Genomic DNA, 72089 nt, shown 5'->3' with positions numbered 1-72089 from the left:
TCGCATTACAAAGAACTGGAAAATTAAAATAATACATATGACAAATGCTATTCATAATTATAGAATAAATATAGTCCAATATCAATTGTAGTAACTCAAAAAAGAATAAAACATCAAACCAGAAGCAATATAAGTTCTTAAACCTATTAATTTATTATGGATGCTAACTACTCCATGTCAGATAAATATTTATCTATTCACCCATAAATTTTAAGATACTTCTGAAGTATGGAAACATGGAAAACTTATTGAACATGCTGACAAGCTTTCCATATTAGTGCACACTTCATATGTTCAGTCCTGAACATGAGGAAGGTGTTGAGAGTACTATGTTGATAAGAGATATGACCTAGGCATTGCTTATAGCTAGCTATAAGGCATTAAGGCTTATAAAGTGAGGATTGTTCAAACATAATGTTTGTTACAGATTTTTTTGAAAGCTATTTAACTTTTATGAATTTTCATTTATTTGTTACAATATACAAAAATATGGTGTTCCTGCTTCCTGCAAAAATGTTGTGTCGGGAGGAGGGAGGTACAGAATATATTAGAACCTACGACCTTAGCCTTGACGCCAACTTAAAGACATCCCCAAAACCAAATTGCAACTCGTGACAAAATTAATATCAATGGGATGGCAAACCTTAACCATCACAACATACTTAAATTTTCCAAAACATACTAACCTGTTTTATCTTATCTTCTCTCTCTAATTTTCAAATCATCAGGTTGTTCTGCAATGTATAAATAGAAACAGATTCATATCAAATCAATGCAGCAAAGCTAAGAGAAAGTGATATAGAAAGAGTCCTAAAGATGAATAGTAGATGAAGATTCATACATTTGAGCATAAAGTAAAATGCAACATAAAATGGCACAATAATAAAAAAGATGAATACTGTCCGTTGCTTACTAGAACTTAAATACAACACCCATTAAATAAGCACATACACAGCAGAAAATGTTGAGCCATCACATTAAAGTAAAACATACTCTGCAAGAAATCATGGTCGATAGATCTGTTGGTTTGTGAGATGACCACATAGGCTCACATAGAAACCAGAGATTTTTTTCTCAATATCCCATAGTAGAATAAGACTGACTATCTGAGTGTTACTAGGTTATAAACAAACTCCCTCCATAATTGTCATCAACAGCTTCCTACATAATTTAAACCAGAGTTAATTCAATATGTATTGATGAAAAGATAAGGAGCCCTTATCCGCCTGCCTGTCTTTTGTAATTTTTTTGTGCTCACATTGACCAATTGTTCTTTAATTAGAAAAGATACATTTATTTTATTTCCAAAAGAGTAAGTCCTGCACTAAAAAAGACTATAACTAAGACTACCAAATACCATTTCCGTTAAAAGATATATTTTTCCAAGTACAAACCACCAGACCATCACTAGACTTCATCCTATTAAAACATTTTAAGAGCTACCATACACCCCTCCTGATTTCCACCCTATTTTCATGATGTCTTGTTTGGTTGATAAGGTATACCTGAAGGTATGGAAATACATTATTATACACTTGTAGGAAAAATTGTGATGCTGCTGCAAACCTGAAAACAAATTATGAGTCACCTCAAAGTTTGTCACAAGATAGTAATACAAAAAAAGAAAAAAAATTAACTTCACAGTCACCATTTTGATATATCCTTTAATATGTAACAGTATCATCAGTCAAAGTTGAAATACTCTCTCTCTCTCTCTGGTTCCATATTTATATATAAAATATTGGTGTTTTCTTTTGTCCAAATTATAAGAATAAGTCACAAATTTTGAAATGTACAAACTGCTAAAATTACTTGGATGCCATTTAAATATTTACTACAAACACATCTTTTCCCCATAAAAGTGGGTGTCAAAACATATAATGCAAGGGTTATAGCATTGGTCTTGATGATTCTTTTCTTCTTCTATATAGAACCAGAGTTACAATCATACAATTCTCAGAAGTTACAAAAACAGAAAATTAACTTTGCTGGATACACGCCTAAAGATGAACCTACAGAGTACAAACACATGTATTATTAATAAAGTAACCTCGTTTTTAATCCACTCTAGGTCCACTTTAGCATAATCTACATTATCACTATAAGACAACACTTAATCTAAAAGTGTATGTTATACACACACACACACAAACACACATATACAACTTTCGCCATATTGTTCTATCCAGAAACAGGCTTTTATCCAAATAGTTAATCTCAAGATCTTTCTTAATAACATCTCTTATAGTCTTTCTAGGTCTTCCTATTCCTCTAGTTGTTTAATTTCTCTCCATCTTATCTACTCTCCTTATCACCGAATCTATAGGTCTTCTCTCTACATGCTCAAACCACCTAAGTCTATTTTCCACCATCTTCCCTACTATAGGTGCTACCCCTACACTATCTTATATTTTCATTTCAAATCCTATTATGTCTAGTCTCACCACACATCCAACGCAACACCCTCATCTCTACTACACACATATGTACACACGCACACAAAAAATTATGGTGGGAGATACAAAGGAAGAAAGCACATAATACCATCTGAAAACAATGGGCCCTTCAATAGCGTACAATCCTAACTTGCAATATTAAGATACCTTTTCAAAAGCCGAAAACAAATATAAATCTCCTCAATATCTTTTCCTATCTTCACTTTGATATATTGCTTCAGTAGCTCACATGTGATGTTAACAGAGTCATCGGAAATGTGATGGACTAGATTTAGCTGGTGGAATTCAGATATAATCTGGTGTAAAACTGATGATAAGGTGCTAGTCAACCCAGATTTATAATAAATTTCAGCAAGTTTCTTTAATACTAAGCAACTGCTGATTTTGAACTCCTCCACCCATTTTGGAGGATTCCCAGCCCAAAGACATTCATTCAGAGCATGATTTGATCTAAGATTCTCAGAATCGTTGACACCTGTTGACACCTGATAGTTTTCACTAGGAGGGACCACAGCAACATTGGAGCAAATCTCTTGTTTCCTGTGTGCAGGAAGCTGCAGAACAATGTCTGCTTTCAAATCTTCGGGCAATTCTTGTAATACAGAGCCGTCAAGTTGACTTAAAGAAGCAGGCAATAAATCATCTTTTTCAAAACTTGATTTGTGAGTGACGTTAAAAGAGGGTTCAGACACTGAATCAGGTACAACTTCACCTCCTTCTGCCTCATGTTGCATTGCCTGGCAGTAAACCATGATAAATGTTGCTAAACAAAATATTCTTAGACAAGTAGCACGATAAAATAATACCAAATAAAAGAAAACAGGACTTAAACTATTTTATTTTAATGAATTAAGTCTGTAACTTCGAGTTACAAGGTCAATGAATTGGGTGGGGGAAGGGACATAGGAGTTGGAATTTAATAAAAACACAAAATTACCTCGATCTCAGATAATGGCTTTTTTTGAAGAATCGGCTCGACATCCAAAAGCTCCTCTTTCTTTTTTATTGCTGCCGGAGAAAATTTTGAAAGCATGTGAGCAGATTTGAGTTGAGCATCGGTCCAGAGTAGCTAGGCTAATGAAATATAGAAATGCTTACCTTCTTTTTCCAAAAGAGAGTTTCGTAAAGCGCTAGAATTCTCACTTATACCTTTCCCTTTAGTAATATAATCAGCTAACTTCCCTCCATAAACTTTATTGAATTCTGAAAATAATTCTGGGGGAAGATTTCTCATAACTTCCATATCAAGGATATCCAAAGGAGGTGTTGTTAAACTCACGTCAGCTCTAGCTTGGTTATCTTGTATGTTATTTTCCATTGGAACTGAAGACCCTGGCAAATTTCCATATTCATGAACCGAAGGGCCATCCGCGTTCTTCTTGTCAAGACCTGAAGAAAGAGAAACCACCAGAAGTCATTTTTATTAATTTAATCATTAATAAAATCCTAAAATGAAAAAACAACTATTACCTGTAGGATGTTTCCGTTTATCCATACTTGCAGGTCCTGAAGTGAGCCATGATTTCAAATTATATTTTTCTGCACCTTCGTGAAATAAATAATATTAGACAATCACAGAAAGTATTGAAATTTATTAAAAGAAAGAAAGTAAGAGAATATGAGACATATGCTGAAACCGTGTGTCTCAATAGTGTCACGGAGATTCTATTATATAGGCACTAAACAGTTACATGCATTGATGAGAAAGGAATACAAAGGAACATGCTAGAATATCCTAAAGTATACTTGCAAACTATTCCTATATTATTTTAATAATATTTAAATATTAACGAAAACAATAAAACCATAGTTCAAAACCAAGGAAAGCAGAAAATTTGTTTGGAAGGAAAGATAAGTAGCAAATCTCAGCTTACAAAAAGATGTTCTCATTCAGTTCAGTACGTCACCTATAAGCTTAGTAGCATGCACAATAAAAAAAGTATCTTATTATAGCACAGCCGGGTTAAACTTCATTGAAAATAATACAGGTACCTTGCTTAGATGTCTCGCTGCTTTCAAGTCTGGAAACATGCAAGCCAATACCTCGGATCTGCTTGACATCTACGTGAAATCGCCAAAAGGAGAAGATTATGGTTAGATTTCCAATTAACTTGAGATATATGGATCCCCCACTACAAGTACTTAGCTGAAACACTATATATCAATGTTTAAGAAATCAAAACAATAATCAAATCCTGTGTAGCTGTCTTTGCAACTTGATATTGCACCTTTATTTGACAAAATAATTTTGGTTAAAAGGAAAAAGAAAGTGACCTTTTTTCCTGTTTTGAACTAGTTCGTCAATTAAAAAAACCAAACACTTGACTAGTTCATCAACTCTCCTATTGAACCATTGGGTCCTGTCTGGTTTATTAAACTAAGTCTTGCAATACAATGACAAATAAAATACCATTACAACAACAACTAAGCCTTATCCCACTAGGTGGAGACGGCTACATGGACCAACTTTCTCCATAATGTTCTATCAAGAACCATGCTTCTATCCAGAGCTAGTGATCATAATGATGACCTAATACTATGAAATGTTAGTCTATTGCCAACAATAGCTAGTACTCCATATGCAAACATTTAATTAGAATTGAATAAGATGAGCAATATCCAATCCTGAATGGATGAAACCACTCACATTACGTGTATAATGAAACAAGAATAAACCCAATCCAAACCATGTTAATCATAAATGCATAAGAATTAAAAAAATGTACAACTTTCCTAATCATCCATCATCCTTACATAGTATGTGTAAGTTCTCTAGTTTTGAGATTGACATTAATTTTAGTAAAACAAATAAAGCAGGTTTAGTAGATAGGTTGAATTAACTTGTTGACAGGAACAAATTGAGCAAGAAGTCCTATCTCATGTTAAGACATGTTATGTTGAACTATTTCAACATCTCGAATGACATGTCGTATGAGATGTCACGACATCGTACCTGAGTTGAAGTAGATAAGTTAAACCAGTTATGATTTAACAATCACAAATTTATCTAGAGATATGATGCAATCATATAAGGCGTTATATGTTTAAAAGTTCAGAAGAATCAATCAAAATATTTGAACAATATACAGCTTTGAATAGTTTATCAAAATTTACCAAGAGCATTTTTATTACCACCAAATGAAACAGTTGCTTCTTTAACATTTTTGCTAAAGAAAGCAAATGCTGCAAAGGACTCAAGAATCTAAGGATATACCAAGACTATTCAGTTATGGAGTCATTAAAATGGTAAAAATTAAAAGTTAAGATACCAACGTAAAAACTTCCAAAAAGCTGTTTTACTTCAATAATCTAAGGATATACGAAGACTATTCAGTTATGGAGTCATTAAAATGGTAAAATTAAAAGTTAAGATACCTATGTAAAAATTTCCAAAAAGCTGTTTCGCTATCCTTTGGAGTACTTCCACATTATCAGTGGCAACAGGAATCTACAATGATTCAAACACAATCAGTATTTCAAATAATTAGAAAAACTTTTTGGAGACAATATATCAGTTTAAGCATACATGAAAAATACTGGATGTTTTCAATATTTACCGTTTCTGAGTGACTCAAATTTTCACAGTCTCCACAGCCCATAAACTTCACAGGTTCATCGGCATCTTTTTTTCTCTTTTTGATCTAAAACATATACCAAAACAAATATAAAAATTTCAATTTTTTTGACTTAGAATTTAGAAGAAACATATTATGATGATAATGAATGACAGTTCAAGAAATAAAAAAGAATATGAAAAGTGACTCATGAGCCAAAACAGAAAGATGATATCTTAACAATTTTAAAATAAAAATCTATCAAGCTATACGTAAATCAATACCTTGAGAGAGAATGTGCGCCCTTGCATGCCAGAACTTTGCAATCTTAATGAAACCTCCTTGCAAAGGTTTGTGAGGAAGTTCTCACACTGGAAAAACTTTTTAGTCAAAATTTTGGTTGATTTAATTTTGTAATTCTCCAAGGCAAAAATAAAAATAAGATGTTTAGAAGAGTACTGACATCTTTCATATCTTTGAACCTCACACCCCAATTTACATCAGCCCCAATAGACTTACATTCCTGCGTGTGTACATGACATTGTTTTTACGGAATGCCTTTAAACATAAGTTTAACAAAAAAGAACAATTAACCTTTAAAGGAGGAAACAAGGATAAAACACCACAATTTAGTTGGAAGATTGAGAGCAACATACTAGCCAGTTGCACGATGATTTTAAATCATGTTATGGAGCATACAGTTACCAATTTTGATTTCAGACTGAGAATATTGAGATTTCTCATATTAACCTGACAATTTATATCCTTTAATCCTAGTTCACTTTAAAAATTGTTAGTCAGTGAACAAACAAGGACTGCAATAGATCAATGAAAAGGGGTAACTTACACAACAAATTGGCACGATGTACAATGGAAGAAAATAGGTGGATTAAGGAGTGTGTGTGTGTCCAAAATATTTTGAATATTCCAAGTCCAAATTACAAGAAACCGAGTTGGGATTTTAAAGATAAAATATCAAGCCAAAATTATGGCCTTTTTCCCTACCTGAAAATCTCCAACCAACCGGTTATCAATTCCTCTGCTATAATTCCACAGCATTTCTCCAGTTTTCATTCCATAGTCCTTCTGCAGTGAGACCTGCAGATGCAAAGAGAGCAAGAACTGATACACAATAGAATTATCCAAATGTTTTTCAACTAATGCCCAAAAGAAGATGAACTAGAATTTGAGCTAATTGAAACTAAAAAAAAGGTATTAGGTTCCTGAAATGAGTAGTTCGTTTCACTAAAAAACGAGAGTCGGATCCTTTTAAAGTTTCTCCACACATGAGAAGCATTATATTTCCTATCCTTTGTTGTGCAGCTTCAACCTACCCTTTGTTGTGCAGCTTCAACCTACCTCTTTTCCCTTATTTGCTTCATTTTCTCAGTCCCACCCAGTCATCCTTTTCAGGTTGAGGTGAAATTTTTATAGCCTCCCCTATTTTCTTTCTTTTTTGAACTTAATTCATGGAGTTCAGAGTGGTGCCCAACTGCCCACGGCTCATAAATTTGAGAATAGGTTTTTTCATATTTTAGATTCAATTTTTTTAAAAAAATTTTCAATATAAAATTAGAGTTTCTTAGATGATATAGTCTTACTTAGAGAGTCGAAGGAGAATTTAAATGAGAGGTTGGAGATTTGGCGACTAAAATGGAGAAGAGCTTTAGGGGTTTTATGTGACACAAAGTACCGCTTAAGCTGAAGGAAAAATTTTATCGAACTGCAGTAAAACCTACGATGTTGTATGGGACAGAATATTGGCCAGTTAAAAATCAACACGAGAATAAAGTAAGTGTAGCAGAGATGAGGATGTTGCGTTAGATGTGTGACTAGACAGGATAAAATTAAAAATGACAATATTAGAGAGAGTGTTGGGGTAGCACGTATAGTAGAATAGATGGTGGAAAAGGTGGTTTGGGCGTGTAGAGAAAAGACTTGTAGATTCTGTGGTAAGAAGAGTAGATCAAATTGAGAGAAGTCAAACAACTAGGGAAAGAGAAAGACCTAGAAAAATTATAAGAGAAGTTATTAAGAAAAATCTCGAGATTAACGCTTTTAGTTAGAAGCATGGTCCTGAATAGAACATTATAGAAAATATTAATTCATGTAGCCGACCACACTTAATGGGATAATTCTCGGTTGTTGCTATATTGTTAATAGCCTTAAAACCTTTTGCAGCTGGTTAGAAGTAACTTGGTTGTTTCTTCATAGTTGTGAGTGAATAATCACTAGCTGTGGCATGATTTAATTATTTTACCGAACTCGGGAGTCTTCATGTTGCAACCAAGTTTTTTGGCATTGAGTAAGGTCCTAAATTTATTGGAATCATTACTTACTTTGAGGTAGGCCTCCTTTATTTTTGTGGTCATTATTTTTGAACTTTATACATTTTGCCGCTATAAGGAGGCTTATGTCAAATTTATTTGGATTGTAATGAATGTGTATTAATGCTAGATTCAAAATGAAATTTGAGTATCAGAAGAAAAAAAATTCATTAAAAAAATAAGTGAGTGAATAGTAAAACCTTGGAAATCATCATCAATTGGCCGCATGTTTGAACAGTCTGCTTCTTCAATTTTTCCTGTAAAACATGCCCCACTCCAGGAAGTGCATTAATTGGGAGTTGACGTAAATGATCTTCAACCTGGAAAAGTTAAACTATATAAGAGAGCAAGGCAAAAATATTGACATATTCCATGCATCAACTATTATATCAAATTACATAATTTGTAGGAAATGATTGTAGACTTGCATGTCCAAGTTTAGTATAAAAGCTAGAAACCACAAGCAGAAACATGAGATCAGTACCCCCAATGTTTTCGTTAATTATCTAAAGATTAAGAATTTGATATGTAAGTTTCTTTAAATATATTATTGTTATCAAAGACCGGCAGCATAAACTGAAAACACGCCGCATAAACCACCATAAACTATAAGAAGTCTTGTCCAATGTCCACACTCCATAGTAAATAATGTCAAACATGGAATTACAACTTTTGAGGCAAATTCGAAGCATCGTGGTCTGGAGTAATAGAATTTCTTGGACACGCAAAGATTCAAAAGAACTGAAAATAACTATATCTTCCACATCTAGCATAAAACTATCTCAAAGAATTTCTAATAAAAAAAATTCATACAATAAGGAATAATCCACAATGGTAAATACAAAATTAAAATAGAAACAATTAGCATTAACACCTACAACGATAATGACAACCAAGCTTTTATCCCATTAAGTAGGGTCAGCTACATGGATAATATTCTGTAATATATCATATCTCTATTCAACTCACTAATCTCTAGGCCTTTCTTAGTAGTTTCTCTAATGATTTTTCTTGGCCTTCTACCTCAGGCCTCAGCCTCTAGTGATTTGACTACCCTCCATCTAATCTACACTCTTAACTACATAATTTCATCCACATGTCCATATTACATAAGCCAAGTTTCCACTTTCCACTATTTTTTCTACAATAGGTACTACCCCAACTCACTCTCTAATGATGTCGCTCCTAATCTTATCTCGTCTAGTCTTACTATATATCCAACACAATATTCTCATCTTTGCTAGCTTTTTTTTTTAACGTCCAACACTCCTTCCCATACAACAATCTGTAAATATCCAAAGATAATCAAAAGCTTTCAGCATATAATTCATGGAACAGACACTCTTCAGGCCACATAAAATAAAGAAACGTACAAAGAAAAGAAATAAGACCTTAACATCACTTATATGACACCTCCATCACATCAAAAAGACAAATTGAATACTACGAAAAAGAACGTAATTTCTGAATGATAAAGTATGCAATTATGAGCATATAGAGGTGTTCCATATATTTCCAGTCAATCCACGTAGCTGGCATAATTGACAATCATTTAGAAACAGACTAGTTAGTAGTAGTCGTTAGTTATAGATCTGTGATTACAAGCTTCAGCAGATATAAATAAAGTTGTACTCAGAAGATGAATCAATCAATAACAGATTCAATCTCACATTCTCTTACCAAAACAAAATCCTCACACATTTTCTCTCTCCTGTAGATTTAGTAATGGATAACAGAAAACTCCAAAACATACCCTTTCTAGAGTTATATGATATTGACCGTTTGGTTTAGCAGTTCTGGTAGCAATACGGGCCATAAGCATGTTTCCAGCTATGCCAACACTGGCTGTACATCCAGTGGTCTCATAGATCTCTTTCCTAATTGATGATGCTAAAAGTTCAGGATCTTCAACCTTTGAGTGGGTGACATCTAAATATGCTTCATCACAGCTCACAGCCTGTATAAAGTAGCAGTTACAGTACTGAGGATACACCAACTGAGAATTTATGAACCTTTAAATGTCCAACCATAAAAAACCTGCACTTTGTTGCAATGTCGATGCAATATACTATAAAATTGATCAGCTACCTGCACATTTGTCAAAGGTGTCTTTGTAAAAATCATTTATAAGGGGGTGAAAATGTTATAAAAAGATATGAAATTGTACTCTTCTGTATTCTTCTTTGTAAGTAACCAATTACATACACCCTTATGTAACTTACTTCCTCATAAGCTTCAAAGTTGTATGGAACGATAACAAGGTGGGGACAAAGAGCCCTGGCATCTCGAACAAACATGCCAGCCTTAATACCTAACAATGACAAAAGGAATATGTTACATAGCAAAAAAGTTAATCAAATAATGTAGCTTATTGAGCCATATTATCATTCTATAATTTGGCATATAACCAACCATAACTACGAGCTGGGTAGTTTGCAGAGGAAATCTCAGAAGTTCCCTTAGAGTTATCCGAGTGGCAGACTGCTACAGGCTTGTCCAACAATTCAGGGTGGTTCCTGATAACCACTGCGACAAAAAAGCAATCCTAGGGAAGGACACATGCATGACACAACATACATAAACTTAATATTCGTTCTTAAAAATCAAATCTGATAAGCACGGAATGAAAATTAGTTGACAATAATTAGTTGCATGCAAAATCCATGTACGTAAAGCCTACCATGTCAACATGGATAACAACTGAATTCCCAGAAGTACTAGAGGCATTGATATTAGAAATTTCATTGTTGAACCCAGAAGACGAGATAGGAAAGCGCTTCCGATACCGATTTCTCCATGTTCCAATGAAGTGTAGCCGTGAGTTCTGCATATATCAAAACTCAGCTAAGATATTACAAAATTATGGCAACACTAATGAAGATTAACAATTTGCAGCCTTTTTATGATTCAGTCAGAGAGGAAAATCATGTCAAAGTAAAACAAGGCGCAAGTCAATATCATAACAGTATATCATTGATATGTTTGCATCCTTAAAAGAGTGTTAATATTCTCCATCCCCCTCCCTAAGCCAAACCAGGATTTTTATTTTAAATCTTTACTTTCTTTTTTACTGCTGATATGGGATGGCAAACAAAACCAAATGCACCAGGTGTGTTTAAACTAGTAATGACTCCATCCACCTTATCTTTGCAGAATACTATAAGAGGATTGAGATGAAGAATACAGCAACCATATTAAAAGAAAATAAAGACAACAAACAAGAATGACGCCGTCTTGACAAGCAATATGAAAATTCAAACTTGTATCAACTTCACTACCTTGAAATAATTTTCCACAAAATTAGGATCTGAAAGAGTTGAATGACACTGTTTAGAAGGCCTGATGGAGGCAGAACTTGGAAATCCGTTTACATTCTGGTCATCTGCACAAAGACTTCTAACAGATGTAGAAGGTTCTTGACAATTAGGTTCAAGTTCACCTTGGAAGTTTTTCTCATCATTAGCGGCACCATTGCTTCCTCCTGCTAGATCTTCGTCATCATATTTAACTCCAACTCTAGCCAGATGCTCTTCCATCACAACTGCATCAGTATTCTCCAGGACAGTATCGTCAGCTTCAATACTGGTTTCCCTTCTAGATTCAACCGCCTCCCCAACTTTGGGTGAATGTCTATCCTCTGATTTGCCAACACTAGCAAGTGAATCTTCAATGTCTGGCTCTACTTGACAAAGGGTGTTAGTAAAAGTATCCTCTGATTTGCCAACACTAGCAAGTGAATCTTCAACGTCTGTCTCTACTTGACAAAGGGAGTTAATAAAAGTATCCTCCAAATTTTTTCTACTTCTCGATGAGAAGAATGTGGACAGTTTTGGTTGTTTATTTGAAGAAAGCTGTTCAAGTTGATAAGGCATCCCTATCAAAGCAAAATTTAGCATCTCTCAAAACAATGACTAGTAAAGAAAAATAAAATTTTGTCTTATCTCACAAAAATCAATGAAGTAAATAATATAATCATGAAAAAGCAGGATCCGAGAGTAACAAAAGACAAATGCGCATGAAATGCAAACTCTTACATGTCAAGAGTTTATTAGACGCGACAGAATCTAAAATCCAAGTAGGTTTTACCACCGGAAGCCCTGCACTGAAAGATCTGCAATCGAACATACAATAATTAAATTTAAGCAGTACATAAGAGTAGGACTCGAACCTGAATTTCTTTAAAAGGAAAGTAACTCAAACCTGAGGTTCTTAATTTTACTGTTAGGAAGATTGCTGCAGATGATATGTGTTACACGATGCCTTGAGAAATAATTCTCAAATCTTCCACCATACTTTATCATGTAGCTTCGCAGTTCCTAAAACACGATAATTATTAATGTTATTTCATCCTTATATTGAAATTAGTCATGAAAAATGAAAGTGGAAATAGGATTAACCTGACTGGAAGGAACGGTGAAACCGTCAACAAAAATCGAAACTCCGGCAAATATAGGCTTCCCGGAGGTAGAGCCGCTAAACAAAGACGTGGAAGCATCGGCGTTAAACTGATTGTGTAGTTTCCGATTCTTCTCTGTCATATAACTGAAACGATAATTTGAATTTAAGATTAAGAAAAAACTGGAGAGTGAAATATTTGGAAATTGAGATGGAATGAGAAATTGACCTGCCGAAATCGGAGGAGGGAGGTTTTCGGGAATTGGATCCCCAGGCGACGCCTAAGGTTTTCTGGTTGGTGGTTGTGGCGGTGGTCTTCTGCTTCTTCCTCTTGCTGTTGTTGCTGTTATCATTGGATCGATTGGAAGAAACTCGTTTGGAATTGGGGGCTAAGGAGGAGCGAAATGAATTCAAACTCATTGTGATAATATGAGAATGGAGGGAAGTGTCGGCAACAAGATCAGAATGAGATCGCTGCTTTTACTTTCAAACGAGGCGGTTAAAAACTTTTTGAAACACCTACAAATCCGAAAAGGAAAAAGAAAAAAAAAGCAACAATGGGCTTTCAGCCTAACACACAACATATACAAGGGCCTAACACACAACATATACAAGGAAGACACCCTAATAATTATGATCACACTTTAAAAAAATAAAAAAATAAAAGGACCTTTGATTTCAGAGATATATTTCCGAACGCATTTCAACTCATAATTTATATTGATTTTGAGTCACGCTATAAACATTTGTCTGAAATGAATTCAGAAATATATCTCTGTAAACTATACGGAGATGTATTTCTGGATTATATTAAACCAAAAATATTCTTAAAAACATAAAGATGCAGAATAAAAAATAAAATTAACATTGATAAGATAAAAAAAAAATATATTACACAGTTAATTGTTAACATAAATCGAATATTACAATTCAACATTCAGGTGGAAGTTCCAACATCTTCATAATATTTTCGATCGATCCTGTAATCGTCACATCCAACTCGATCGAAACTTTTGTTTCGTAACGGAAAAATATATTCCACATAAAACTTACATTTGCACTCGTCTTCAGCTCAAATTTGTTGAATCCAATCTTCTCTTCATTGTCAATCGAGGATGAACGGTGCTCGAGCTTCACAATTTTTCAATTGTCAGAGTGTGGTAGGAGATTATGCAGTAAGAATTTCAAATCTACAAGAGGGGTGTACTCAATAAAGTTAAATTAAGTTGAGGGTTTCTCCCCTTTTAAATAGACATATGTAATATGTCAATTGATGTTCATTCAGGTGTAATGTGATTTAGTAAGAAATATTGGAATGAGAGCCTCATATGTATAGTAGTTATATACCAATATAGACCTTAGAAATTATTTTTTGTACCTGGAGATGTTCCGGAGATTCATTTATGGTACCACCCTATTTTGTTATTCTGAAGATGTATTTTCAGAACCACACAACACATAATGAAACACTATTTCATACAGAAACAAAACTTGTTTGAGAATGAAAAATGAAGAAAATTATGTAGCTTAAAAATGGGAAAATCTTTGAAAATGTATATATTTTACATCATTAATATTAATACAAGATTACAGACAAAACATGTCTAACCACATAAATACATTGTTGAATAAAAACTAAAATGAATCAAAATATGTGTCGCTGACTAAATCTTTATCTATGGGTGGTATAGTTATTTGACTTTTGTTTATTTGATTCTCTTTCAATCTTGCTCAACTTGATGAACTCTTGCATCCTTTAAATAAACTTGAACAAAGTATCGCGGTTTTGAAATCCACCAAATACACATAATACGATCATTTAGGTTTTTGATGTAGGATAGTGCGTAGGGGAAAAAATGTTTGCGAGAAAATGTATTTTTTCAGATCAAATGTGGGGGGTGACATGTATAATCAAAGGGGTGGCATGTTAAATTGTCCATACAATATATACAAGGGCCTAACACACAACATATACAAGGACGACACCCTAATAATTGTGATCACACTTTCAAAAAAAAATTAAAAGGACCCTTGATTTCAGAGATATATCTCTGAACGTATTTCAACTCATATAATTTATATTGATTTTGAGTCACGCTCTAAACATTTATCTGAAATGAATTCGGAAATGTATCTCTGTAAACCGTACGGAGATGTATTTCTGGATCATATTAAACCAAAAACATTCTCAAAAACAGAAAGATGCAGAATGAAAAATAAAATTAACATTGATAAGATAAAAAGCCTGAGAGGAACAATGAGAAATTTTCACCTTCCAAGGCTTTACAAAAGACATATGAGTCTCTGAGATCAGAGCGGTTACCAAAAAATAAAAATCCTTAAAATTCTTCAAACTTTCAAGGTAAATGTCAAATACTTTGATCGATTGATTAAGTGAGAGCATACACTTTCCCCCGTTCATGTTGGAAGAAGTCTGATTTATGGAAAAGACGTTGAATACAAAAATTTAAGAAGGTTATTTTTCTTGATACTAGGACCTATATTGGAATACTTTGACAAATTATCAAACTGTTGGGTGTAGCTAGGATGATAAATTTTAAGTTACTAAAAGGAAGCTTGAAATTTAATATGGAGAACAAACATTCGTAAAATGGAATTGAACATAAATCAAATGCGATGCAAATTCTATGATCTATCAACATGGGAGACCGACCAATCACAAGATTGCCCCATATATGTGCAGGGGCCCTCCAAATGATCAACACTATTGAAGTATGAGATCAGCCTATTGATTATGCATTCACTCAATGATAATGAGTAGTTTCGCTAGGAATTACCAAGCATGGCGCTCCTTCATGACCATATCTTTCTAGTTGTCATTAAAAAGATAATTTTTGTCATGAGTATGGAAATACGTTTGAAAGTTAATATGATCTCTAAGCTCCTTGTCACTAGGATCCTGACCATTTACTTACCTAAAGGATCTGATGAAACATTGATTCATTCGTACATTTTGGGCAACCTTAATGAGTTCCATATCTACACGAGACAATGAAGGAGGAAGTGGACTAGCATATACATCCCTAACAATGGATATGTCATGATTCATCTCTTTATCCTATGTAGAGGAATCGTCTGTACCTCTGATAGAATGAAGACTAAAGGGTTCACTGCCATGTTTCACTAAACGACAAGACCCTTAGTTATCCTTAAGTACGATAAGGTTCGTAATAGGTAATAGGAATCATCGCTACTTAGTATATTTATTACATTCACACATAAGTTTACTAGGTTGACCATAACTATAACAATGAAAGAAGAACAATGAACTGTAAACAGGAAAGAGAAAGATGGTACCCGAAGAGCCTAAAATAGAGATAACCGTTAAAGAAAATAACTCAAAAGATGCGTTGAACCAAAAATTCTATAGTCCAAAGAAGGAAAATGAATGATGAAATGGATTTTGCCAAAGTTCATAGAGGAAAATCAAAATGTGTATAAGAAAAGGAAGTTGTAGTTTGTGTAAAAGGGAAAAAAGAATTTTGAAATGCTAAGTGATCCTTATATAGAGAAGCGAGGCACATAAATGAATATCTCAATATGAAAGAAAATGGAGAGGCAAAAAATAAAAAATTACATTTCGACTCAGGAATACAACGACACTTGAGAGCACTTGAAGATCTTAGGAAAAGGCGCCACTCCCTGGTTTATAAACCTAGGGTCGCATGTCAAATAAATCATGCGAAACGTCTTAATAATGAGACTCGCATTTAATGCATTTGTTCCCTAGGTTATTCAAGTTGACTTCCAAACCTCTTCTACTTCTCCAAGCAATAACCCCATAACAAGTAACCCGATCCAATTCTCTAAAAGCTTCTCGCTACCATGCCATAAGTATCCTTAGGGAAAACTGTTATACGCTGGCCAAATGCCCAATAAGAGAAAACTCACATTTAATCCATATATGGAACAACCAACCAACTCTAAAGGATCTCACGTGAAGAAAAGTCCAATTCAAATCCTAACCTACTCATATATTACTCCTCATTCTTTCACTCTCTTAGGCGTAGGAGTGCTTGCCTTGCAAGGTAGCTCCCTCTCCACGCATCAGGAACTCAAGTCAACCGTAGTGAAACATTATCCTATCGTTTCACCGATTGCGTCTAGTTTTGATCATAATAGGACCCATAAATTTATCTTACATATTAATATTTTTGATATTTAATGTTTTTGCAACTTAATATATTACTTTATATATTTTTTTAAAATTATTAATGTGAAACTAAATTAAATTTTTAAATAATATATTTTTAAATGAATGTCAAAGAAATATAATTATGAAATTAAAATTATAATAACATATTTGAATGTAAAATTAATAATAAAGAGATAAATCGTAGAAGAAAATTTAAAAATTAAAAATAAAGAAATGGAGTTGTGTAGTTATAATTCAACATAATCAACAAAAAGTAAAAAAAAATGCGTTCTTAAAATCACAATGGTGTAGATCAACATAAACCATCACAACCTCCAACAAAGGTGGGAAGGAAATGCTTTGAGTCTCCATGGTGGAGAGATTTGATGGTGCTAGGTGTAGCGGGGAAAATCTGATATCAAAGCCATAGGATGACTCGAATCAATATTTCAGTGAAAGTCGCCACCGCGCTTTATTGTTTCCAAAGGAAAAGGGAAAAGAACGAAAAAACCCAAAGTTTGTTTTTTTAAAACAAAAAGAAGAGATCTTAGGTACGGGTGTTGCTTATACAAGGGAAAGGTTTTAAGCACCCCTCATATCTGTGGTACTCCACAGGAACCTTTTTGAAAATCTGTGTCGTGTGTGCTAAAAAAGGGTTTGTTTTATTTTTAAAATAAGCTCGGAAAGACGTTAAGTCTTGTGCCTACATACCTCCTTGGTGCAATGGAGAAGTCAGAGCTAATGTAGTTCCGCTTAAAGGGAAAACGTTTTTTTTTTAAAACGAATAAACACTTTATCATCGTCGGAGAGAAATACTCAGCCATTAATCTTAAGCATGAGAACAAACAAGTTCTTTGCATTGCAAATGAAAGAAGGGCTCCAACTCGGATAAAATCGACGAGTATGCCACTAGCTCTCTCACGCGGAAAAGATCTCATTATATCAATCAATTTCAAAATCGTAGGGTATAACCACTCGTTTCGACAATTAACGGTGTCTAAACTTTTGAAGAAAAGCCACTAAGGGCGAAAGATATTTTTTGAGAAAAGGTTTTGAAAAGGTTGCAAACATAAGAATGTTTTAGAAAAAGGGAGAAGATTTTGAAAATTAAAGAAGGGGAGGAGATGAAGAGGCTATCCTATTGCGTAAAATAAAAGCTAAGGAAAGAAACAGTCTAACCGAAATAAGAAGCCAATACTTGACATTGTGAGTCAAGGTAGATTTCCTTTCCTTTGGAATATCAATACTAAACCAACACATTATCACTTGGGGATCCAGATGAATTTATTATCTTAGCACCATTTTGCATTAAGCACATTGAAAATTCTGACGAAAATCGGGCAGAGTAACGGCTGTTTTCGGGTAAAATCCTTATCTCAATGCCTTGGAATTAACCATCAAGGGCTTTCAAGGAAATACCTGCACATACAAACAGACAACAATCCAATGCCAGACAGACAGAATAACAGCAGAGTAATAACAGAATAAGAGTCCAGAGGCACTAGGTCCATAAGTCCGAATCTCCAAAATGCTAGGGATAGTAACCAATAGTCCAAAGAGAGCCTTATGTGTTTTTTAGATTTTTGTTGTTTATTAGTGTTTTAGCATAAAAGTAAAGTATGGTCCAAGTGGACAAAAGGAAAATAGCGGAAGCATAAACATATGCCCAAGTGGACAAAGAGAAAATAGCGGAATTATAAACGTCCAAATGGACAAAGAGAAAATGGCGGAATGTAAATATGATGAAATGATAAAATAAAGCGATAAAGCGAGAAATATAAAGAGCGGTATAATAAATGGCGGAAATTAAAGTTAGTTGTTAGATGTTAAAGATAACCATCTTGAAACTTGTCAAGTATGTTATCAAAGTTAGTAATGAAGATCGATGGTGAGTGAATGATGTACTCGGATTTAAGGTCAATGGAAACTTATCAGAAGCTTGATAAAATCATAGCGACTACACGATAAATTTCCATAAGTCATAAATCAACCACATACAATTCTCTTCCATATTTGATCTTTTATAGAGTCGGGACAAATGTAGGAGAACTCTCCATGTATCAAGATCATCAATAAAAAAAATAAGAAGGAGAAGAAGAAATGATCTAGCCTTTATCAAGAATCCATAGAATTCTCAAGATATCAAGACTTTCATCGATCAAAAGAAAGATAAGATGAAAAAAGATAAGAATGAAAACAAATTGATCTCGTCTTTATCAAGAATCCATAGAATTCTCAAGATATTAAGACTTTCATCGATCAAAAGAAAGATAAGATGAAAAAAGATAAGAATGAAAACAAATTGATCTAGTCTTCATCAAGAATCCATAGAATTCTCAAGATGTCAAGACTTTCATCGATCAAAAGAAAGATAAGATGAAAATAAGAATGAAAACACAAAAGATAATCAACTCACAATATCATTAATATCATTCATCCATTTTGGTGGATTAAGTCATTTCAAACCTATCAACACCCTAGATCCAATGATATTAATGAAGTGTAGGAAGAAAGAAGCCAAAACAAGCACAAAAAAGGCAAAAAAACCACATTCTGCCTGCTGGAAATCGATTTCATGCAAGGGGAAATCGATTTCCATAGTGCAGTTTTCAAAAAAAACAAGTTACATTCAGCAGGAAATCGATTTCAGCCTTAAGGAAATCGATTTCCTCAGTGTAAATTTCAGCAAAAACAACATTTAAAGGCATGAAACTTGACTTGAACAAATATACAAACACCTTATGATCACACATCAATTAGAGCACGAATTTTCCATCAAATCACCAACAAATAGCACCAATATAGCATCAAAGATGCATTGAACACAAACAACAAAGAATCACATTGTGATATACAAAAAGGATGAAGAAAAATTACCAAATCTTGGACAAAACTTAGATCTACTTCAAGAATCACCAACACAAATCTTGATCTCTCAACAATTGAAGAAAAAAGAGTGAAATAGATGGTGGTTTAGCTCAAAGTTTGTGAGGTTCAAGGTGTGACTCACAAACTTTATGAAAGAACAAAGAGCTTTGGTGAATTTGGTAGGGATGAGGAGAGAAATTGCAAGGGGTTTTTTGGCTCTCAAAGCTTGAGAAATGAGAGAGTAGTGGCCTCTATTTATAGAATTGGAGCAAGAGTAGTGGTAGTTTGGTCTTTTTGCATTTGGTAATTAACTTGTGTTTAATTGGTGATTAAAGTGGTATTTAAATGGTAAAATGAGGTTTAAGTGGGTTTAATGAAGGGGTTAATTTTGATGAGGTGGAAAATTGGTAAAATGATCAAATAAAAAGGTGCCAAAATGATGTCAAGCTTCCCTCCTTATATTTTTTGAATTTCGCCTTAAGGAAATCGATTTCCCCAGGAGTGAAATCGATTTCACTCTGTTCCAGAAGAGAATTTGGCGCAAAATACACTGGGGAAATCGATTTACCCAGGAGGGAAATCGATTTCATGCTGTCCAGAATGTGATTTTGGTGAAGATTGCTGCAGGGAAATCGATTTACCCAGTAGGGAAATCGATTTCATCAGTCAAAAATGTGAAAAATGCCTTGTTTATTGCATGTCTTGGCTTGGTACCTACAAAACAAAAGCCTACAAAGAAATAAAGCAATGTTTTTGGTATTTGGGTTAGTATAACAAATAAAAAGCTAAAAGTGCTTGATGATTCCCCTCAAAGGAAAAATGATACCTCAAGATTGTGATCTTGATTGATGATTGAAATGCAAATGATGTATGATATTAGGGTCAAAAATTGGGGTATGACAGATGCCCCTATTTAAGTTTCTTCTATCCGGAGATGTGAGGGTTAAAATCCTCAGCTCGACGTAATTGAAGAGACTTAAATATAAAACACACAATTTTTGAACCTAAGGTATAATGCGATGCTAATGGATGCATCAAGTATGATTATGAAATAGAGGGGAATATAATGCCACTGGAGAAACAAAAGGAATGAGCAATAGACTCGAATGAAAGGAGCGGCAGGGGAAACAAGATACTACTGGTTATCCGCCAGGGTGACAAGAAATATCCAGCAATATTTGGAAAGGGTGAGATAAAACCCAAGTTGGAAGTGTAGTAAGAACGTCTAAGAGTGGCATTAGACGACGAAAATCGACAGAGATATTCAAAAGTGGCATTGAATGAACTCTGGAACACAAACATATTGGGTAGAAACGTCTAAGAGTGGCATTAGACGACACCAACCATCAGAGACATTCAAGAGTGGCATTGAATGAATCTGAAAAAAGGGTCCAAACTTTGAGGAAACATCGGAGACATCCAATAGTTGTTTTGGATGGAAGGAGACCAACAAGATTCAACAGTGGCTTTGAATGCAAAAGGAGACCTACAAACCCGAAGATACGGCAGAGACGTTCAACAGTAGCTTTGAACAAAAGGAATCCAATCTCTGGAAAACATCGGGAACAATCCAATAGTAGCTTTAGACAAAAATGGAAACCAAAGAGATTCAATAGTGGCTTTGAATGCAAAATGGAAACCTGAACCCGGAAATACATCAGAGGCGTTCAACAGTAGCTTTGAACAAAATGGAAACCAATTCGGAAAATTGAGTAGTCATCCAAGAGTGGCATTGGATGGAAAGGAAAACAACCTGAGAACATCCACGAGTGGCTTTGGACGAAAGGAAAGTTAACCAAGCTCGAAGATATTGGGGTCATCCAATAGTAGCTTTGGACGAAAAGAAACCAGGGAGATTCAATAGTGGCTTTGAATACACAAAGGAATCTTGTTTGAAAAACCTGAGTAGCCATCCAGGAGTGGCAATGGATGGAAAACAAACTCAATAAACGTCCAATAGTAGCATTGGACAAAAAGAATGTTATTCCAGCTCAAAGACATGAGCGTCATTCAATAGTAGCTTTGAAGGAGGTGAGAAACATGTTAATGGGGATTGTGACATCCAATAGTGGCTTTGGATAAAAAGTGAGAAACGACATGTCCAAGAGTAGCATTGGACAGAGAGAAAAGTTTACACATCCAAGAGTAGCATTGGACGGAAATAGAAACAGGCAGACGAACATCTACTTTGGTATGTGCCAAGTAAGTTGGACTTAGATCTCAAGGTAAAATGTTGATAACAACAGGACCTCGGAGAATGTAAATGAGTATGAAATTTGTTTCATTGCATGATGTTGAATTTTTCTATGCATGATATATGACCAATGTAATGCAATTGTTGTTACAACTGAGGGAGACTCTTTTGTGAGGCAAGATTAAAACTCTGATTCCTCAACACGAGAACTCTGCCAACTCTGCTTGGGAAGAAGATGCTTAAACACACTTCTATTACACCGGTAACTGTATCAAAATGATGATCCTTTGAGGAGGACTAATGAACTGCTTGGGGATTGCTGAAGAATATTGTCCCTGATTGACTAATTGTTGCAAGTTAACTGATCATGGCTTTAGTTGAAATGTACTGGGGATGAACTGATCATGGCTTCAATTCTTGAAATGCATGTTGGGATGGCTTTCCCCAGTATAAGTCTTGAAAGGATATTCTGATCAACAAATCTTGACTGAACATCTGAACAACAGGATCTTGAAATAACATGCCCCTGATAGGATTACTGATCAAGTTTCTCGACTGTTTGAACTTCCTGAAAGATGAGTGCTTACTTGCAAATAAAATGTTCATTCAAGAATGGTAATTTTAATGCAATGCTCAAAGCATATTTTTGAAATCAAAATCATTATTGGAATGATGTTATTGATGTAAAGCAAATGGAATCACTGGTCAGAACATAAAGGTTAAGACATTCAAAGTGAAAGATAAAGCAAAGATATGATATCAAAGCAAATGATTGGCAAATCTCATGGGAGTCAGCTTACGCAACCTTGTTGTAGTATGCTTTCAAACAAACCTTGCTTCAATTAGGTCTTTCATAGGTTGTAACGTGGCTAGGTTCACGGTTTCAGAAACAAAGGATATAAGGCTCAAAATTTGATTGTACCCACCCCCTTCGTGATGATCTCCAGTCCTAAAACTCAGTTAATTCAACTTATGCATTCAGGTTCCAAGAGGCTTCTGGAATTGCACCTTTGTAATGATGATAGTTCACAAGCAAAGAGAACTTTTGAGATGGCAGTCACTTCTTCCTTTTGGTAGTCGCAACATTGTGTTGTTCAGGAATTTATTGACTTCTCTTTTTCATCTTTTCTTTTTATATATCCCTAACTTTTGCCTGAACTGTTTATTTTTGTACTTACAGTCAGCGGGATGCCTTAATTTTTGCCTAAGTCGTTTTTGGTTTTGGCTTAGCAGGCTTTTCTTTGTATACATTTTTTGATACACATTTTTTTTGAAAGATAGTGACTGCCTTGCTTAACGATTAAGATGAACCATCTTTGGCTTTTGATTGACATCTCCAACATTTCTTTGATGTATGCGGAGGAGCGCTTGTGATTGAAACCTTTGTGGAAAGGTGTACTGAATGATTCTCTTAAAATAGAATGCACAGCCAAATTAACTGAGAACTACCCTGCCCCAGGTTTAAAATGTGGGTTTTTTTGTACAGGAAGAAACTTCTACTTCGAAGGCTCAGAGGGGTTGACAAGGGATTAACTTCCTTATTTCTCCAGTGTTTGGGAATTGAAACAATGCCTGTTCATCATCAGCAAAGTTTTATTCGAAAGCATACAGTTCAACAACTTGGGTATTTCGTTGTCATCATCCTCCCTCCAATCTTTGCATAAAACACAAATTTGAAAGAAAAAGCAAATGGAAGAAAAAGTTTTGTAAAAGAAAGCATGAACATAAATAGTGTAGATGAAAATGAATTCAAAATATGCAATGCTCATTTCATTAAAATCACCATTCAGAAACAAACAAAGTCTAAAAGTAAACAGTACAATAAAGGAAAAACAAACAGTACAGAAACAAGGCCTAGTGACTAATCAGCAACAAGGATGAGCTATCCTGTCTGAAACACTTGGCTTTAGGAGACCATCTGGCTTTCACTTGTCTTCAGCCACTTTGATCTGGCAAAGGATTAGTGACAACATTAGGACCCGTATCCCTGAAAGATAACATCTTTGATCTAACCAACTCTTGCACTAAGGCCTTCAAAGCATAGCAGCCTTCTAAATCATGGCCAGCACCACCCTGATGAAATTCACAATGAAGATCAGGCCGAAATCCTCTTGAGGGGGGGTTTCGAGGAGGAGGCATGGCTCTTGTTGTAATTAACCCTTTCTGGACCAAAGCAGGATACAGTTCCGTATAAGTCATGGGAATAGGATCATAAGTTGTCCTACCACGATTCTGATTCTGATTAGCAACCTGAGATTGAGGAACTTGAACTTGCATAGGAGCGACAGCGTCTACATAAGGTTGATCACCGTTTTGAGGTCTACGACGAGATCCCCTTCTGTCATCCGACACAGCATTAGTCTCATTCTCTTTCTTCTTGTGGAAGTTTCCATAAGGTTTCTTTGATCCACCAGAGGATTCAGCAACATTAGAAACTTTCCCATTCTTGATTCCTTCTTCGAGTCTCTGGCCAATAGTAACCAAGTCTGTGAAGTTTGAGGACACACTTCCAATCATTTTCTCCCAGTAGAAAGGGGAGAGAGTATCCATGAACATTCCAGTCAATTCTTTCTCAGCCAGAGGTGGTTCAACTTGAGAAGCTAGCTCTCTCCAACGTTGAGCATATTCTTTGAAAGATTCTTTTTCCTTCTGAGCCATGTTTTGCAATTGTCGGCGATCAGGTGCCATGTCCAGATTGTACTTATACTGCTTCATGAAAGCATCAATCAGATCTTGGAAACAATGAATGTGATTACTCTCAAGTCCCATATACCATTTCAGTGAAGCTCCACTCAAACTATCCTGAAAGCAATGGATAAGCAATTTATCATTCTGGGTATAAGCAGCCATTTTGCGATAGTACATGGTCAAATGGCTTCTTGGGCAAGTGTTCCCCTTATACTTCTCAAACTCAGGAGTCTTGAATTTTGCAGGCATGACAAAGTTGGAAACCAAACACATATTCTCAGCAGCAATTCCAAAGTAATCATTGCCTTCCATGGCTCTTAGGCGCTTTTCTAAAGTATGATACTGCTCTTTGACATCTTCAATGTCTCCAGCATCTCCTTGACTTCCATTCTGGGAACGGACAGCTTGATATTCAAACAGAGGATTCACATAAGTAGGTTGAGCAACAGTATGCACAATAGGCTGAGATTCAGTGAAGATAGGAGCATGAAAAACTTGGTTTGAAGCTTGACCAATCACAAGTTGTGAAGATTGACCAATACCAGGAGTCTTCTCATAAGGAGGAGTGTAACCAGGTGGCAAACCAAACTCAGGCCATGTAGAAGGTGGTTGTTGAGTAGGTTGAGGGTCAACATCAGCACTTGAGACTTCAACAACGACAGTCTTCTAAGGTGGTTCTCCTCTAGCAATCAAAACTTGCAGCATCTCAGTGAGCTTGGTCATGCCTGATTTCAACTCTTCAATTTCCATTCTGACCTCTGCATTGTGTTGCTCTTGGTATTCTATTCTCAATCTGATGTTGCCTCTAGTTCCGTACTTGTGTGGAGGAATCAGCTTGACGGTAGACAGATAAACTCTGAAGATGGAGACAGACAAGGATAAGTTTTCTGGACAACCTGGATGTATGTATGCAAATGATGCGATTGCTGTTTTTGTTTTTATTTTTTTTTATTTGATTTTCGAGGAATTCAAGTTATTAATTTGTAAACATCAAAACAAAAAGGAAATAAATCCTAAATCGGATCAAAGCTTTGATCAAGTTATCATCAAGATCAATCGTCCATTTTGGTGGATTAAGGTTTTCACCCTATCGACACCCAAGATCCATTGAGTTTGATGAAACTTATGATGTTTACAAAGAAAGACCTATGAGTTCCTTGGAAATCAAATGAATGCATGGATGCATGGTTTATGCATCAATCACAATCAAGATCACACATGGTCGCATAAACAAAGTTCACAGGTTTGACGTCACGAGCATGGAGTCAAGATTAAGAACCACCCACAAAGGTATGTACTAGGGAATTTTGTACCTGCCGAACGGGTTCTACAAAGGTTCCCAGAGTTTTCAATCTTCTATCGGATACTACCGGCACGCACAATTGCTCATGGGCGCCAATAATATGCCTAAAAAGACCTCGTCTGAGCGTAGTATCGCATGACAACAAGCTCAAATTGGTACTTGATCTTGTTTCTGCACTACATCTTAAAAAGGCTTAGATTGGTTAAAAAGGTTCTAGTCCATTCAGCTTCTACGGACACTCACTATTGAAAGTAATAACGTTATCACGATGGTTCGTAACAACCTCTACTACCTTCCATGAGGCCTCCACTGATTGGGGTTCCACCATATGATGCTCATGTTAAGGATTGCTCCTGACATGCAACTATTGGTCTTACCACCTCCTATCTCAAGTTACTCACCAAAGTTCGGGTTAGAACTTTATCTCATCACAGAGGAACCATCGAGCACCAAAAAGAAAAAAAAGAAAATAAACAAACAAAGCACACAACAATATATACAGATAAAAACACACAGATAAACAAAAATAGGCTTAACACACTTAAAACTGGATCCCCAGTGAAGTCGCCATTTTTTCTGTAGCGGGGAAAATCTGATATCAAAGCCATAGGATGACTCGAATCAATATTTCAGTGAAAGTCGCCACCGCGCTTTATTGTTTCCAAAGGAAAAGGGAAAAGAACGAAAAAACCCAAAGTTTGTTTTTTTAAAACAAAAAGAAGAGATCTTAGGTACGGGTGTTGCTTATACAAGGGGAAGGTTTTAAGCACCCCTCATATCTGTGGTACTCCACAGGAACCTTTTTGAAAATCTGTGTCGTGTGTGCTAAAAAAGGGTTTGTTTTATTTTTAAAATAAGCTCGGCAAGACGTTAAGTCTTGTGCCTACATACCTCCTTGGTGCAATGGAGAAGTTAGAGCTAATGTAGTTCCGATTAAAGGGAAAACGTTTTTTTTTAAAACGAATAAACACTTTATCGTCGTCGGAGAGAAATACTCAGCCATTGATCTTGAGCATGAGAACAAACAAGTTCTTTGCATCGCAAATGAAAGAAGGGCTCCAACTCGGATAAAATCGACGAGTATGCCACTAGCTCTCTCACGCGGAAAAGATTTCATTATATCAATCAATTTCAAAATCGTGGGGTATAACCACTCGTTTCGACAATTAACGGTGTCTAAACTTTTGAAGAAAAGCCACTAAGGGCGAAAGATATTTTTTGAGAAAAGGTTTTGAAAAGGTTGCAAACATAAGAATGTTTTAGAAAAAGGGAGAAGATTTTGAAAATTAAAGAAGGGGAGGAGATGAAGAGGCTATCCTATTGCGTAAAATAAAAGCTAAGGAAAGAAACAATCTAACCGAAATAAGAAGCCAATACTTGACATTGTGAGTCAAGGTAGATTTCCTTTCCTTTGGAATATCAATACTAAACCAACACATTATCACTTGGGGATCCAGATGAATTTATTATCTTAGCACCATTTTGCATTAAGCACATTGAAAATTCTGACGAAAATCGGGCAGAGTAACGGCTGTTTTCGGGTAAAATCCTTATCTCAATGCCTTGGAATTAACCATCAAGGGCTTTCAAGGAAATACCTGCACATACAAACAGACAACAATCCAATGCCAGACAGACAGAATAATAGCAGAGTAATAACAGAATAAGAGTCCAGAGGCACTAGGTCCATAAGTCCGAATCTCCAAAATGCTAGGGATAGTAACCAATAGTCCAAAGAGAGCCTTATGTGTTTTTTAGATTTTTGTTGTTTATTAGTGTTTTAGCATAAAAGTAAAGTATGGTCCAAGTGGACAAAATGAAAATAGCGGAAGCATAAACATATGCCCAATGGACAAAGAGAAAATAGCGGAATTATAAACGTCCAAATGGACAAAGAGAAAATGGCGGAATGTAAATATGATGAAATGATAAAATAAAGCGATAAAGCGAGAAATATAAAGAGCGGTATAATAAATGGAGGAAGTTAAAGTTAGTTGTTAGATGTTAAAGATAACCATCTTGAAACTTGTCAAGTATGTTATCAAAGTTAGTAATGAAGATCGATGGTGAGTGAATGATGTACTCGGATTTAAGGTCAATGGAAACTTATCAGAAGCTTGATAAAATCATAGCGACTACACGATAAATTTCCATAAGTCATAAATCAACCGCATACAATTCTCTTCCATATTTGATCTTTTATCGAGTCGGGACAAATGTAGGAGAACTCTCCATGTATCAAGATCATCAATAAAAAAAATAAGAAGGAGAAGAAGAAATGATCTAGCCTTTATCAAGAATCCATAGAATTCTCAAGATATCAAGACTTTCATCGATCAAAAGAAAGATAAGATGAAAAAAGATAAGAATGAAAACAAATTGATCTAGCCTTTATCAAGAATCCATAGAATTCTCAAGATATCAAGACTTTCATCGATCAAAAGAAAGATAAGATGAAAAAAGATAAGAATGAAAACAAATTGATCTAGTCTTTATCAAGAATCCATAGAATTCTCAAGATATTAAGACTTTCATCGATCAAAAGAAAGATAAGATGAAAAAAAAAAAGAATGAAAACAAATTGATCTAGTCTTCATCAAGAATCCATAGAATTCTCAAGATGTCAAGACTTTCATCGATCAAAAGAAAGATAAGATGAAAATAAGAATGAAAACACAAAAGATTATCAACTCACACTATCATTAATATCATTCATCCATTTTGGTGGATTAAGTCATTTCAAACCTATCAACACCCTAGATCCAATGATATTAATGAAGTGTAGGAAGAAAGAAGCCAAAACAAGCACAAAAAAGGCAAAAAATCACATTCTGCCTGCTGGAAATTGATTTCATGCAAGGGGAAATCGATTTCCATAGTGCAGTTTTCAAAAAAAACAAGTTACGTTCAGCAGGAAATCGATTTCAGCCTTAAGGAAATCGATTTCCTCAGTGTAAATTTCAGCAAAAACAGCATTTAAAGGCATGAAACTTGACTTGAACAAATATACAAACACCTTATGATCACACATCAATTAGAGCACGAATTTTCCATCAAATCACCAACAAATAGCACCAATATAGCATCAAAGATGCATTGAACACAAACAACAAAGAATCACATTGTGATATACAAAAAGGATGAAGAAAAATTACCAAATCTTGGACAAAACTTAGATCTACTTCAAGAATCACCAACACAAATCTTGATCTCTCAACAATTGAAGAAAAAAGAGTGAAATAGATGGTGGTTTAGCTCAAAGTTTGTGAGGTTCAAGGTGTGACTCACAAACTTTATGAAAGAACAAAGAGCTTTGGTGAATTTGGTAGGGATGAGGAGAGAAATTGCAAGGGGTTTTTTGGCTCTCAAAGCTTGAGAAATGAGAGAGTAGTGGCCTCTATTTATAGAATTGGAGCAAGAGTAGTGGTAGTTTGGTCTTTTTGCATTTGGTAATTAACTTGTGTTTAATTGGTGATTAAAGTGGTATTTAAATGGTAAAATGAGGTTTAAGTGGGTTTAATGAAGGGGTTAATTTTGATGAGGTGGAAAATTGGTAAAATGATCAAATAAAAAGGTGCCAAAATGATGTCAAGCCTCCCTCCTTATATTTTTTGAATTTCGCCTTAAGGAAATCGATTTCCCCAGGAGTGAAATCGATTTCACTCTGTTCCAGAAGAGAATTTGGCGCAAAATACACTGGGGAAATCGATTTACCCAGGAGGGAAATCGATTTCATGCTGTCCAGAATGTGATTTTGGTGAAGATTGCTGCAGGGAAATCGATTTACCCAGTAGGGAAATCGATTTCATCAGTCAAAAATGTGAAAAATGCCTTGTTTATTGCATGTCTTGGCTTGGTACCTACAAAACAAAAGCCTACAAAGAAATAAAGCAATGTTTTTGGTATTTGGGTTAGTATAACAAATAAAAAGCTAAAAGTGCTTGATGATTCCCCTCAAAGGAAAAATGATACCTCAAGATTGTGATCTTGATTGATGATTGAAATGCAAATGATGTATGATATTAGGGTCAAAAATTGGGGTATGACACTAGGGGATTCTACTGATAACATTGGTTTACTCAGGTTATGTCTAGCAGAATTGGAAACGGTGTTTCTACTCCGTTTCATAATTTGCAATGGTTGGGGCATAAAGCTTTTAGGTACATCTTTCCAACTTTATACCAGAGAGTTGAGGATCCTAACAGTAGTGTACGAAATATGGGTCGTTGGGTAGGAAATTTTTGGGAATGACAGGTTGATAATTGTTTTGGGGTATTAAGCCAAGAGGCCAATTCTGAATTAAGAGACTTGAAGACAGTGTTGGAACTCGTTGCTCCATCTGGTCAGAATAGAGATGTGTTGGTTTGGTCGTTACAAGATTCACATTGCTATTTGGTTTGGTCATAATATGCCAAACTCGTACAAGATTCAGCGGTTGTGGTGGGTGATAGCAGGGCGAGGGCAACATTAGCCGCGCGATATGGAAAGCGAAGGTATCATCAAAAGTTCAAATTTTTGGATGGAGATTGATGCATGATAGGCTTCCTTCAAAATTTCAACTGATAAAAAGGGGGATTATTCTGAACATGGCAGATTCTTTGTGCGCGTTTGGATGTGATCAGGTGGAAGAGATTAATCATTTTTTTATTACTTGCTATTGTGCAAGGGTGGTATGACAGAAGATTTTTATTTGGCTTGGTTTAGATTATGAGGAGGAGATCAATTGTTGTGATCATTTTATTCAAATAGTGAATATGTTAAAACCGTTATGCGATAACAATAGAGTTGGCGAAATCTGACTGGCAGTTTGCTGGTGTTTGTGGAGACACCGTAATGAAATCATATTCAACAATGGGGTGACCGATTCAAATGAGATTGTTCATAATGTAATAATGTATTCTCGGTGGTGGTTAGCGATAAGGGCTAGGAAGAAGGTGTTTGTAATTTTTATGAATGGTCTAAGAATCCTCTAATATATTTGTAAATTAGTGTTGCGTTGGATTAATTGTATAGAACTATTTTTTGTATTTGGGCCTAGTACCCCTATGTATTTTCCTTGAATACAAAGTTAACTATATATAAAAAAAATTTATTAGCAATTCAAAATTGGTATAGAAAATTTGTATATGTGCATGAAGCGCCAAACCACAATTACGTACTTGATTTTGTTATAACTTTATTGTCTTTAATTTTATTTCTTTTTTCAAATACACCTCTCCCAAAGTGTGTTACAAACCCACCAAATTATAATGGGCTTTGAGCCCAACATACACATAAATGACAAAATACCAACAATTTCGAAAACTCCACTGTGATGGCGCGCTAGGGCAGAAGAAGATACCTCTTTGCACATGAAATTCTCCCAATCAACCAAGGTAACTGCAAATCTTTGCTGCAATCTGTTTCCTCTTGATTCGATTTCGCTTCATGTGCATATCAATCACTAGAAAATAGATCTCAACAAAATCACCTACTAATGCTACTATAACATCACTTTACTATTGAATATTGATGCTTGCATTCTTCTGTATTTATGTTTTTCAATTTTACAGTGAGCTTTTGCAGTTTCAGAGTTTGCTTTTATTTCCATTTCAAATCTACTAACCCTATTACGTTATATTAGGATTAGGATAGGATCATGATGTCACATTTTCAATTCAAATTAGTTTTTTTTTTTTTTTTTTGGGTTTATCACCACCAATATAGTTCGGTTCGGGAGATCAGCTCTGACATCAAATTAGTTATTAATATAATTCTTTGTTGTGACCTATACCAGTAATAATGGGAAGAATAGTAACTAGAAGCCAGAGTCTTAAATTATCAAACAAGTGCAGCACTCACAATGATGATTCAGACTCCAACTCAAACAGTAGTAAGAGATGTAAAGTCATTTCAAATGTGCTGCTCCCTCAAGACTTGATGCTTCACATACTTAATTTCGTTTCTCTTAAATGTCTTGTTAACTCTGCAAGATATGTTTGCAAACCTTGGGCCACTACTATTCGAACCTCCCAATTTGCTCAAGCATGCCTAACAAATTCTAAACCCGGTCTTTACGTTGAAAATTGTGGCTCTGAAAGTAGATCTTATTTCTTGGATATCAAAAATTGTGTGAATGGTCAGTTTGAATTTGAAAGGACTGATTTGGGAACACCTTCAAAATTGGGAAGGATTGTCACCAGTTGCAATGGCATATTGCTGCTGCTTCACCGCAGTCTTATGGAAGCACAAACTTTCCTTGTGAACCCCATCATCAAGTGTTGGCTTAGAATTCCTCCTTTACCCATGTCACGAAAGCGATTTCAACTTGGGGTTCAGTTTGCTTTAGTGTGTGTTCCTCACACTGCTAAATTCAAGCTGTTCTACATAGACATCCTAGAGGTTTCTGGTGTTTTTTCGTATGTTTTCTATGTGCTAACAATTGGAATAGATAGCTCATGGAAAGAGATAGATAGAAAAGAAGCTCCTCGTGACTGGCATAATTTATGGAAACCACTTTATGATGGAGGAAATTATCTTTACTGGATATCTGCACAGTATGGAATAACTGTGGTGGATGTTGACAAGGAAATTACTGTTAGAAAATTTTCACTTCCCCCTGTGTCCATGGATCCTCATCCTATTGCGGAATTTTTATGGATGGGAAATCTACTTTCTTGCATTGTGTGTGAGTATGAAGATGATCATTATAAGACATTTCAAATCTACATTTTGGATTTTGATTCTGAAAAATGGTCTCTTTACCATGAGATGGGACCTTTTGATTATGTGGCTGTTTGTGGCCAAGAGCTTAATATTACAGTTCTGGCATTTCGTTATTGGATCTGCGATCAAATTATCTTTCGAGTAGCTATATTACCAATGAGAGAAGAAAACTTGCCTGCAGGCAGGTGCACCATGCATTTTAGTTACAATGTCAAGACTAGAAAAGTGACCAAGATTGAGAGCATTGCCATGGCTGATCATGAGGTATGGCTTCACACTAACAGTCTAATTTCATTGCCAAGCACTCCAACATAATTAGGTTTCTTGGTACAATATATTCAGTGGTAATCTTTATATTTATCTTTGTTGTGTGCACAAAGTATTTATGTTTCTATTTAATTATGAATGTTGGCTTTGGCCAAACAAAAGATGAATTTCTAAGATGGTTAGTTTATTTTATTTATCAAACTTGGAGATGGAAACATTTGATGTGTGTTTGCTGAGTTCGTCTACTTATTCTGTTTGATGATGGCTTAGTCTTGCGACAAGTTGTGGTCTCTATTTTTTTTTCTTTTCTTTTATGCAAAAGCGTGGCATATAATCTAATTCTAAGTGTGGCAGATTGGTATTTGTATCTGGTTATTATTATTTTTCATCTTAAATATGTAAGTGTTTGATTCATTCTTGTTCTTCCCAACATTTTGAGTTCTGCCAACCTGCCCAACTCTAAGTTCCATTAATCCATACTTAATGTCATTTGGAAAACAAAAGTATGAGGAACTTGAAGAACACGGAAAGATGAACCTGTGTCTTCAATAACAATTCATGGAAACAGTTCCATTAAACCATACCTAATGTCATTTGGAAAAAAAAAAATGAGGGACTTGAAGAAAGAGCAGCTAGAACAAGTCATTTTTATTAATTCAATCGTTAACAAAATCTTAAATGAAGAAACATTTATTCATATATGATCACCATTTACATCTTCTAAATAGTAGCATAGCGTGTAAGTCGTGTTTATCATTACCCCATAGGATGTTTCTGTTTACCCATTTGAGATTATAGCCTAAACACTATGTAACTAACTCCCAAAATAAGCTATGATAGTTGTACGAGTGTGACTTAAGCTTGTTAGCTTATTTAAGGTGACCTATTAGCTTTTTGTGACTAACAATTCATTAAATGAAAACATACTTGAAAAGATAAAAGAATTCATAGTTTAATTTTTAATATGGTATCACTAATCGTTAGTTGGTTTAGTGGTGATTGACGTCGAACTTGGTAGGGAAGACCGCGGTTCGATTTCCCGCAATTACGATCGGTAGGGGGTTGGAATATGTTTTAGAATTACTGTTGTCTTTATCAAGAGATTTTTTTAATCTTTGTATAGATCATGCTTTATAAGGATTAATTGCTAAATTAGTTCCAACATACCTCACACCTTCACCGTCACATGTCACATGGCTCAAGTAATTCGTTATTCTCCCCGTTGTATTCACAAACTTCGAACAAAGCTTATTCCCCTTCCTTATATTTTTCTCTGAAAATTTTAGAAAAAACTCATTGAAGAGAACTTCCATATATGGTGTCAAACATATTGATCCACATGTCAATGCTCACAATTTCAGAGAGTTTGCTGCTTGTTCTCGTGTTCCTTTTAAATTTCTCATGATCATTATGCGACAAAGATTAATCATGAGCAAGTATCAAATTATTCATGTGATTAATTGCTTCTTCTTTTTTTGGCTTTGATCAACATTATCTAGTAAAATCCTTACATGTTGTGCTCATGTGTTTGAACCATGGGATCACTTTTTTATGCTAATTTTTACATACCAACAAACTTGTGTCAAGGGAAATCATCTTTGTATTCCAGCACACTCAACAATTCCTCCATACGAGACTATCTTCTTCGCATTCGTAAAAGCGCTGATGCTCTTGCTTCCATTGGAGATTTTGTTCTCAATGTTGGACAAACGACTCTAAATACAAAAGGAGGAGTAGTGAATTGTTCTGGACTAAAACGACTAAGGTCCAATTCATCTCATATCCACTCCACTTGACCTAAGGTATAAATTAGTTCACGCAAAAGTCAGATACATTCTCCGATCTCCACTTTCACTACATTCATCTTGAATCTTGAATTGACTTGGGCGCTAGAGTGCTAATTATGCAGGTCCACCCCGCGCCACCGTGATTGAGATCAGCACCACTGTTTCAAGATCATCAATTCTCTAACTACATCCATTTTTGATTCCCAAACGGAATAGTGGTGGTGTCTGTGTGAATCAACTTTCGATTCCTATAATTTCCATAATTTCATACCCAATCTCCGATTGACCAGTTCATAACCTCCTCAGGTCACGAAATCAAGAACGTTCAGAAGCGAATGCAAAGATATGTCTCAGTCGATTCAATAAATCATCATTTCAACTACGATTCATCAGATTCCACATATCTAATTGCCTTGAGAACTTCGTAAAACATCTCTAATTGCCCTGAGAACTTCGTAAAATAACAAAAGAAAGAATCCTAGATCCAGATATGGATCCACACCAAGATTACCAGAAAATGAAGGCAACTTCCTTAAAGAGAATTCCTAAGATTCATCGTCCATTTTCCGGCGTAATGTCGCTTGTACTTCGCATCGCTAACGTGGTACTCATTGTGGCTACATCGAAGATACGACGAGTTCATATTTAACATCAAGCAGAGGTCAGGTACCGGGGCACCTCCTATAGGTACCACATGATCTCCACCTGCTAAGCGGAGGTCTCCTTAGCTCGGATCTAACAGATTGGGATGAAGTATGCCACACCTTTTCTTTATCACTTGGGCCAGTCAAGTAACCAATATTTAATGAAGATGCCATGAGGAAAAACTCCCCGGACTCTGGTTGCAAGGAGATCAGTTTGTAGTAGTTTCGTATTCCCGACCAGCATCGTCGTTCCAAAGGAAAGACTAAACACAGAGAGCTATCCAAACTTCTTTTGCATGGGTCAGATAGGTAGGTCTGTCGACAAACGTCGTTCACATCCGACCATCCTCCTGGGTCCAGGGGAGTCAACCATAAATTTGGATCTCCTATAAGTAAATCTAGTTCAAATGCTCCGAGACACTAATGGCATGTGGGTGGAAGATGAACACCAACTTCAACCTATGGCAACTTCCTTTTACAAGAATCTTTTTACTAAAGCTGCTAGAAAAATGCATGGTTTCAGACACCTGTTTCTTATCCTAGAGTTTCCCAAGAGCCTTTAAATCTTTTAAGTATTCATGTGAATGCTACGAAGGTTAGGCAGGCAGTTATTGATATAGGACCTTGGAAAGCACCTGGACCAGGTGGATATCCTGCTGGTTTTTATCAAAAAATTGGGATGTCATTGGATCAAATACTTGTAATTTTAGAAAGAAAATGTGTGCTAATCTAGATGCGCTTGTTGAGATTAGTCAAACAAATATCTTCTTAATTTCTAATGTATCACATCTTGAGTTTATTAATCAGTTTAGTCTCATTTCTCTTTATAATAATTTGTATAAGATTATTAACATAGTGGTTATAAATAGGTAGAAGATTATTATTCCTCAAATTGTGTCTCCTTTTCAAACGGGCTTTGTATCAGGAGAAGCATTCATGATAATATTTTGGTATCACAAGTAATGGTTCATAGCAGGCATAAGATGAAAGGGAATATGAGATATTTTTTTATTAAAGTTTATTTAACTAAAGCATATGATATTTTAAAGTGGTCTTTCATTGAAAATATCTTGAAGGAGGTGGGATTTTCTTCAGAGCTAATAACTATTATTATAGCCTCTATTACAACTGTAACTACTAATGTGAAATGGAATTGAACTAGATCATAGTTTTCCAACCCTCTAAGACGTATCAAATAAGGAGATTGTATTTCTCTGTTCCTCTTTGTTGTTTGTATGGATAAATTGCCTCATCTTATTTCTCATAGTGTGGAGGTAGGCTTTTGGAAAACTCTGGAGGCAAGGTAGAAATGGTCCTCTCATATCTCACTTGATGTTTGTAGATGATATTTTATTGTTTGGTCAGGCTACAGAGCTTCAAATGTTATTTGTGCTCGATATTGTTAATCAAATTTGCCTATTGTCTGGTCAACAAGTGAGTATTGATAGAACAAGTATTTTTTCTCTATAAACACTTCTATCTCAGCTCAATATTATTGAGAACGATGAATATGCAAGGGTTGAGTTTGTAGAGGAAGAATCTGATGATGCGGTAAAGTTTGTGTTATAGAGATTTTAACTAGCATCCAAAGATGATGGTAACCGAATAATTTGTTTAAAACAACTTGTTCTATCAAGAACAAGGTGTGTAATCTGATTGCGGATAGTGGCACCATGGAGAATCTGGTGTCACTGAAATTGGTAGAATATTTGAAGTTGTTCACAAAACCCCATGAGAAGCCATACAACCTCGGTTGGGTAAGCAAGGGCTCCCAAGTTCGAGTAACACTAGCTTGTAGAGTTCCTATCTCCATCGGAAATCATTATAGAGAAGAGGTACTTTGTGATGTTCTTGATATAGATGTTTTTCATAGTATAGTTGGTAGGCCTTGACAGTTTGATAATGATATCACTTAGGACGAGATAACGTGATGATGTTTACATGGGGCGCACTTAAAATTGTTATGGCTCCTGTTTTTCATTTTGATAAGAATACAAGGGGAAAGTAGTTAGTGATGGAGCATACTAAGACTGTTAAAGAAACTGAATTTTTCTGTCAAGTGGCGAGTAAAGGGCTGATGAGTATTGTAAAGGAGGAAACAATAATTCTAGAAAAATTGACGGTAGATGAGCTACCAAACGATTTGCTTCCCATGCTAAATAAACACCAGAAAGTTAAATATTTTAATATGGAAGATGATGTGATGGAGTTTTTATGTAAGGAGAGGTTTCTAATTGGTACTTACAGCGAGCTGCAACCACGCAAGTATGGTCCGTTCATAGTGACTCGAAAGATCAATAATAATGCTTATGTGGTAACTCTCTCGGATTTCATGAATATATTCAATACTTTCAGTGTTGCAAATGTTCGTGAGTATCAAGCAGATGAGGCTATTTTTCAAAAAGAGAACTCGGGGTTGAGTTCTTTAGAGTTGAAGGAGACTAATGTAGGAATGCTTTATAAGCCATCCGACTTGTTTTTTGTACAAAAACAATATTTTAATATTTTCCGCAATTTTCTATTTTATTTCTGTTTTGGATTAAAAGTCCATTAGGGTTTCTTTTTCTTTTTCTTCTTCTTCTTCTTCTATTTTCTTCTGTTTTAGATTAAAAGTCGATTAAAGTTTCTTTCTTATGTATTTAAACACTTTTGGCATGAGTCAAAGATCATCTTTTGATATAATAAAATTCAATATTTTCTTTATCTGGTGAATTCTAGAGTTTATTTGACAGGTTTTACTCTTGCATCCTGTATTTTCATTCTAGGCTTAACATTTGCTAATCCTTTGTGATTCAGACCGCGTCTTCTTCCCTCGGAGTTGATTGGACGCCGCCGTTTTAAGGCGTTTCACACGATCTCGGGACAACTTTGAGTCTTTATGAACTTGCGAGGTCTTCCCTCAAAGGTTACTGGACGTCACTACGACCGTTCCTTATCAAGGGTCGGTTCCCCTTCTCCCCACTAGATGAAAACACGACCAGAGATATACGTGTGGCCAACCCACCATGACATCTAGAGTGGCTAGGTGCTAGACAGGGGTGTGACATCATTATTTAAGGGAGATTGATTGCTTTAGCCAGACATATAAAGCGTCTATGAGATCACCCCTGTTTTTATGTGGGGGATTGACTGCTTTAGCATGACGTACAAAGCGTGTCAGACAACACCCCTGACTTTATACGGGGGGGGGGGGGGTGATTGCTTTACTCAGACATACAAAGCGTCTCCGGCAGTACCCCTGACTTTATGTGGGGTATTGGTTGCTTTAGTCAGACATACAAAGCCTCTTCGACAACACCCCTAACTTTATGTGTTTCGGGCATCAATATCTTTGGTTGTACATCAGATTTCCTATTGCTATGCATAATCATAAAGAAAATAGTGTCTTTAGAAAGCATATTTTTGTTTTTCTATTGGTAGAGATATATGTATACAAAGGGTAAATGATTTAGGCATAGCATTTGGGATGATTAAAGAATAGGAAATATAACCAGGTGAGATGGTCGTCGCTTATTTATTTGGTCCTTAAGACCTTTTCAGCCATTTTTTGGAGGATGGATTCCCATCCTATTGAGTTGCCCGAGGAGGAAAGTGACGTTGAACTCCTTGGTTAAGCCTTCTCCGTTATCTTTTTGGAGAGTCTGGCAATCCTCTTTGGACTAGCGAGGCGACGACGTCTAGAATGACCGTAAAAGGTCACCCGAAGATGCAGTTGTAAACACTCCTGCAAGGAACAATAAGAAATTGAGAATTTACAGTTTGGATATCTTCCCCAATGTCAATGAAAACTATTAGTTCCACATATTCCTAGGGACGGGTTGTGGTCCCGTTGAATACTTGGAGGTCTGAGCCTTCATATGGCAGCAAGTTACTTCAGTTTAGATCCATTTTCTCAAATAACTCAGAATACATGATGTCGCAGGAACTGTCAATATTGATGAGGATCTGAGATACGCCAAACTTCCCTATTGTAGCAATGATCACGAGGGGAAATTTTTGTTGGCAATGCCTCAGACTTTTTCTGAGTTCTGAAACCGAAGCATAGGTTGGTTGGGGATTTATGCTGGCATGTTGCTCTCCTTACGGTAGACAACCATAATTTCTACAATTTTTCTCTTCATGGTACCGTTGGACGGGAGGTTTGTCTGCGGTGCTCCTCCAGTTATGGCAGCAATGTATGGACACTTTCCTTTGCTTACTTCCCTGTTTTCCCCACTTGTCTCGGCCATTGCGATCTTTAAGGGAGACTTACCCTTAGGAAACTCCTCTCTATCCCACTTTCCTCCTTTCACATATTCATCTAGTCGGCCCCTCTTTATTGTGGTCATGGCTTCTATGGAAGTGACAGTAGTTTGATTTGTTGGTCTGGGATAACTCTCAACGGGGTATGCGGGTTGGTTCTGCTTTTCGAAATTCAGTGTTTACATAGTCTTGATTAATCTTCTCACAAGAGACCGTCAGAGGAGTGTACTTATTGTACTTCCCTATCATTCCCCTGTTAGGATCATCCCGACACCGGTGGCCGGTGGGACTCCTTCTTAACCAGGTGACTGGAGTGAGGGTCGACATAGATAGGATTAATAAAACGCGTAGATAGTTTCTCTTCCAAGATCATGTAAGGATCGAACATGGTTAACATTTCTTGGACGAATTTTACCTTCCTTTTTCCTAACTTTTGCTTGAAAGGATGGTCAATCAGAAGACCATTCTCGAAGATCCAACACTGGAGGCGTTATTGATTTCTTCTACCTCAATAGATACCTATGCAAATCAGTTTATATATGACCGTAAACTTTCTCTCTTCTCTTGCATGCTTTTGCTTAGGACAACTTCAGTTACAGGTCGTCGCTTATGGGTAGTGAATTACATAGAAATTGTTTTGCGGAACTCTGTCCAAGAATCAATACATTCGTCGGGCAGCCTACTGAACCATAACTGAGCTGGTATGATGAGGGTTACTGCAAACAACTTGCAATTGGACGCGTCATCAGCGTTGAAGTATCATAGTCGATCATCCATAAACTGCATATGCTCGTATGAATCCCTTTTCTCGTCATAATCGCTAAATTCGATTGGTTTCTCCATAGACTTAGGGATCTTGCTCTCCAGTATTTTTATTGACAGTGGGTGTTTTAGCTGCACCTTTCTCGAATGAGCTTTTACTTGAGCTAGGGAAGGAGCATGACTGCCCCTGTCTCCACCAGGGTTGGGAGGAAGAGTCTGATGCTTCATGCTTCTATGTCGGTCCTTTGATTGAAGAGCCTCGTCTCTTTTTGTCTCGACTAGTTTACAGATGGCAACACGAGCCTTCCTTGAAACAACTTCTTGAACTGTATTTTCGCGGGAAAGAGCGTTGAGAAGGCTTTCTTCAAGGCGCTGGAGCCTTACTTGAAAGGTGCATGAATTTTATTGTCGAACGATGTTTAATATGTTGTTGAACAAATCGTTAGCACTTTGCATACTGAGGTCCTCCTAGAGGGTTTAGAGGTTAGGTAAGTCTTCAGGTTGCGTAATAGGAAGTGTAACATGAGTTTCTGTCAAATTCGCTTGAACAGATTTGGCTAATTGCAAAAGTATAACCAGCTATAGATAAAGTGGAATGACCGTTTTAAAACCTGCGCCGCTTTGCGGTGGAGGAATAAGTGGTTGATTCCTTATTGATTGAGCAGTGGCAGTAGCTTCTTGTGCGCAGTGGCAGTAGCTTCTTGTGCGCAGCGGCAAATCGAGTAGCCTCAGATCCAACCACCACCGCTGAAAGTAAGAATTGAGAATCTGGAGATCTGAGGAAATGAGATTGAGATAATACTGAATCAAATCAAAACACAGTAGATTTTCGCATTTGAGTACAAATATTTGCTTTGATGATCATAAGAGAATATGAATTGCGAAAATTTGAGAAAGAATGTTAATTCGTGGAAATCGTAGGAATCAACAGTCGATTCCCACAAATGACGTCACTGTTCCATTTAAAAACCAGAAATGAGAAAGTGGATGGTGGTGATGGCAGATTGCGGCTTCCGACGCGGTGGAGTCTGGGTATCTGCAAGGTTAAACTTTAATGTCCAAGTCAGTATATGAAGAGAGAAATGAAATTGTATTTGAAACTTATTATCTGATTTTGACGTCTTTCCTATGTATAATGGGAGAGAGAATAATTAACTTGCTATTAGTTATGAGTGAATTGCGAATACCTGATGGATGCTTTACAACTGAGATCTTTAATAATCGCTAGGATGATAATCTTAGCATCTTATGAAGATTCTTAAAGAAATAGGACATTTATCTGACTGCTGGCCAGGATCAATATGATTAGCATAAATCTATCTAAAGTCGATCTGATCGGCATAGAACACATAACAATGTTGTGTCTCTTAAAACAATAAATAAATATTTTTACAAGAATAATGGCAACAAAATTAAAGAGCTCAAAAAGATCGAACACACATGATCTTAGTGCAAACAATGTCAAAAAAAAATGTGAGCAGAGATGGGATTCATAGATTTGACTACACCAACTCATTAAACTAGATCTATCTCATATAATCTTACTACATAGTTCATAAAAAATGTTATCCAATTTTTTTTAATATTCCTCTTGAAATTTTGAAATGTTAAAAAGATAATTATAAATTTTGAGTAAGGCTCTGTTTGATAAAATTAGCTGGTAGCTGGTGACTGGTAACTGATAGCTGGTGACTGATAGCTGGTAGTTGGTGACTGATAGCTGATAAGTTAATTTGAGTGTTTGGTAAATTAGGCTGATAAATACAAAATGACACAAAAGGACATTCTTATTAAGAAATTTGTGATTTTTTTAATTTTTTATTTGGAAGCAAAGACTTTATTGATCCAAAAATAATCGGTACAAAGCGATCCCACGGATCCAGCTACAAGAAAGACCAAAGTCTAAAAGAAAAACCTATACAACCATAAGGATAGCTATATGAGGTTTTAGAATCTTACAAGTCCAGCCCCTATAAACAATTTTATTAATAATCTCATGTATAATTTGATTGCAATCACTAGAGTTACCAAAAACCACTCTATTTCTATGGTGCCAAATGCCATAGACAGCTTCGGTAATGGCCAATTTGAAGAGTTTAGCCCTCCAACCTTTTCCTTTTCCATGTTCATGATCCATACGAATTCCTCGTCCCATTACTTGGGAATGTGATTAGTCTGCAGCCATTGAAGCCCAACTATCCAAATCTTCTGAAATTCTTCACATTCAAAGAAAATGTGGCAGTCAGTTTCAACCATATCACAGAAACTACAAGTAGTTGTGTTGATGAATCCAAGATGACATAACCTACTCTTGGTAGCTAGCCTTCTATGACATAAGAGCCAAAATATCATAATAGCACAGGGTCTTGCTGGATTTGCAAACACAGCTTACTCCATGGAATGTTAGGACTAGTGTTGCAAGCTTGATACAATTCACCGCAGCAGAATTTTCCTTTCTGACACATATCATCCCATTGGGTTTGATACTTCTGGATTAGCTCTCTAGTACTCAGAATTTCCTTCATGATCCATGTGCTTGAAGATTTAACATTAATCTCAAAATAAATTAATTTGTGATTTATTTATCATATTATATTATATTATTAAATTAATTTATATTTGATAAAAATAAATATATTAATACAAACTTACAAAACAATTTTAATATATGTGAAAAATTTAAGAAACATCAAAATATTTTAAATTTGTATAAAAATTATATAGATAAATTTAACGAAATACATAAAATTTGAATTCAGTTAAATTAATCAAAATTAATGATAAAAATAAGTTTATTATTTAATATTATACTATAAAAATATAAAAGAAATTTTAATTTTCTTCGTCTCGGCTAATCTCATTGATTCTTCGATTACATTTCACTAACTTGAGAATTATCAACACTATTTCAAAATTTATTATGTACTTTAGATGTTATTAAAAACATTAAAGATTTAAAAAAGTATTAAATATTGAATCATAATATATATCGAAGGGTAAAAATAGATTTTTGTTAAAATAATAAAGGTATAAATGGAAGAAAAAGTCACAAGCTACAAACTCAAAAGCTACTTCAAATAGTTTTTCAAAATAAAAGACAAAAACTAGTAAAAAATCTAAAAACAGTTACCGAACAGAACTTTTTTATTTATATGAGGTAAAAAGCTAAAAGCTCTTTTTATGGCCTTACCATACAGACTCTAATATTGATAAAAGTTACTATGATTTCAAACGTGTGTTTAATAAATGGACAATTATTATCTTTTAAGTCGGCTTTATATGATTGAATTTAGCTCAAGATCTTTTAATATGATATCAAGAATTTGGTTTAAAACTGATAGGTCGTGTGTTATCAACTTTCCGTTATCAAACAATCCATTATTTATTTTTACGCTTCAAATATTTAATTATGAACGTAAAAATCTATGTTAAAAGTCTAGAAATAAAATAATATATGAGATATTTATAAGAGAAGGCAGGTCAAACTATATATTTTGAAAGTTCAAATTTAATTTCTGATCATTATAAATGAGAAATATAAAAATATATTATAAATAAATTATATCTATTTAATACTAATATCAAGAGACTCGCATTTTACCTTTGAAAGTATTTTATGTCCTATTTTACACCGGATATGAAAAAATTGATGAGATTTCTCTAATTCACCACAGATTTTCTGAAGGAATCCAAACTCATAATTTTACACCGTTTGGAAACAGCAAAAGATAAAATTAAATTGTAAGACTTCATATCTATTTAGAAACACCATCTATTACCTTAGTACTGTATGATAAATTTAGTTACTCTTTGTTTTGTTTAGACATGTTTATTGCAGTTACATGATATATCATCATAAATAAATAAATAGAATCTTATAACTCTTCAACAAAATATTAATCCAACTGCAAATTATTAGAAAAGCGTTGAGTGGGGAAAAACAACAAACAGTTGGGCGGCACGACACTACTCGCAGCATATCACCTTCAGCTTATCGGCGGCAGATTCATCAACCGAATACTGCAGTTGATTGAATTGAATCCATTGTATTAGAAAATTGATTGAGATTCAGAAATAGTGAAATTAAAGGGAAGTGGAGAACGGACCTTATGGAGGACCCATATGGAATGATTGTAGGTACGTTGAAAGAGATCATGGAGAGTTGTGGAATCAGAAGGATCGACCTCACGGTAATTGACGAAGTTCTCGCGTGCGTATTTGGCGTAATAACCCCTTGAATCCTTTGGTAAACGCCTTACAAGTCTCAGAACCTCTGCGTAAGCTCTCACCGCTTTCTCCATCTCTTTTCCAACAACAACGCACTTTCCAGCTATGACAAGTTAGTAGGACATAGTATTAGTTTTTTTTAAGTGATTTTTTTTTTAAAAAAGATATTTTATTTAGAAAATTTCTTTACCCACCTCGCTATAGGGGTCACCCCAAACAAAAACTCCACTTTACCCATGCTTCGGAAATGCATTTCCGAAGTATTTTTTTTTAAAAAATTTTTCAGACTTCGGAAGTGCATCTCCGAAAACACCAAATGGGGGGTGTTTTCGGAGATACACTTCCGAAAACACCTTTTTTCAGATTTTGGGGGGTTTCGGAAATGAACTTCCGAATTATGCAGAAACTGTGTTTTTTTTTTATGTTTTTGGAAACAGTCTCGTATTTTTAATTAAAGGAAGACGGCAAATAAAATAAGCGACATATAAACAGAAAATACTAATATGATAAAAATAGTAATATATACAAGTCGATCCAAATCCAAATGATAATAGTGTGCGAAAGATACAATCCGAAAAACAAAAAAAAATAAACCCGACCACTACTGGGTATGCCTAACCCTCTCTCCCTGGGACCTCCTCTGCCGCCTGTATGCCGCCGCACGGCCCGCATCAGTGACGATCATCTCCATCACGGCGACTGCCTCTGGACCGCCCAGATGAACGACACCTCGATCCAATGCGTCCCGCCCAAGCACCTCTATCCGCTGGCAGATCGGCAGGAGATCAATGGCGTGATCATCCTCGGCCTGCTGGTTCTCCAGGATCTCCTCGTGTGCTGGCCTAGGAGCGCCGGGAGCATCGGGTGTCAGCAGAGGATGTGACACCCGATAGAACCATGTGACATATCCATCCACACTGTGCCAGTCCTGGGTGACCCGAATGCGACGATACTCCTCCGGTACCACATGATGCTCCCAATCCTCAAATATGGCAGTGAGCTGCACTCGGGTCACTGTGTCGGGAGCAGCCTCAAAAGGTGACCTGGGTATCATCTGCACAAATCCGAACTGCCGCATGCACTGCTCAGGGAGATACCGAACCATGGTGCTGATCCCGCATGCCAACCAGCCAGAATATAAATATATGCCGTCAAAGGGGACAATATGAGTGTAGTCGCTGAATGGCCTCCAAGTGACGTCATCATGCATCGTGCGGTCCACGTACCCACAGTATGGTCCCACTGCATTGTTCCCCCTTTGGAGAACATATCTGGCGGCCCTGGGCATGGCATCATCGTACTCAGGATCAATGTGGAAGTCGTGGATGTGGGAGAAGTAAGAGATGATCCAGCTCTGAAACACAAACACGATAATGTATTAAAAATAAATACGAAACATAAATAAATACGAAACAATTAAAATGAAACGTACCGTAAGTAGTGTGCAGGATCCGGTCAACTGCCTCGTCCTCCAGTTGGAAGCCTCATTCAGCTTCTGGTATAGGTATGCCAGAGTAGTTGCCCCCCAGTTCCACTGGTGAACGGTGGTCAAGTCCATGAAGTAGCGGAGGTAGGTCACGTCGACGTACCTCGCACTCTTGTCCACAAAGATCGCAATGCCTACCACATGCATGTACCAGCACCGGAGAGCGCATCCACGGTTATAGTGTGTAAATAGGTCGTCACCCGCATCCTCGGCTTCGGCCGCCGCCACCAGGTGGTGCTCGAAATAAGTGCTCAGTGTGGTGAACCGGATATGAGGCCCACAGGTCGTGATGCACTCAAAGTGAGCAACTTCGGGCTCCATACCCAAATAGAGCGCCATCCACTCACTAGCTTCGATCCTCTGGATCCGGGAGTGGTGCAACAACGCCCCCTGATCGGCAGGTGGAGAAGACATTGCACATCATGCAAGGTGATCGTCATCTCCCCAACCGGTAAGTGGAAAAAAGACGTCTCCTTGTGCCACCACTCCACAAAGGCCCCCTGCATGTCGTGGCTGATGGTGGAATACACCGTCATGCCGAGCCCACTAAGCCCTGAAGCTCTCACCGCGTCGTTAAAACACTCGGTAGTCGGTTTAAACAGACTGAAAACCTTCCGGGCGTGATTCACCATTTTCAACGACTCTCTCTCTTGTTAAAAAAAAACAAATAAAAAAAATATGTTAAATAGACCGTTAAGAAAATATTGAATAAACGTCTAAATTATAAACGGTTAAATAATGTAGTCGGGAAAGTTATAAAAAATACCTCTCCCTCCCAGATACGCCGAGCGACGTGCTCGCGGTAGGTAAGCAGCACAGAAGTGTCACTGGGCCCTCCCGGGTAGCCCTCCTCCTGCTCATCCTCCTCCCCGAGTGGAGGGTCAACATCCGGTACCTCCTCCGCCTCGTGGTATGGTACTGCCACCTCCTCCTCCTCCTCCTCCTCTCGCTGGCGGGAAGAAGATACCCGAGCCAGACGACTCCTCAATCCAGATGTAGAGGGACCCTCGTCCATCTCCACGGGAACTCGCACACGTCGTCCCCGGCCCTGCCCCCGTCCCTGTGTCGACGCCAGCTGCGCCGCCGCCCGCTCGCGTCTAGCCGACGTAGTCTGGGTCTCTCTACCCTGTCTGATGCATGCTTGGTTGCCTGACATGTTCCTGAAAACAATTGAAATCGATTAATATGCGAGACAACATAAAGAACTAAAAAAAATTGCACTTCTGATACAATTCGGAAGTTCATTTCCGAAACTGGGAATGGAGGTGTTTTCGGAAATGAACTTCCGAAACACCCCTGCGAGGAAGTTTTCTGCAACTTCCATGGCAGACCCCAAAAACAAACTTCAAAACTATGTTTAATCATTCTAAACACCCTAAATATCAGTACCAACCTAACCTAATACATTTTTTGCTATTTGTAAACACCCTAATATGAATTTTAATCATATATCTAAAACTCGAAATGCTTACCGATTGAAGAGATTGAAGGGCTTTTGAATGTAGTATAGCAAGGTTATTGGAGCCTTTGATGTAGCCTTGGAAGTGTTTGCACAAAATTTCTCTTCAGGGTTGTGTTTGATGTTGAATTAGGGTAAATGAATGGGGGAGGGGGCTGTTTTGCCTAATCTGCAAAACGCGCAATATTTCGGAAATGAACTACCGAAATGGTGTTTTCGGAAATGCATTTCCGAAATAAGACAAATTTTGAAAAAAAAAAGGCGCTTTCGGAGATGCATCTCCGAAAACACTTTTTTCTTGCATTTCGGAAATGCATTTCCGAAGTCAAGGGTATATGTGGTTTTTCACCAGAGGTGACCTAGAAGGTTGGGAGGTGGGCAAAGAATTTTCCTTTATTTATACCACATTTTCTATACACTTCTTCTAAGGCACAATATCACTTAAAAATTAAGTAATATTTAATTCACGTTAAATATGTGATTAATCACCATTTTGATTATTATTAATTTAATTGTTTATATTTGCAAATGAATTAAACATATTTTTATTTTTATAAGTAATTAATCAAGTGTAATAAGTGTAAAAAGAGAGGTTTATACAGTTGCCTCTTCTTTATACATTTCTTAAATGAATCTAGTACACTAAAAGTGTATTTGTTTGAATGATTGAAATTATAATTTTAGGGATGTGGTATTGAAAATGCAATAATCTCACCCTTGTTTTAGTTTTTAAAAATTATTTTCAATTATTTTTTATTCATCGAAATGTTATTTACACATAATTTTTTTTTGAGTTGTTATCATATTTAAATCGTGGGAATCCAACATTTTCGTGGAAATAAATTTAATTAACTAAAACTTTACACTATGTGTTGGTATGTTTGTGTAAAAATTTTAGGAGACAACGCAGATAGCCCTTAATTAGATAATGCCTATTTATTAGATTTGTCGTCCTTTTATTGGATATCCTGCCTTCCTAAAAAATAAGTCACTTACGTGGAAATTGGTGAGTGACGTGTCTTCATCCTGTAACGGTGCAGAAGAAGTCGTGAGAGAGGCGGATCGTGTTTCTTTAAATATCAGGAAATAAGAAGCAAGAAAGAGGAAGAGCAAGAATGTCTTATACTCTTTAAGTGACGAAAGGGTAGAAAATGGAAAGCTAAGAAGCTCTTATGGATACTCTCGATACGAGGAACCAGACATTCTCTTACAGCAAAAAAGGGGAGAACCACACTCTCAACGGCCTAGATCTCCTAAACGTGCAAGTATCCTAGAATCAAAGAGTCATCATTGTTGATAGAGGAAGAAGCATGCATCAAGAGCTCCCTATAAAACGACATCAAGCAAAGGGAATACATTTAATACGCGAAATCCCAATATTAGTGATGTCCCATTAAGGTTCTTCACCTGATCCAAATAAAATTCGACTTAGGAGCAGACTCGGCAAAACCCTCACCCTGTAAAGCTGAGGCAATGGCTTGGTGGACAACCATTCTAGACCGTCTAGAAGGCCCAATAAGAGAAGCCCATTAGCGGATAACAAGGGAGCACATGGTCGAATCAGGGGGATCTTGGCTCTCCATAATAATATGCGATTATGGGCTCTCACACATCGCACGCCATCCAAATCAGCCGCATAACAGTCCACACCCCCACACGAGGGATCTCCACTTTACATCAATTCAATGGCATCTCCACTTTACATCAATTCTATTCTTTCATTATCTTAAACATTGGAGTGCTAACCTTGCAGGTACACCCCACATTATTGCACCAGAAAGTTTAATGTAGTGTTCTAAGAGACCAGTCTCTCAGACTGATTCATTTATCATTTTTTGTTCCCCAGTCGAACAAAAGCTATAACCTCATTGAAGGAAAAAAGCATAACAATTACTTTATAGAACAAAAAAGCAAGTTCAAATGAGTGTGTTATTACAATGTTCGACAGAATTGTTCTCACCATTCAAGTTTGCATGAATTGAAATATCACAATTTTATACGAGTAGCAAAGTGATATTGGTTTGTAGAACTTCATGTAAATTTACAATATATTTATGGATTGTATTGGGCATTGGCTACCAAATTGAATACAGTAAGACAGAGCCAAACGAGAACAAATAAATAAACATGCTCATATCCTAATAAATTAATGAACATGTGAAAATTAAAAAACTTTTTTATAATGCCAATAGATTTTTTGCATAAAGATAGATATGTGGATCAAGATCTTTTTAAGTTTAAAAAATGCTTACATTTAAGTATATTGACCGTTTTATCAATAACAACACATAGAAGCAAATATGAAGGAAGAAAGATTCTTACCAAATGTGTGATTGTCGAAAAATAATAGTTAGTGCAAAGGTTGTAATAGAATTAATGAGCACTAAGTTGTCTAGCACACATAAGTTTCAATTGTGATATGAAGAAGCAATAGGTAAGTTTATGAATGATAGAATTAAGTAATCATAATAAAATCTAATGTCTATACCTAAAATAATTTTGAAATTCATATCTTTTTAAACTTAAAGATATGAAACAAAGTAAATCTACTATCCCCTATTTGTCTAGATTTATACTGTATTATATTTAAGCAGATAAAAGAGAGATTATTCTTATGAAGTTATGTCTTGGCAGACATTTCAGCACATATGTATCAGCGTTTCATCACGCACGCAATGTGTTTCATCGCTCCCATAACATTGTTTTGAAGTGATTATATTTCACTCCGCTTTAACCAAAAAAAATATCGACATTGCCGTTATTGTTACCTTGTCATAATCTATATCATTTAAAACCATGATCTAGATGGCAATAAATTTCAATTAAACATGAATACTTCAAAAAAAAATTTGAATAATGAATGTTGATTGAATCAATCAATGATATAATTTAACAGAATTCCAGATTATTAGATCTGTTACTTATTGAAACCGAGAAATTAAAACAAAAAAATATACCTATCCATACAAAGAGCAACATCTGACAGTTTACAAATAATACAAAACAGCAACAACATCATCACAGTCTCTGGCATCTGTAATAAACTGATTGAGCGCTATGTAATAAGTTGATGGAGCTCTTCGAAACAGACTCGACAAAATTTGTGGGTGGAAGGTGCAGATGATGTTCAAGGGCTCAAAATCTTATTGATCAATAGGCTCGAAATAATTTGCAGGAACTTCTACCGCAGTCATAGATGCCATACTCATAAACTGTATAAAAAGGTCAGTTAGATTATATATTAGTGATGGATGCAATATAACACACTGACAAACTAAGTGAATACTACTAAAATGGATTCACTTCTGTCACATTAACCACGCATTTACGCATTCGAGGATTTAATGACCCTCAATGCATGTGACCCTGACCGATCTTGATTGAATGGTCACTAAAACCCTGAAGGCGTGAATGCGTGTGACTTTAACTACAAGTAAAATCCACTACCTACCTTGGATTTCATGTACTTTTCCCGGACTGCTTGTACATGCCACTCAGAGATATTGGAGTGCACATCATGTATTGCAAGGACACATTCCTGCAGGTCACTTGCCTTATATCCTGATCGGCATTCTAACTCTTGAGTCTGTTACACAATAAAAGGAAGATACTAGGTTAAATTCAAAGGGAATCAATGAATGCCCACGAGTGATTCCTATTTCATTTGTCTAATCCTAAACTTGCCACTCAATTTTAGTTGAACTATCTCATCTCAGTTCAGCAGCCTTGATTGCCACAATTTTTAGGGGAAAATTCAAATAATCTAATATGATATCATAAACTATTTGATTCAGGTCGTCAAGCATGTTATCTAGGCACCAAGTTCAATAGAACCAATCATGTCATAAAAAACCTAGTGTGCCCTTTTGGTTGATCAAATTATAACTAAGGTAACTACATCAAATGGATAATTGAATTGCATTTAATAAAACACAGTTACAACAATAATGAAAGTGAATTGTAACATTAATTCGTACCCAAGGGTGATCCTTTGGTTCAAGTATAAACCTCGACAGAAATATCGCGGAAGCAGCAGCAATGGAAGGTAAAAACTTGATGCATTTAGATGATAATAGGCATAGCTCCAAGAGATAACAAGCCAAGAATTCCATTTGCTGGTCATATTTCTTAGAGACCAAGTAATCGAATGGCTTGGTACAGCGCTAGGACAGTAGAAAAACAATAAAATCAGTTGTAAGATACATATGAGTCCTGTCATTCAAACACAAAATAGGCATAATCTCTCCAATAACAATGTGACGGGCGTATCTAAATCATTCTTAACATGCATTCTGCAATGGAGAAAAAATACTACAAAATCATACCAGAGCATTAGTGTGACTGTGAAAAATTCCGATTAAAATTCTGTAGGAAACAGGAATTGTCAAGTGAGTAAATACAAAAAATCATTATGTAAAAAATGAAAAACCAAAGAAAGAAGCAAATGAAATAGGCTAGTTAGTCAATCACCTGAGAAAATTTCTAGAGGTGGGATAGCATAAATCAGAGTTCAAACATTCAAGAACGTCCTTCTCCATCTGTATAACCTCGGAGATGGCGTAAGTATTATCCGTCATAAAGCACAACCGTTCCCCGGGTGGAGGAGAAATATCAGCTTGCTTCCTGTTGTTAATTAACAATAAATCATATTAAAATATCGAAGTAACAAGAATTACGCAGAAATGAAAGACAAACAGACAACAAGATGCGCGCAAATAAAAATTAGATAATTACGAGGCAATGAGGATGGCAGTAATGCCGAGAAGCTGGAGGTAGTTTTTGTCGAGAGGACGAATAGAGAGGAAACGATCGATGCAACAAACGCCGATATAAAGAGTATCGGAAATAAGCTTGAATTCCTCAGTAACCTCGATTAACCAATCAATGAGAATTTCACGCATATCATTTGTCATCCTTTTCTGAACTGTTCCAATGTAATTCCCTAATGGCCTCTTATTCTCATCCATCTCAATGTCATGAAGATACCTGTAGATGGAACAAGGAGAAAGCTGCTTGCTCTCCTCGGTCGAGGAACTCTCTCCATTTGTGGATGGGCTCTGGATGTCGAGATTGGCGATTTCGCCGACCACTTCTCGTTTCTTTGACGAGGCCGGTGAGTCTGGATGATCGGACGCTCGGCGTTTGGGATTGTCTTCTTCAGGAGGTGCGTCCAAAGCCATGGTAGAGTAGAGACTAGAGAAAGTAACGAAATCAGCGTAAATTGTTCCTTCTGATTAATTGTGTTTTATTCTTTTATTCTTTTATTTTATTTTATTTTATTTTTTTTTGTGCGGGGGAAATTCCGCCATTTTCATTTGTTCAAATACACTGTATCGCGCCATTCTCTTCCATATTTGTCTTTTTTTTATTAAAGACATTTTTGGTTAATTTTTACTTTTTATATAAATTTGGAAAACATAAATTTAAAAGAATAAAATATATAAATAGTGTAGATAAATTTTAATTATTTAGTCAAATTTTATTGAATTGCTGTTTTTTTAATAATAAAAAAGAGTTTTACCAAAAACAAGTGACTTTCTTGTTCCACACAATTTAATGAAAAGGTGTTTTTTTTCTTTCACTCATTATATGATGGATAGATACAAACGATGCAATCCCAAATAGTAAAAGAATACATATTTTAATAGGACTTTTTTCAATAAACAAAATCTGCAATAATTAAAAAATCTTTTATGTCAAAGACAAAAGGAGTTATGCACGGTGTAAAATGGTTTTACACTATTAATCAATCACAATCATGCATCCAATTACACCCCACTTTTATTTTATAAAACTTTTAATGATATGGCATTTTATTAACTTTTTATTGGTTGAATGTGTAAAATAACTTTACACTGACAATGTATGAATATTATTCTCTATGTCAAAAAGGTGTTTTGATAACTCAGTTGAATTTGATTTTAATTAAAAGTTAAATATATAAAATTCTCTTTAACATTTGTAAGTTTTGTTTTTAGCCATTGTAAAAAAAAAATTAATTCCCGTGACTTTAAGTAGATTTCCTCTCAAAAAATCCCACAAATGTCACATCTTCATCGAGATTTCTCTTAGGGTCTGTTTGGTAAGCCCAAAAAAAAACTTTTAACTTTTAGTTTTTCAGTTCACATTAATAAAAAAAACTCTGTTTGGTAACGCTATTTTAGTTTTTAGTTTGTAGCTTTTTTACTAGCTTTTAGTTTTTTTTTCAAAAGCTATTTAAAGTAGCTTTTGAGCTTTTAGCTTTTGATTTTTTTTTTCCATTTATACCGTTATTATTTTAACAAAATATTATTATCCTTATTAATTAAAATGATCTTTAATGTTATTTTGTATTTATCAACTACTGAAACATTTAATTTACCAAACACTCATGTTAGCTTATCAGCTATCAGTCACCAACTATAAACTACCAACTACCAGCTATCAACTACCAGCTACCAGCTGGTTTTACCAAATAGAGCCTCAGATTCCTCTTTTTTTCTAACGTGGGTTTTGTGTCTTAAAACATTCCATTGTGGCAGTGACAACGTGGTATCATATACTTCCCACTCAATGTGCCTCAATTGTCTTATTGTTTGTGAATCTAGGGTTCATCGTTCCCCTTTCTCTCTTCATCCAGCAGTGGAACAAAAATTTGCTAGGGTTCATCGTTCCCTTTTCTCTTTTCATCCAGTAGTGGAACGAAAATTTGGTAGGGTTCATCGTTCCCCTTTCTCTCTTCATCCACCCTGTGTTCTTCGTCTCAATCATGGGTGGTAGCAATGCATCATCCGTTGGTAACTCTTTTGGACGGGGCTTGCCAACATGTGGCTATAACGAGGCAATGAAGGTGTGGGTATCATACACCATTGATAACCCAAATAGAAAATCCTGGAAATGTAGAAACCCATTAGTAAGTCTTTGTTCTTGTTTGTAGTCATAAACTATTTTCAGTAAATTGTATTTATGTGTTAATCATATCTGAAGAATGGATGTGGGTTGTTCTTGTGGGACGGTGAATTGTGCGAGGTTTAGAGGAATGAATTGATTCCCTCAAGATGTTGTGAGATGACAAAAGAATATCAGAAGGAAATTTTGAAGGACATTGTTAAGGAGAATTGGGGTGTAGAAGGTAGTCCATACAAGACTGAAAATTTGAAGAAAAAGCTTGTAATGGAAAAGAAACAGAACTATAAGCGGTTGTTTTCACTTGCTTTGTCCTCGATGAAAAGGAAATAGAACCACTACTGTTACAACCATTTCATTGAGGCGAACTCAACCATTAGCTCCACTTTCATTTATTCAAAGTGTGCCAAGATAATTTTTTTAAAAACTCAATAAAACACAAATACGAAAGTAAAATTAAACTCTTAATATCAACAATCAAAGCAAGTTAAGATAGGGGGGAGAATCAATGAGTCATCAGCAACACAACGGTATCTCATTTCATTCAAAAAGATGCTCCAAACTACCTTGTCCAAGTATGGTCTGAAATGATGAATGGAGTGACTTGGTTAGGACGTTTCGGTGAGTCTCAAGTTTTGGTTCTTGTTGCTTTAGCTTAAGGAGATGGCAAGGAAGCATAAGGAAGCATAAGGAATCAAGAAATTACGTTGAAAGAGTTTGGATATTTTGAGAGAATTTTTTAGTTTGGCAGGGGTCTTGGAGGCTTTTCAAGCTTGGTTTTCAGAGCTAATGAGTCTCTTCGATTATAAAGTTGGCAAGGGTGGTATATTACATCACATGTCCTTAGAGAGCTCCTTATACCACCTTTTATGTGCCCATGAAGAATATAGAAATATACATACCTAAATCTCAACCCATATCTATCTATTAATAACCAAGCAATGGGTTTGGTGCTCGTCCAAGAGATAAATAAAGTCGAGATATCTTTCTATTTAGTAAGAAAGGTATTTAAGGGTGCTAAGGCTCGATATTACGAGATTGAAAGTCTTGTCATGATGGTCGTGATAACTGCAAGAAAATTCATACCTATAATACATTATATACATTATAAGAACTTCCACTAAATAAGTTAGAGGCAAATAAAATTCGTAAACGCATAGCAAAGTGCACAATGATGTCATAGAAACTCTACAAAATGGGAAGGGCTTCCTACAAGCTAATATGCCTAAAGGAACATGAATTCTCCTTATTCCTTACAGAGGTGTACCAGGGGGCTTTCAGCAGTCACATAGGTGGATGAACCCTAACCCAATAACTACTAAATGAAGACTATTATTGCCCCACCCGGATGAAGGACATTTTGAAATTTGTTAGGAAATGCGACAAATGTCAGAAGCACACCAATCTCCATCATGCACCAGCTGAACTCCTTCATTCTGTCACAAAGTCTTGGACATTCTACTAATGGGGCATGGAAATTTTGTGCCATTCCCACTAGCACCTAGCCAATTAAAGTTTATGATACTTGGAGTATAGTATTTCACAAAATGGATAGAAGCTGAAGTCGTCTCCAAGATTACAACAGAAAGAGTCTGCCGTCTTTTTTGGAGCGACTCGTGTGCAAGTTTGGTTCCCCAAATGTTATCATTTCAGACAAGGGGACTCAATTCGCCAACTCTACCATGGTTGATTTCTGTTACGACCTTGTAGTGCAAACAAATTTTATTTATGTTGTCCATCCACAAGAAAATGGCTAAGATGAGTCAGCAAACAAGGTGATATAGAAGGGAATAAAGAAGAAGTTAGATGATGCTAAAGGATTCTTGGTTGAATAGCTTCACGAAGTATTGTGGTCATATCATACCACCCTTCATTCAACCACCAAACAAACTTCATTCACAATGGTATAAGATGCGCACACCATGATATTTGTGGAAGTCGACACGACCATTTGGTGGTGTTTTCATTGCAAAAGAGAACGACACAGGGCTAAGATGTGTAGATGACCTAATTGATGAGACGAGAAATGTCTCCCATATCAAGGAATTCAATGCTGAGAAAAGGATAGCCAATTGGTATAACTCGAAGGTGGTTCCGAGAGAAATGCATAAGGGTGACTTAGTACTTAGACATGTTTTCTTGCTTGCACAACAAGGAAAACTACAGGGCCATATCGCATATGTCACAATCTACCTAACAGAGCCTACATGCTCGAACAACGAACAGATGACTCATCCCTAGAACATGGAACTCAATTAACTTGAGATATTACTACTATTAATTCTTTTCTAATTATTTGTTTAAAAAGACCAAAGGCGATTAGCCAGTGCATGAATCTCTTTGAAAAACTTATTATTTTTTATAGTAGGCTATTTTGTTCCTAAAGTCAACATAAATGATGGACTTCCACAAGAAGATCATTTTCTTCCTTAAAGGGCAGTTTAAATGTTAGACTTCCACAGAAAGATCATTACCGCACTCAAAAGGCAATCTAGATGTTGGACTACCACTGAAAGATCTTTATCGCCCTTAAAGGGAAATACGGGTGTTGGACTTTTCTTGAAAGATCCTTTCCGTCCCATGGGAAATATAAATACTAAAATTCCATGGAAATATCCCGCGCGAAGCGTAGAAGAACAATTTAGAGTCTTTCATGAGGGACTCAACTTAAAGTCTTGCTTGAGGGACTAAACTTAGAGCCTCATCTAAGGAACCCGTCTTAAAGTCTTTCTTGAGAGACTCAACTTAGAATCTTTTCTAAGGAGCTTAACTTAAAGTCTCGCCATAAGGACTCAACTTAACTTCTCGGTTGAAGAGCTCTAAGTAAAGAAAGTAAACTAAATCAATTTGTCCTTTATAAAGACCTTTTGCAAAGAGAATACTCTGGCTTGTTAGAGGCGTAATTGATCAAGAAATTTCAATGTCAAACCAAAATAATAGCAAAGAAGGTGCAATGAAATATCTCTACTCATAATAGGGAGGTGATCAATATGATAGAAAGAACACTGTAGGCTATCTGATCATGATTGGTGGAACACCAATCTCATGGACTTCAAAGAAGCAATAGTTGTCATGTTATCATGTGAAGCATAATATGTTGCCACTTCGTTTGGAACTTGTAAATAATAGATTGAGATGTTGCTTGAAGAGTTAAAGATTCATGAAGTTAAGAAGATGAAGCTGCTAGATGACAGCAAATCAACCATTGATATATCAAAACACCCAATCAATCATGGAAGAAACAAACACATTTAGAGGAAATTATATTTCTTAAGAGATCACTTAAACACATTCGATTAAAAGTTGGTTAGAGTCAGTTGAGTAACTTCTAGCACAAGTCATGTGTGTATCAAGTTTGTTGAGACTTTCCTGGTATATAATCACCTTAATCATTCAATTCATTACCAATCAACTAAAACAATTGGTTAACTACTTTCAAACCATGATTACAACTCAACATATTTAATTTCGTCGATATACTCACAAAGGGTAATTCCGATGGGTTAAAGTTTGTAACCAAAGTTTGAGCTGCAGAAAAAAACTCCACAGAAAATGTCTATTTGCGACAGTTTTTAACAAACAACCTTGTAAGGAATAGATACAGAAAGTGGAACATATTATAAGGATTTCTTTCTTTATAGAAGGATTTGAATCGGGAGCTAGTGAGGATCGTTGTATCTAAATTTAAGTAAAAACATTATATTAAAAAGTTGAACCAAAAAATCTATAGAATACTCAAAGAAAACAACGAATGGATAGACTAATAGTAATAGTGCAGAGATACAAAATAAGTGTCCTCAATTAATACAAAACCTCCCCTGAAATGAATGTCCCAAGAATACAAACAATGTAATAAACTCCCATATCACATCACAAAATACTATATATAGAGGTAAAAGTAGCAATCTGCAGTCTGAAGAGAGAGGTATATCTAGAACATCAAGGATAGGAAAGCACATCCAAATACTAAGCCAATCATCTTCTGTGACAACAAGCTTTCTGCCCCACTCTGCAAGAAATGGCCACAAAATTTATTAGCCTAGATTCTGGAAATGATCAAGTATAGTATAGAGAGAGAAGTGAACTTACATCATCGTTACCGGCGGGAGAGACAGCAGGAGAGAGGGAGGAGAGACCAGGACCGGGAGCGGGAGCTTCTGATGGTGTGGATACGGGTGCCAATGTAGGAGCTTTACTCTTAAGTTTGGCAGGAGCTGGAGCTGGAGTAGTTGCTGGAGGAGATGAGAGGGGAGTTGGAGTGAGTGCTGGAGGAGGAGTTGCAGGTGGAGGAGTTGCGGGAGGTGGAGTGGCAGGTGGAGGAGAGAATGGAGGAGGAGAGGCAGGTGGTGGTGAAGCTGGTGGAGGAGTAACGGGAGCTGGAGGAGGGGAAGCAGGAACAGGTGGTGGTGTGGATACAGGTGGAGGAGAAGATTGAACCGGGGGAGGAGACTGAGCTGGTGGAGGTGAGGATTGAACTGGAGGTGGAGAAGATTGAGCAGGTGGAGGAGAAGAAGACTGAACAGGAGGAGGAGAAGACTGAACTGGTGGAGGAGAAGCTTGAGGAGTGGTCGGTGGAGGAGAAGCTTGCGGAGTAGTTGGTGGAGTATTAGCAGGAGGAGTTGGTGGTGCTGGAGAGGTGGTTGGAGGTTGTTGTGCTCCTACAAACGCAAGCACAGCGCAGATCAAACCAACCACCAAAACTATATTCGTCCCCATGTTCTTATTTATATTTTATGTAACACAATGTATAATATGATTAAAGCTCTCAACCTCGCAACAGAAGAGATTGAGATGAAGAGAGACTTAAGAGTTTCCTCGCAGGAGAGAGGTTAAATAGGGATAGAAAGTTTAGATTTAGATTCTAACAAACGCAAGGTTTTGCATTATGATGATAATGATGATGAAAGTTGTTACTAGCTACCAAACATTTCCAGCTTAATCTAACTGTGATACAACTTCTATCCATGTGTGGAATGTCACAAACGTGGATCCCACTGCCTTAAATTAATTCAATTCATTATTTCACTTTTTCTAGCTCAAATGTCAATTCTGTGCTTTTCATGGATTACCAAATTTCGTTTAACCAATTTTTTATGGTTACTATTTCTTACATTTGGTTTGTAAGATATTTTTTGACAGAGGAAAAGAAAACAATGCGTGTGTGAGAGTGAGAACGTGGGTCATGTGTCTTCATTTGGAGGCTGGACTCATGGATGCATGTGTGAATTCTACGCTAAGGTGTGAGGTAAAGAAGCCAATAAGAGAGTACTGGTTGGTGAGGTGCTGGCCAGATACTCTTGTTGGGTCCTACTCACCTCTCTGTCGTTTATAGAAAGTGATATATGAAATATGATGCAAATAATTTACTGAAAATGTTTAAATGAATATTACTAGTTTATTGAATGATTAACAATGAGTAGTAACAGCCATGATCTGAGGTCCATGTATTGGGGTGGGGGCTTCAGCCTCTGCTGGCAATGAGCATGATTATTTGCATTCACATGTCTTGTTTTCTTTTGGTTGAATGAAACCAGATAAGCAGATAAGCATCAATAGGAATAGTGCTGGGTAAGGAGAAAAACCATAGGAATTATTAGGAGGACTTTGCTTGGAAAATAATCAACCTTTCAAATTAGCTTTAATTGGAAAACATTTGTAATTATTGTAATGAATGGATTGTATTTATTGTCTTAAACATGGGCACACTAACTAGTAATAGGAAAGTGATAATAAGTGGTCATAGAGTGTTTTGGTAGTATTTGTTAAAGGAATAAATCCTTAACTATGACTTCTTCTTTTTTTATCTTTCATTAAGGTTATTTTAAAAATTTCCCATGTATTAAAGTTGTCAGGCGCAGATGCCAAAATAAGTAAAATTCTTATGTTGGAAGACATGTATGATTATCGGATGAAGGACAATGTAGACTTGAAAGCTATGGTTAATCGTTTTTACAGGGATTTGTTTACTTCTAAAGGTAACAATGTTTCAAGATTCCTAACTTCTTTAAGGTACCCTCTATTAAATGATGGTGAAGTGACTAGATTGAGAAGTGACATCATGGATGAAGAAGCGAAGAAAGTAGTCTTTGAGATGAGTCCTCGGACGACACTAAAATATGATGGTTTTCTCATTAGTTTTTATCAGAAATCATGGGTAGTCGTCAAGACTAGTGTATGTAATTGTGTTAGACATGTTTGGTTGACCCCTAATCTCATTAAATATTGTAAATATGAATATCTGTCTTATTTTAAAAGTGGATCATTCGGAGTTTATTAATCAGTTTCGTCCTATTTTTTTGTGTAATACTCTCCAAAGATTTTTAGCAAGGTGGTGACTAATAGGCTTAAAGAATCTATCACAAAGGTTATTTTCCCTTATGAGACTAGTTTCATTCCTGGTAGGAGTATCCATAAAAATATCGTGGTTACTCAAGAGAGACCGTAGTATGGGAAATGTTAGTGAGAAGGTGGGGGTATTTTTCTATCAAGGTGGACATAGCCAAGGTGTATGATTGTCACAAGGCCTTCAATCAAATCAATGGAAACTTTGGAGCGTCTATTAGTTCTCATGCCATTAATACTTGATAAACCACTCAAGTTGTACATCATTGTCGAGGCATGTTGATCAATTGCAAGCTAGCACATAATGTTGATGATGAAATAGAAAAGACAGTTTACTACCTTATCCAAATTCTAAACGATGTTGAGACTGGATATAGACATATTGAGATATTATGTTTATATTTATTTTATGATTTTACTAAATTTTAATATTAATAAATACATAGAGAGGTTTTGGTCTTAAGTAAGATTCACAGTTAGATATTTATTCAATAGACTTATACCACAAGGTCGGTTAGTGAAATGGTCCATTAAACTCAATGCATTTACATTGAAATACGTTCCTTTATGAGATATAGATGGTCGGGATTTGGAAAACTATTTACCACTACATCCTTGTGTAAAAGTCTAAGATTTATTACTTGTGTCAAACCTTGTTGTTACAATAAAACCCCGTGTGTTAATGTTTGACGAATCTAGAACTAAAAATAACCAAAGTTGGGATAATTATCATTAACCCATAAGGAAGTATTTGAAAGTTCAAATGCTATCAAGATCTCAATTTCTCTAATAATTAAGTCGAGTGTGAATATATGTTCATTGAGCTTTAGATACTATTAAGCATGATTATTGATGACAGTTCATCATTATATGTTTTTTTAGTATAATTTTCATTCATTTTAAGTACTTTATCTTTTAATCATTTATGTTTTTTTAGGTTTTAAGAGAGATTCCAAAGAATCGTGGAAAAGATCTATTTGTACCAAAACTATTCTAACCAGTTTTTTTTTTTTTTGGTATTTTAATATTAAAGTTATGATGATGAAGGAAGGAGAGGACATGGACACAAGTTTAAAAGAAAAGAAAAAAATTAGCAAGATTCGACAAATCGTGCCTAGTATGATAGCCAGCAGGATGAATTATGGAGCATAAAAACAACATTTAGCTACTAGAATAATTGTGGCACTCTAGAAAACAAACACATTATGTTTTACAACCACCAGGCTAACACGTAATCTACATTGTAGAATAACAACGTGCCATTAGGGTTGTGCAACACGATTTTTCAAAAAAAAAATATAATGTTTCTATTAATTTCTAAACACGTCCAACTGATAGGGCTTTAAATTTTTATCATATTGGAGGCATATTTTGTAGCAATTGAGTAGGGACAAGACAAGGAATCAACAGGGGTTTCATCCCTCATCTATTGTAATATTTATTTGATTTCTTTTCATTGAATTTGCCATGAAATCCTTAAGGATAAGTGAATATTTCTATATATTAAGCCCCTGGATGGATTTTCCCCTATTTGTGTGAACCATGTTATTCGTTTATATCTAATAATTGTTATGATAAAAAATTTATGTTTTTCAATAATATTTTGTTTAGTGATTTTTTTCTATTTAAGAATTTCAGAAATTTCATTTAGATTACTTGAGAACTAATTTTAGATAGCACGATTGGAATTAAAGAATATAGGGTGGCTATTTATATAATTAGACATAGAGTATGTCGAGTTATGGGATAAGTATTTTACACTCTATCAAACTTTTTCCAATTGCTAATTTGTTCAAGACATTGGAGAAAGGATTTGATGAATATTTTACACTCTATCAAACGAAGTAGGTTATTTGATGATACATCACACACAACTATTTTTTAAAATAGTAATATAAGTATATTCATTATAGGAAAAGACATGTAATAACCACATAAAAGGGGAAAGGATTCACATCATGTCATTTACTTTTCTCACAAAAAGTATAACTTCCTTAGTATTGTAGGATTTAAAACAACCCTTTTGGAGATGATTTAAATTTACTCACCACATGTAATTTTTTTCTGGCACAATTTATACTACACCTATTTTTAATCCAACAATTATAGAGTATGATCATATACACTTAATGGATAACTCTTAGTATGTAATCAAATAGGTTGTTGGAGAGTATGTGTGTCTTAACTCAAATATCCACAAAGGTTGTGAAATAGATAGAGAATTACAAAGTATTTTTCTCTATGAGTTGGTCTTACAAGTACCTCGTGGGGAAAATAGAGACAGTAATAACTTAAGGCAAAAGGCCTATGTGTACAAGGAGACGCCTTTTGAACATGTACACAATGAATATATTATAGATGGATGTGTACATGTTGTTGACACTTTAATCATAGATCTAGTTAACAACGTTAAATATCCATCTACTTCAATAAAACAAATCATTTCAAGACTCCTATGATGAAATGAATGATATAGTGTTATCGATACTGTGATACGGTGGAGAACTAACTTTTTCAGAATTATGTATGTCGCGGTTAGCAAGAGTCGCCACCGACTTTTCTTTTATCCAATATTAAGGAAAGGTTGAAAAGAACAGGAAATACCTTTTTGAAATGATTTTGAGTTCAGGGGTAGGTTATGTAAAGGGAAAGTGTTAACACCTTTTACATCTGTAGTTATCTACGGGCTCTCAATTGCTTGCTCACTTTTTATTGTTTTTGTGTGTGTGATTTGTTTCAAAATGTTTTAAAAAAGAAGGCAAGGCTTCGAAAAGATTCTCGTGTCTGTCCTCGAGAAAATTGACAAAGAGTTTAAAAAAATATTTTGAAAAAAAAATATCGTGTCTGTCCTCGAGAATATTTTGAAAATAGTTTGAAAAATACCTCATGTCGTTGAGGGTTTTGAGAAAGATCTCGTGTCTGTCCTTGAGAAAATTTTTAAGAGTTTGAAACTTGTGGGGTGTGAAAAAATACTTTTAATATGAGCAAGCAACTACGAGTCTTAACCATTAAATTAATCGTCTTTCCTATTATTTCCCTTCCTTTGGAGGAAAGAGACTATCTATACCATTAGTTGGCGAGATTCCTTTTCATTGGATGTAAGAGACAAGCGTAGGGTCATCGTTTTGGTCATCGAAGGCAACTTTAAGGATACCTTAGCAAATTTCGAAGGGACTATCATCATTTTGGTAAAGTATCCCTACTTTCGAGGGACGTGACCAACTTAATAGTAAGGCAACAAGGGAGATTACCCTAGAGGTGTATGTGTGCAAAGGTGTGTTAGTTACAATTATTTTATCTTGGTTGTTATGGTTATTCTAGCATTTGTTTTTTTATCTTGCCATACAATCCTAATTAAATTAGCAGTAAAATATAGGGTGTGTTTGTTTTAAGGTTGTAAAAAAGATTCCCAGGAATATGGCCATGGGAATGCAACATTCCCATGTTTGATTCAAGTTTTAAAAAATTATTCCAAGGCATTTTTTATTCCCAGGATTCTTATTTACACATGACTTTTTTATTTTTATTCCAAGGCTTAAAGGTTGGGAATATAATATTCCCATGGGAATAAGTTCAACCAACTTTAACTTCCCACTGTCACTCACATTTATTATTATTTTTTATTTTTTAATATTTTTAAATTAAACAAATTTTATCATTATTCCTAGGAAACAAAATTCTTACCAAACACATAAGTTGGAATAATATTCCAAGGAATACTAATCCTGGGAATATCATTCCAAGGAATAATTTTTTTAACCTTGAAACAAACACACCCATATACAAGTTTACAAAAATATAAAACGCGAGAAAGTAAAACTTACGCTATTAGATGGCTCAGGAAGAGATACAATAGTAAAAACTTTGCGTGAAATTTAAACCCGAAGCAATTACAATTACTATGCAACCTATACAATTTGTCTAATAAAATAAGTGGCAAAATAATAAAATATATTAGAAAAATTATTGTTTAAAGTCCTAAAATTCTAATTATAAAAAATTATTATATTTTTTGTATGTTTATGAATTATTATGGTGTTAGAAAAAAGTTAAATAACCTAATTTTAATACAAAAAAATAATTATAAGTAAATCCTAAGTCTAATTAATTAATAATTACAAATTATGTCAAAAGGAGTTAAGTTAATTTATTGAGAAAAAAAACTAATACTAAGTTTTTTGGTTATTTGCATGATTTTCTAATTTTTATGGAATTTTTGTTTATTGTTTTAATTGAAAAAAAAAAAGAACTAAAGTAATTAAAAAAACATTAGAACTGAAAAAAACAAATCTGTGGGGTGGGGCTTGCGCCCACCCTCTTTATCTCATGAGCATACTTCCTTTTTCCTGGGCTACGTTGTTGTTGTGTGAACCAAATGAGAATCAAACAACATAACATAAACATGCGCATTAGTTGGAAAAATAAAAGAAAACAAATGACAAATGTTGATCTTCACGTCAAGGCTTGCGTTTTCTAACCCCAACCTGTTCTAAACATGATTATAAAGCATTATGGGCAATTTATAATTAGTAACAACGTATGAATTCAAGAAAAAATTGAATGATTGAAAAAAATGTAAATCGTAAAGAGTGAGTATGCTTATTTCAGATACCAACGATCATGGTTTTTTATCTGATTATACCTTTGGATGCTTCAGGAAGAGTTTGCAATGGATGGTTTGGGCTGAAACCAACTGGATGGGACAATGCGTTTTTTTTTTGGAACTTAGTTTGGAGGCAATTTTTCGTCCCCTCTATGTGTAATAGCCTCATATATTTTTAGGCTTGTAGAAGTATGGAAATAAAAAACATGGCATTCATGTTGTTACCAAAATAAAATAAAAACATGTTTTTTACCGTTCCTTTTTTGAAGATTTTTGTCCAAACATGTTCATAAACTTGCCAAAACATCAAGATACTTCCCTCTAATGGTTTTGCACGATTTTGGAATGTATTAGCATGAGATCTTGACCCTTGGATGATCCAAATGTGATCCATTCATATTTAAATTTATTTATTTACTATTTTAATTTAATTCTTTTTCAAAAATGAAATAAAATCGAAATAAATAGAAATAAAAAATTATGGCCACGTACCAATAGACTTAGAGGTCCTCCAACATGTTATAAACATGTTTGAACCTAAAAAATTAGGTCCATTAGCCCAAAAGTTCAAAATTTGTTCAATGTAGGTTTCATGCATTTCTCAAAATTTACTCAATTTGCACCAATCACAACTCTCTCAATTTTTTGTCATATGAAGGTGATCTTTGTCAAAGTATGTGAAAGTTGTGCTTGGTGAAAGTTCAGTTGATAAAGTATGTGAAAGTTGTGGAATTTCTTATAAAGTATGTGAAAGTTGTGCTTGGTCAGGTTCAGTTGACTTCTCCTTTTGAAAACCCTAATTTAGTAACTTTTGACTTTTGAGCAATCTTGAGTTTTCTTGATGAATCATGATCAATCCTTGATCAAATAATGAATTTAACTTCAAAATCTTGATGCTGACCAAAAATGATGAAGTTTGACTGTCAATTGGTCAAAGTTGACTTTTTTGTCCAATACAGTTGATTTTCAATCATTTGATCAATTGACTGAGCAAACTTGCACTGCAAGGCTTGAAATTTGACATGAGGGTACCTTGATACATATTAGGAACCATAAAGTCCACTTGAGGCATTAGAATCCCAATTTCCTTTGAGAAAAGCAAAACCTTAGTTGTAGGTCAATTGCTTAGGAGGAGATTTCTATGAGCATGAGGAAGTGTCTTGAATCATTTGGCTTTGAAAATAGGAGGGAAAATTTTGGGGGACAAGAGATATTACTATCCTACAGTAAAGGTTGATTGCCTCTAATATTCCAAAGGATGTGAAGTCGTTAGTTGCATGGTCCAATAGAAAGAGCACCAGACAAATTTATTAGTCTATAAACTAAACCTTTTTGATAGAGAAGATTTGATATGGATTTGATTTTATATATTTAGCCCATCTTTGTTCAGGATGTGATACTTGCTTTGGAGATTAATGTAGCTTTTCCAAGATTTTACAAGCAAAACCAACTAAACATTGATGAGTATCATTAAGTTATACTGGTGAAACTAGATTTTGTGGATGAAGATCGACACATGGATATAACCAAATTAATAGTTCAAAGTAGAAAATGGATAATTCAAGAAACATATCTTAAATAATTCATTGAGAGCAACTTAGTTTGAAAAACAATTTTACCGATTGAATTAAAAATCCTATGTTTGGAAAATGTTTGCAAAACTAAGAAGGGCTTTTATTGTTACTATGGCTTTTTGAGGCCCAGGAGATGATGGTGATTTATTTGGGAGTTGACCTAATGAAAGCCCTGATGTAGTATGAGAACACCAAAGGTGCTCATGCTAAATTTTCATACTTGCGGAAGCTATATGCAGAAAACATGGAGTTGACCGAGGAAGCGAACATCGATGATCTACAAGTTACATACCACGGTGAATGTGCTTTGAGTTGTTTCTTCGTATTCTTGGTTGGTACGTCCATGTTTGTGGACAAAAGTGAAACCTACGTATATTTGGCATGCCTTAAGTATTTTATTGATTTAGAGTCCATTCACGAGTGGAACTGGGGGGACCGCAAGCTTGGTATACATGTACACCAAGTTGAGAGAACCTTATCTTTAGACGACAAAGCAAATGATAGGCTCCTACGTTCTGTTGATGGTAATCTCCATAGCCACTATTAATTTAAGGGTTAATACTACTTTTCACCCCAATAATATAGGCGAAATTCGCTTTACCCCCTAGTAATGTTTTTTTAGTTTCTCCCCTATAATATTTTTTTGTTTGGATTATCCCCCTAAGCGTGCAATTTAAACACCAAATTTGGGGGGGGGGGGGAGAATCAAACAAAAAAATATTACAGAAGGTAAACTTTACACATAGGGGGCAAAAGATATGGTATTTTTATATTTCAAGGGGGTGTTTGAAAAAAAATTACAGAGGGAAAAACGAATTTCGCCTATATTACAGGGGGTTTGTACATTTAACCCTTAATTTAAAAAAAACTTTTTTTACACTTGTTACTAATGTATTTTTTTCTTATTCATTTCATGGATGGATCTTATCCCATTTTCACCGCATACATGGATTTGATCATGTTTTAGGGTACAACGAGGATCACCCACATGCTTACCTGTATTGCCTGCATAAAGGAAATAATTTTGTGTGGCCAATCCGTGTATATATTGAAAGAACTCGGCATGATGACATCGACTGGACACCATACGCCATTCCCGGGACATTATTCCCTTTGACCCAATTTTATATTACTTCGGGTGGGTGGCATGTAGGAGTAATTTGATGTAAAAGTATCTACAAGAGAGATGCATGTGTTAATTTGGATTTGTGCAGACTATTTTGAGATCCCACTTGGTGGCTGCTCCTATCAGCATTGTACGCAAATATCTTGATGACATACTAGCGAATTACGATAGTTATTTGGTACCAGAGGAGTATCAGAGTATCTTAGCCACTACTCAGTGGCATTATGCTGAGGGTTAGATGACTTTGTTTCATTTCGTGTCACACCCTGTCATGACACCAGAAGCTCCTAGACGTCCACCTTGGTTTACTCATGAGGAGATCATGGAGAATGAGCAGGCTAGGTATGACGATGTTGTTGATGTGTCAGAATATTATGCGGATTACAAGAGAGGGCATAAGGACTGGGATATTTGAAAGAGGTGGCGATGAAGTTGTTGTCGTAACACGTTCCATTCTTATTGAGGCACATTATTCCTTGGGTTACCAGTGGCAGAGGAGGATTCAAAGGTTAGGATTAGGCATACATTGTAGGTTATGCATTTATATGTATTTTCCATATGTTTTCCAGAATTTTCAATACTTTGAGAACTATGTTTATAATATTATGATTTTTTTAAATTATTAATGCATTACCCTATTTTGAGATTTTAATGGTTGAATTAAATTATGGATTATGACACTGTTAGTCAGACTAAAATGACTTTGAGTTCAAAAAAAAAACAAAGTTGAACAATGTTTCTGCCCACACTTCATGCATGGAAGTTTTTGGATATGCATATTTGAAATCACCTCATAAATATTCGAAGATGCATATCTGAAAATTTCATTGAGTGAATAAATGATAATTCTCATTGAAAAACGCTAAGAAAATGGGTTTAGGGATGTTTTCGGAGATAAATCTCTGAATACACCTCAGAAATATTCGCATGTGCATCTACGGATCAATATTTGAAAAAAATGATTCATGGTGCATTCAGAGATGCATCTCTGAAATTTTTTAGGGCATTTTTCAGTTTTCAAAGGGGTGTTTTGTATTTGCAAGCTTCTCAAATCAAAATTATAAATAACTTGGTTTTGATGAAGACAACTTGGACACCAACCTTCATAAAGGATGAGCAAAAAGAATATCAAAGCTTTGGCAAATTCATACCAATTTCAAGTCTTGAAGAATTGTAAAGATTTAATAAGAATCAAGCTAAAGTGTCAAAGGTATAAATAATTCTCACTTTGATATATAAATGTTCACAATATACTTTACATGCATACCATAAAATGCCATAAGTTTCATTCCAAAATAAACCTTTGTTGAAACCTTATTCAAAAAACAAAAATCTATGGAAAACCTTCAGGAACCGGTCCCTCCCTGCTGGGAACCGGGTTCTAGCAATCAGGCAAAATCAGCCTCTGAATTTTTGTACTAGGAACCGGGTTCTACCCCTCTGGGAACCGGTTCCCCTGTGTTAAAATTTCAAATTTTCTTTTGTAACTTTAAGTAGGAACCGGGTTCTCCCAGGCAGGAACCGGTTCCTACTGAACTAGTGTGTTTTATTTTTGCATGTTTAAACCCAAACGAAATTATATTTCAATCACATAAACCTTGCATTGTTTCATGAAAATACAACTTTTCCAAAGGGTGTTTTACACACTATAAATTCTGCATCTTTCATATTCAAAAACACTTTCTTCATTAACAATTCCATACTCATAAATTTCATTATTTTCAAGTGTTTACAAACCTAATTTTTCTGTGAAACTTTCTATATTCATTTTCATTGAAAATTTATTCTAAGTTTCATACATACATTGTGAACACTTATATACTCATTGAGAATTGTTTTGCTTGAAGAAGAAGATGAATCTAAGATTGATATTGCTCTCCATTTTTCATCATAAATTCTTGTATCATTCAAAAAAATTATTCTTCCTTACTATCCAGGATTGTTGGAAGTAAGTGTTGTGGTTTGAAGAGGATTGTTCTTCATTCACATTAGTGTTGTTTGATCTTAAAGGTGTTAAGAACCTTTGATCACCCTATAGGTTAGATAGTAAGCATAGGCTTGTACAATAATTCTAACTATAGTGAAATCTCTTTCGTGTTGGAAAGGGGACTGGAGTACTCTCGGATTGTGAGGGGAACCAGTATATATCCTTGCATTCTTTACTTTTCCGCATTTTATCGCTTTCATCACTATTACCAAGAAAAGAAAAGAACCATTCAAAAACCTTCATACATTCAACCAAAAATTGTTAGAAGTATTCTCATAAAACCGATTGAATTTTTGAAAACCTAATTCACCCCCCCTCTTAGGCGTATCTTATACTTACAATTGGTATCAGAGCAAGTTATAGGTAATTTGTTCCTAAAAATCCAGAATGGCTTCCGCAAATCAAAATCCTGTTTTCAAAGATGGTGGTAGTAACAACAAGCCTCCATTGTTTCGTGGTGAATACTTTGACTTTTGGAAAATCCGAATGAAGGCTCACTTAGAAGCACAAGGAGAAGAAGTATGGGAAGCAGTCCAAAATGGTCCCTTTGTTCCTACAACTGTTGTCGATGGCGTTGAATCAATAAAGCTTAAAGTTTCATGGAATAATGATGATAAGAAAAAGGTCCTCTATGATAAAAAGGCAATCAATCTTCTTCAAGGTGCACTTAGTATGGATGAATTCTTTCGTGTCTCGGCATGCACAACGGCAAAAGAAATATGGGATACTTTAGTCGAAACTCATGAAGGAACCGTTGAAATTAAGAGATCTCGTTTAAATACTTTAAGTCAAGAATATGAATTATTCAGAATGCAGCCCAGAGAATCAATCCTTGATTTACAAAAAATATTTGTTCACATAATAAATCATTTGAGTGCTCTTGGAAAGAAAGTCTCTACCGAGGAACAAAATCTAAAAGTGCTTAGATCTTTAACAAGAGAATGGCAACCGAAAGTAACGGGGATATCCGAGAAAAAAAATCTATCAAAGATGACCTCTGCAACCTTGTTCGGTAAACTTCAAGAATATGAAACAGAACTCGGAAGACTTGAAACGCATGAAATTCAAATAAAAGATTCAAAAGATATTGCCTTAAAGACAAGAGTCTAACATCATGATAACAATCAAGAGGATGAATCTACTAGTGAAGAAGATAATGAGTTTATCAAAAAGTTTGAAAAATTTCTAAGAAAAGAAAGGAAAAAGGAGATCATTAAAGAGGAAGCACCAACAAGGAAGGTTAAATGCTTTGAATGTGGAGAAAGAGGACATGTCAAAAGTGAATGTCCTACACTTGAAAAGAAGAATAAATATTTCAAAAGAAATAAGGACAAAAGACCAAAGAAAGCATATGTAGCACGGGATGACAATGAAATAAGTTCATCTTCAGATAAAGAACATGTGAATCTTGCATTGGTAGCAACACACTATTCAGATGATGAAGACGATGAGGTTAGTAACGAATTCTCTATTTTCGATAATGATGCACAAGGTGCCATAAATGAATTATTGAATGAATGCAAAATAGTATATAGAACCATATCAACTCAAGAGAAACAAATCAAAATTCTTGAAGAGAAAATGGATACCATGCAAAAAGATTTCGAGGTTGAAAAGAAACAATATGTTGATAAAATAGAACAAAATTCTACATGTAATAATTGTGAATCACATTCTTTTCAAATTGTTCAATTAAAGAGAGTCCTTGAAAGGTATGAAAAAGGACAAATTGGGTTGGAAGGTGTCCTTAGGCAACAAAGATTCCCTAATGATAAAAGTGGTCTTGGATATTCAAAGTCTAACAAACCGAGTACTAGTAAAACAATTTTTGTGAAGGCAAGTGAACAATTCAACAAGGAAACATTGGATAAAGCACAAAAGGTTCATCACCATCCTAAGAAAATATTTCCTAAAAAGAAACCTTATGTTCCTAGATATAGAAGTAATTTTGTTCCTACATGTTTTTATTGTGGTATAAGTGGCCATACACCTAATGTTTGCTATGTTAGAAATTTTAGTGCGGCAAGTGGTCATTATATGTGGGTTAAGAGA

The 72089-nt window shown here is 35.5% G+C and overlaps 5 protein-coding genes across 9 annotated transcripts in view; 1 reads left to right on the top strand and 4 right to left on the bottom strand.

The window, feature by feature from the left end:
• Positions 1 to 13275, bottom strand: part of LOC131652660 (DNA repair protein REV1-like) — a 15607-nt gene extending 2332 nt beyond the window's left edge. For 2 of the 5 annotated variants that reach the window (XM_058922590.1, XM_058922591.1), the window contains exons 1-23: positions 12962 to 13275; positions 12735 to 12879; positions 12538 to 12653; positions 12372 to 12448; positions 11616 to 12211; positions 11018 to 11161; positions 10750 to 10882; positions 10560 to 10648; positions 10375 to 10425; positions 10091 to 10294; positions 8538 to 8657; positions 7016 to 7108; positions 6474 to 6533; positions 6295 to 6381; positions 6014 to 6097; positions 5832 to 5904; positions 4449 to 4517; positions 3927 to 4001; positions 3555 to 3845; positions 3394 to 3464; positions 2604 to 3193; positions 994 to 1566; positions 687 to 734 (exon numbers count right to left, since the gene is read on the bottom strand). In XM_058922590.1, the coding sequence (XP_058778573.1) occupies positions 1440 to 1566; positions 2604 to 3193; positions 3394 to 3464; positions 3555 to 3845; positions 3927 to 4001; positions 4449 to 4517; positions 5832 to 5904; positions 6014 to 6097; positions 6295 to 6381; positions 6474 to 6533; positions 7016 to 7108; positions 8538 to 8657; positions 10091 to 10294; positions 10375 to 10425; positions 10560 to 10648; positions 10750 to 10882; positions 11018 to 11161; positions 11616 to 12211; positions 12372 to 12448; positions 12538 to 12653; positions 12735 to 12879; positions 12962 to 13152 (3486 nt within the window). In that variant the 5' untranslated portion in view covers positions 13153 to 13275 and the 3' untranslated portion in view covers positions 687 to 734; positions 994 to 1439. The remainder of the gene's footprint in view (positions 1 to 686; positions 735 to 993; positions 1567 to 2603; positions 3194 to 3393; positions 3465 to 3554; positions 3846 to 3926; positions 4002 to 4448; positions 4518 to 5831; positions 5905 to 6013; positions 6098 to 6294; positions 6382 to 6473; positions 6534 to 7015; positions 7109 to 8537; positions 8658 to 10090; positions 10295 to 10374; positions 10426 to 10559; positions 10649 to 10749; positions 10883 to 11017; positions 11162 to 11615; positions 12212 to 12371; positions 12449 to 12537; positions 12654 to 12734; positions 12880 to 12961) is intronic. The other 3 variants (XM_058922593.1, XM_058922594.1, XM_058922592.1) reach the window with 3 other exon arrangements.
• A 17954-nt stretch (positions 13276 to 31229) lies between these two features.
• LOC131652659 (uncharacterized) lies at positions 31230 to 37335 on the top strand. The gene is made up of 2 exons (XM_058922589.1): positions 31230 to 31316; positions 31718 to 37335. Exon 2 carries the CDS (start codon positions 31723 to 31725, stop codon positions 32959 to 32961), a length of 1239 nt encoding a protein of 412 aa, XP_058778572.1. The 5' UTR covers positions 31230 to 31316; positions 31718 to 31722; the 3' UTR covers positions 32962 to 37335.
• A 6577-nt stretch (positions 37336 to 43912) lies between these two features.
• LOC131647185 (LYR motif-containing protein At3g19508-like) lies at positions 43913 to 44686 on the bottom strand. Its single transcript, XM_058917097.1, has 2 exons — positions 44455 to 44686; positions 43913 to 44368 (listed from the first exon to the last, which is right to left on the bottom strand). Exons 1-2 carry the CDS (start codon positions 44647 to 44649, stop codon positions 44315 to 44317), a joined length of 249 nt encoding a protein of 82 aa, XP_058773080.1. The 5' UTR covers positions 44650 to 44686; the 3' UTR covers positions 43913 to 44314.
• Positions 44687 to 50428: 5742 nt separating this feature from the next.
• Positions 50429 to 52763, bottom strand: LOC131647184 (putative cyclin-A3-1). The gene is made up of 6 exons (XM_058917096.1): positions 52255 to 52763; positions 51991 to 52143; positions 51846 to 51885; positions 51498 to 51683; positions 50972 to 51106; positions 50429 to 50732 (listed from the first exon to the last, which is right to left on the bottom strand). The coding sequence occupies exons 1-6, from the start codon at positions 52698 to 52700 to the stop codon at positions 50664 to 50666; spliced, it is 1029 nt and encodes a 342-aa protein (XP_058773079.1). The 5' UTR covers positions 52701 to 52763; the 3' UTR covers positions 50429 to 50663.
• A 5374-nt stretch (positions 52764 to 58137) lies between these two features.
• LOC131647183 (lysine-rich arabinogalactan protein 19-like) lies at positions 58138 to 59251 on the bottom strand. The gene is made up of 2 exons (XM_058917095.1): positions 58495 to 59251; positions 58138 to 58414 (listed from the first exon to the last, which is right to left on the bottom strand). Exons 1-2 carry the CDS (start codon positions 59119 to 59121, stop codon positions 58337 to 58339), a joined length of 705 nt encoding a protein of 234 aa, XP_058773078.1. The 5' UTR covers positions 59122 to 59251; the 3' UTR covers positions 58138 to 58336.
• Between the last annotated feature and the right edge of the window lie 12838 nt (positions 59252 to 72089).

This window comes from Vicia villosa, linkage group LG2 (genome assembly GCF_029867415.1).
Source record: "Vicia villosa cultivar HV-30 ecotype Madison, WI linkage group LG2, Vvil1.0, whole genome shotgun sequence".
NCBI lineage: Eukaryota > Viridiplantae > Streptophyta > Magnoliopsida > Fabales > Fabaceae > Vicia > Vicia villosa.
The sequence above is the reverse complement of the archived record's forward strand: the minus strand, read 5'-3'. Positions and strand labels throughout refer to the sequence as shown.

What these genes read in the sequence shown, in the direction of transcription:
- LOC131652659 (XM_058922589.1), top strand. Translation starts at nt 31,723, where the DNA reads ATGGGAAGAATAGTAACTAGAAGCCAGAGTCTTAAATTATCAAACAAG.
- LOC131647184 (XM_058917096.1), bottom strand. Translation starts at nt 52,700, where the DNA reads ATGGCTTTGGACGCACCTCCTGAAGAAGACAATCCCAAACGCCGAGCG. An exon ending in ACCTCTAGAAATTTTCTCAG is followed by an intron (nt 51,886 to 51,990) that starts GTGATTGACTAA and finishes TGTTTCCTACAG; the next exon opens with AATTTTAATCGGAATTTTTC. An exon ending in ACAGTCACACTAATGCTCTG is followed by an intron (nt 51,684 to 51,845) that starts GTATGATTTTGT and finishes CTACTGTCCTAG; the next exon opens with CGCTGTACCAAGCCATTCGA.
- LOC131647183 (XM_058917095.1), bottom strand. Translation starts at nt 59,121, where the DNA reads ATGGGGACGAATATAGTTTTGGTGGTTGGTTTGATCTGCGCTGTGCTT. An exon ending in CTCCCGCCGGTAACGATGAT is followed by an intron (nt 58,415 to 58,494) that starts GTAAGTTCACTT and finishes CATTTCTTGCAG; the next exon opens with AGTGGGGCAGAAAGCTTGTT.
- LOC131647185 (XM_058917097.1), bottom strand. Translation starts at nt 44,649, where the DNA reads ATGGAGAAAGCGGTGAGAGCTTACGCAGAGGTTCTGAGACTTGTAAGG. An exon ending in CCATATGGGTCCTCCATAAG is followed by an intron (nt 44,369 to 44,454) that starts GTCCGTTCTCCA and finishes AATCAACTGCAG; the next exon opens with TATTCGGTTGATGAATCTGC.